The sequence below is a fragment of the Talpa occidentalis genome, unplaced genomic scaffold (assembly GCF_014898055.3).
Source record: "Talpa occidentalis isolate TD23 unplaced genomic scaffold, MPIMG_talOcc4v2.1 talOcc4.15, whole genome shotgun sequence".
Lineage (NCBI taxonomy): Eukaryota > Metazoa > Chordata > Mammalia > Eulipotyphla > Talpidae > Talpa > Talpa occidentalis.
The window spans coordinates 57,578,672-57,650,760 of record NW_023601543.1 but is presented as its reverse complement, the minus strand read 5'-3'; the positions used below and the strand labels follow the sequence as shown (position 1 = coordinate 57,650,760).

The 72,089-nt window shown below is 43.0% G+C and overlaps 2 protein-coding genes and 3 pseudogenes across 2 annotated transcripts in view; 2 read left to right on the top strand and 3 right to left on the bottom strand.

The window, feature by feature from the left end:
* ZNF182 (zinc finger protein 182) overlaps nucleotides 1-12,211 on the top strand; it is a 36,826-nt gene extending 24,615 nt beyond the window's left edge. Inside the window, exon 6 of the mRNA XM_037512456.1 lies at nucleotides 9,366-12,211. Coding sequence (XP_037368353.1) covers nucleotides 9,366-11,002 — 1,637 coding nt within the window. The 3' untranslated portion in view covers nucleotides 11,003-12,211. The remainder of the gene's footprint in view (nucleotides 1-9,365) is intronic.
* Nucleotides 12,212-20,911: 8,700 nt separating this feature from the next.
* On the bottom strand, nucleotides 20,912-29,112 carry LOC119245678 (thioredoxin, mitochondrial-like; annotated as a pseudogene).
* A 14,750-nt stretch (nucleotides 29,113-43,862) lies between these two features.
* Nucleotides 43,863-57,788, bottom strand: ZNF630 (zinc finger protein 630). The gene is made up of 4 exons (XM_037512454.2): nucleotides 57,388-57,788; nucleotides 46,410-46,536; nucleotides 46,027-46,122; nucleotides 43,863-45,831 (listed from the first exon to the last, which is right to left on the bottom strand). Exons 1-4 carry the CDS (start codon nucleotides 57,517-57,519, stop codon nucleotides 44,099-44,101), a joined length of 2,088 nt encoding a protein of 695 aa, XP_037368351.1. The 5' UTR covers nucleotides 57,520-57,788; the 3' UTR covers nucleotides 43,863-44,098.
* Nucleotides 57,789-61,490: 3,702 nt separating this feature from the next.
* Nucleotides 61,491-63,422, bottom strand: LOC119245677 (sex comb on midleg-like protein 2; annotated as a pseudogene).
* Nucleotides 63,423-71,182: 7,760 nt separating this feature from the next.
* LOC119245676 (serine/arginine-rich splicing factor 3-like) lies at nucleotides 71,183-71,669 on the top strand (annotated as a pseudogene).
* The last annotated feature ends 420 nt before the right edge of the window (nucleotides 71,670-72,089 follow it).

Sequence of the window (72,089 nt, the reverse complement as noted above, 5' to 3'; positions counted from 1 at the left end):
TTAAACACTTGTGTGTTAGGCTATTATTGCCTTTTCCTTGAATCAAATTGCTCCATCTCTGGCCATTGGAAGCCCCTTCAAATTAATTCCTGAGTGTTTGATAGTTTCCTGTTTTGGGGATGTTCCAAGTTCATTTATTTATTTCCCATCTCCCCAAGGAGCCCTAGCTCTTTTCAGTGATAAATATTTTAAGACCATGATGTGGATGTTGGGGAGTTTTTTCTAGGCCTTTTCATTTGACATAGATAAGAATTATGTAGAACAAAAATTTTTAAGAAAATATGTAATTTATTCAAACTGATATTTCCAAATCAAATTCTTGACTAAAAAGGTTTTAATTTATTGATATTACAAGTGATAGTAGTATTGTTAGTATTCTGGGACTGCTGAATATGTACTGTGGATGGAACCCACGGAGGTAGTCATGCTGGTACCACTGAGATTCAAGACTTTTCAACATCATTGTTAGGAAATTCCAATGAGAGGGTATTTATTATTATTAAGAAATCCTTTTATATTCAGTTTTGCTTTATGATAAAATATTTTTAAATACTTATTTGGATTCAGAAATCAAATGTGGAACATGTGGATATATTCAAAGAAGTCCAACTTCTTTCCCTCTATATCCCTATAGGTAAATATTCTTCTCCCTATAGGTAACCATATATTAAAGCTAAAAGTTTATCCCTTCCATTGTTTATACAATACGAGATATATATATATATATATTTATACACACATATATGTACATACACTTTTATGCACTTGTTTTCTTCCTTAGAAAAATAGTAACCTACTACATACACTATTTATCACCTTTTTTTTTAATATTGAGTTATTTATTAATACAAGCACTGGGTACAGTCAGAAGCACAGGTGGGTGAGAGAATTCACCAGAGCCAGAACAGGGAGCAGAACAGGCAGACTAATGAAATACACTGCTGAGGGAAGCAGCGGGCAGCAGGAGAGGTCTGTGTGCCATGTGGGACCCTTGCTGGTGGCTGGGGATCGAACCGGCGCTGCAGAGGCTGCAGGCAGCCTCGCAGCCCAGCGCTCAACCACTGCGCCACCAGGGGAGGCCCCATTAGTCACCTTTTTTCACTTAATAGTCAAGAACATGTTAAGTACATCAAGATAATCTTTATTTTTATAATGATGTATTTACACTTTAAAACCACAGTAGTAGTTGTTATAGTAAATATTTGAATATACTTCTATATGCTAGGCATGCCCTATTATAAGTAATTTAATGCTGTCATACATATGGTGGGCACTGTTACAATTCCTATTTGCCAGGTGGGAAAGTAAAATGCAAGTGGATTAGATAACATGCCTAAGACCACAGAGTAACTGAAAGGCTAAGCCAGAATTTGATCCCTGGCTAGAGAGCCCAGGACCATAGCCTCATGTGCTGTGCTGCTTCTTACCACTTAAGCAAGTACTAATTCAGCAGCTCCTTGGTAGAGCTTGGTTCCCATCAAATGTATTTTGTGAAAGCTTTTCCTATGATTCTGATGTTCACTCATGGTTGAAGAGCTAGTGTTTTGCTATTGAAAGAAAAGAAGTCTTAGAAGGAGAAACCACAGCTGCACAAGCCATTTTAAAATTCAGTATTACTATCATAAATAACATTATTAAATTTAAGTGTCAATATGAATAGTTATTGAACTCTTTCAAATTTTCTGTGTTTGAAAACTTTCATATAAAATTTTAGGAAAAGGTGAGAAGAAAAATAAACTACAAAAACAATGAAAACTCAGCATATGATTTCTGAATCATATACAGTGAGTGTTACAAACTAATGGTACTCATTTAAAAAAATTATAGAAATAAAAAAACTCAGTGTATATGCTAAAAACCATATTTTATTGACTTGAAACAACCATCCATTTTAAGACACCACTATGACAAATTGCCACCAATTAATGACATGATGTTGAATGTAGGGTGCATCTGGATTCAGAGATGTTAAAATATGAATAACATGCATCTTGTAATTGAAATATGGTATATGGAATGCAAGTTTTATTTTAACTGTCTCAATGAGTACTACAGATAACTGACTACTTTAGAAGTTAATGACAAAGTTATATAGGAAGATCAGAGTCACTGTCTTGAAAAGACTACACTGCTTCTTGAAAGTTAACTAGATTCTTATAGTTTATTTTTTTTATTTTTTTACATCATTGTTCATTTTTAAACAATATTTGCTTCCCCCCACACCCTCAGGTGTAGTCCCCATAGAGTTTCCTTCACCAGTGCACCCGTGCACCATCACCTCATTCCCTGTGTTCCTCTCTCCCTGCCTCTGATCCCTCTCCCTCCTCCTTCCCTGCAGTATATCTCTGATTTGCAATTGTCCGGTTTTGCTTTGTTGTGTTTTGTACTGTTATTATTTTTTACACTGTTGTCTTATTTGGTTCCATTATATTCTTGCTATAAGTGAAACCATCTGATATTTTTGGTTTTCTTTCTGGCTTATTTCACTGAGCATAATTCCTTCTAGTTCCATCCATGTTGCTGCAAATGGCATGAGTTTATCTTTTTTGATCGCTGAATAATATTCCATTGTGTATAAATACCACATTTTCTTGATCCAGTCATCTATTTTGGGGCACTTGTGTTGTTTCCAGGTTTTACTATTATAAATAGTGCTGCAGTAAACATAGGGGTACAGGTATTCTTTGAATCAATGTTTTTGTGTCCTTTGGGTAGATCCCTAGTAGTGCAATTGCCAGGTCCTATGGTAGCTCCATTTTTAGTAGACTAAGGAGCCTCCAGACAGCTTTCCATAGTAGTTGAACCAGTTTGCACTCCCACCAGCGATGTCGGAGAGTTCCTTTTTCACCACATTTTCACCAACATTTGTTGTTGCTTGTTTTTTTGATATGTGCCATTCTTACTGGTGTAAGGTGGTATCTCAGTGTGGTTTTAATTTGCATTTCCCTGATGATAAGGGATGTTGAACATTTTTTCATATGCCCATTGGCCATTTGCATTTCCACTTTGGAGAAATGTCTTTTAAGTTCTTCTGCCCATTTCTTGACTGGATTGTTTATTTTGTTTTTGTTGAGTTGTGTGAGTTCTTTGTATATCTTTTTGATCAGTCCCTTATCAGTTGACTGGAGTGCAAAGATATTTTCCCAGTCAGTAGGTGTCTCTTTGTTTTGGTTAATGTCTCTTTTGCTGTGCAGCAGCTTTTCAGTTTGATGTAATCCCAGGTGTTTATCTTTCCCTTCACTTTCTTTGCTTTGGGTGGTGAGTCTTTAAAGATGTTATTGAGATATATGTCTTGTAGTGTTTTACCTATATTTTCTTCTATATATTTTATGGTTTCAGGTCTTATGTCCAGTTCTTTTATCCGTTTTGAGTTGATTTTTGTGTACAGTGAAAGGTAGTGGTCTAGTTTCATTTTTTTGCATGTGGTGGTCCAGTTTTCCAAGCACCATTTATTGAACAAACTGTCCCGTGTTCCATTGCATATTCTTTGCTCCTTTGTCAAAGATCAGTTGTCCATATAAGTGTGGGTTTATTTCTGGGCTCTCTATTCGGTTCCATTGGTTTTGTGTCTGTTTTTGTACCAGTACCAAACTGTTTTAATTATTATGGCTTTGTAGTATAGCTTCAAGTTTGGAAGTGTGATACCTCCTTTCTCCTTTGTTTTCATCAGTAGGGCTTTGGCTATTCATGGTTTTTTGTTATTTTTTTTTGTGGTTCCATATGAATTTTATCAGTATTTGTTCTATTTCTTTGAAGAATGTCATTGAGATTTTTATTGGAATAGCGTTGAATCTGTATATTGCTTTTGGTAGGATGGCCATTTTAATAATGTTAATTCTTCCAGTCCATGAGCAGGGGATGTCTTTCCATTTCTTTGTGTCTTCTTCTATTTCTTTTAACAGTGTTTTAGAATTTTCTTTGTGTAGGTCTCTTACCTCTTTTGTTAGGTTTATTCCCAAGTATTTGACTTTTGTTTCAATTATAAAAGGGATGGTTTTCTTGATTTCTTCTTCTTCAGATTGATTGTGTATAGGAAGGCTACTGATTTTTGTGTGCTAATTTTGTATCCTGCTACTTTACTGAACTGGTTGATTATTTTGAGTAGTTTTTCTGTGGAGTTTTTAGGGTTCTCCATGTATATTATCATATTGTCTGCAAATAGTGATGGTTTTACTTCTTCTTTCCCTCTCTGGATTCCTTGAATGTCTTTCTCTTGTCTTATTACCCTGGCTAGGACCTCCAGTATTATATCAGTATTATATTGAAGAGCAGTGGTGAGAGAGGACATCCTTTTCTTGTTCCTGATCTTAAAGGAAAGGCCTTCAGCTTTTCGCCATTGAAAATAATATTGGTGGTGGTTTTGTTGTATATGGCTTTTATCATGTGGAGGTATGTTCCTTGTATCCCAAGAATTTCAAGGGCCTTTATCATAAATGGATGTTGGACTTTGTTGAATGCTTTCTCAGCATCTGTTGATATGATCATATGGTTTTTATTTTTCTTTTTGTTGATGTGTTGGATTACAATGATCGATTTTTGTATGTTGAACCATCCTTGTGCCCCTGGGATGAATCCCAGTTGATCGTGGTGTATTATCCCTTTGATGCATTGTTGGATTCTGTTGGCAAGGATTTTGTTGAGGATTTTTGCATCAGTGTTCATTAGGGAGATTGGCCTGTAATTTTCTTTTTTTGGTGCTCTCTTTGTGGTTTTGGTATTAGTGTAATGTTGACTTCATAGAATGTATTTGGTAGTATTCCTTCTTTTTCAATTTTTTGAAAGAGTTTGTGTAGCATAGGCTGCTGAATTAGTTCATTGCTGAATGTTTGGTAGAATTCCTTTGTGAAGCTGTCTGGGCCTGGGCTTTTGTTTTGAGGGAGTGCTTTGATTACTGCCTCTATTTCACTGCTTGTAATTGGTCTGTTTAGGTGTTCTATTTCTCCTTTGTCCAGCTTTGGATGATTATATTATTCTAGGAATTTGTCAATCACTTCTAGGTTGTTGAATGTGTTTGCATATAAGTGTTCATAGTAATCTCTGATTATTCTTTTGATTTCTACTGAGTCTGTTGTGATTTCTCCTCTTTCATTTATAATCCTATTTATATGTGTTTTCTCCCGTTTTTTTTTTTTTTTTTTTTTTTTTTGTGAGCCTGGCTAGAGGTTTGTCTATTTTGTTTATTTTTTCAAAGAACCAACTTTTGGTTTCATTGATCTTTTGTTTTTTTTTTTAATTTATATTTCATTTATTTCTGCTTTGATTTTTATTATTTCCTTTCTTCTACTGGCTTTAGGGGTTTTCTATTTTTCTTTTTCTAGCTCTTTGAGATGTGAGACTAGGTTGTTTCTTTGAGTTCTTTCTTGTTTCTTGATGTGAACCTGTATTGCTATATATTTTCCTCTGATTACTGCTTTTGCTGCATCTCATACATTCTGGAACGTGTTGTCCTCCTTGTCATTCAACTCAAAGTATTTTTTAAATTTCTTCTTTGATCTCCTCATTAGTCCAGTGGTCTTCCAGTAGTGTGGATTTCAATCTTTATGAAGTGGGAGGGTTCCTTGTTTTCTTTTCATGATTTATTTCTAGTTTGATGCCTTTATGATCGGCGAAGATAGTTGGAATGATTTTGATCTTCATGTATCTGTTGATGTTTGTCTTATGGCCCAGTATGTGATCAATTTTGAAGAATGATCTGTGTGTTCTTGAGAAAAATGTGTACTTGGATTTTTTTGGGTGCAGTGTCCTACAGATGTCTGTTAAGTCCATGAGTTCTATGTCTTTATTTAGGGCTCTAGAGTCTTTATTTATTTGTCTCGTTGATCTGTCCATCGGTGAGAGTGAGTGTTGAAGTCTCCCACTATATATGTATTTTCATTAATGTCCGTTTTCAGAGCTGATAATAACTCTCTAATATATTTTGGTGCTCCTTCATTTGGTGAGTATATGTTGATGAGTGTTATATCTTCCTGATACATCGTCCCCTTGATCATAATGTAGTGGCTGTCTATGTCTCTTTTTATTTTTTTTTTTAATTTGAAGTCTATTTCATCTGATATAAGTATAGCTGTTCCTGCCTTCTTTTTTGGTCCATTTGCTTGTAGGATTGTTTTCCAACCTTTTACTTTTAGTCTGTGTTTATCTTTTGTGGTTAAATGTGTTTCCCGGAGACAGCAGAAGGATGGATTTTGTTTTTTAATCCAGCCTACTACTCTGTGTCTTTTTATTGATGAGTTTAATCCATTTATATTTAGAGTTAATATTGATATGTTGGCATCTGTATTTGCCATTTTGTTTGTCTTTGTGATTTTATTCCTTGCTTTATTCTGTTCTTCTTGATCATTCCTCTGTTGATTTTGGCTTTTAAGACTTCTTGTAGAATTTTTTGGAGTGGGGGTTTAGTTGTAATGAATTTCTGGAGTTTCTGTTTGTCTGAGAAGGTCCACATTTTTTGTTCATAGAGGAAGGAGAGCTTTGCAGGTTAAAATATTCTTGGTTGGCATTTGCTGTCTTGAAGTTTGTTGAATATGATACTCCATTCTGTTCTTGCCCGTAGTGTTTCTTCGGAGAAGTCTGAGGTTAACCTGATTGATTTTCCCTTATAAGTTATCTGTTTCTTCCCCCTTGCCAGTTTCATTATTTATTCTTTGTCTTGGACTCTAGCAAGCTTTACTATTATGTATCTTGCTGTAGTTTTCTTTTCATTGTGGTAATTGGGTGTTCTTGTTTCTTGTATGTCTATATTTGTCTCCTTTTTCATGCTTGGGAAGTTTTCTTCAATTATCTCCATGAATAATTTCTCAGTTCCTTTGTCTCTCTCCTCACCTTCTGGAATGCCTATAACTCTTATATTTCCTCTCTTCATGGAGTCTGATAATTTTCTGAGGATATTCTCTTTCTTCTTCCTTTGCCCTTCTCTCTCTTTTTCTCTTTTGGTTCTTTTTATTTCTGTATCTTCAAGAGTACTGATCCATTCTTCCATTTCCTCGGTTCTGTTTTCAATGCTTTTCCAAGAGCTCTTTGTCTCCTCCAGTAATCCTTTAGTCTCCTCCTTTTCTTTTATTTTCTTTCTTAAGGTCTCATTTTTGTTCTTCAGTTCATTGATTATTTGTCTCATCTCATTATACTTTTTAATCATGATAATTATTAATCCTCTGTCTGATAGGCAGAGAAGTTCTTCCATGTCATTGTTGTTGAGTTCTAGTGACTGATTTTCTTTTTGTGGTGTGTCCTTCTCCTGCAGGCTTCTTGGTTATTTGTATTTTTCCTTCACCCTGCTGTTGGCTTCCTAATTTGTTCTATGTGTTAGGATGTTGTGCCACTGGTGTTGGCAGGCATCTTTTTGGATTGCTCCTTTAGGGGTGTCGGAAACTGTTTATCAGACTGAGGCCATCAGTGGTAGGCCGAAACTCCACCAGGATGTTGATGCTGTGGCTGTGTTGCTGGGCACTGTCTCTTACATTTCCCTCCCTCCATATTTACTCAGTTCCAGCAGGGAATCAGTTAGTTGGTGATTTTGCTCTGGTCACTAGGGCGCTGGAGACCTGCACTTGCCAACCTGTGCTTTTTCCCTGTGATTCTCTGAGAAATGGAGCGGGGGAGGGGAGCACCTTGACACAGGGGTTATTACTCATGCTGGGTGCTGTGTCTGCCCCATGTTCACCCAGTGCTGTGCTGGCGGCTGTGTGGATCCCGTGCCCTGAATTCTCTGCTCTAGTTCTCAATCTCAGGGTCTCAGATCCAAAACGACAGCTGTCACCCTGTGCAGTGCTCACTGTTATAGCACGTCCCACGCCTTGAATCCTGTGCCTAGCTCAGTTCCAGAATGGGCTTCTGCTCTCTGCCTTGTTTCCCTTCTTCCCTCCATTCTTGTGGCCCACCCCCTCTCAGAGCTTGAGGTTGGTTTTGGAAACCCTGGCTTCCAGCTATTAGGAAGTTGGTGATTTTGTTCTGATCCCTAGGTGGCACCAGAGATCTTTCCTAGTATCCTTCCAGAGCTGTGCTTTTCCCCCGTGGGTCTCAGGGGAACTGAGTGGGGGTGATGTGGAATGGCTCAACAGTGTGGGGTGCTGTGTCTGCCCTGTGCCTCGCGTTGTGGGGATTCCACACCCCAAATTTTGTGCCCCAGGTCTCAGTTCTGAAGCCCTCAGATCCAGGACACGGGCGGTAGCCCAATTCAGTGTCCGCAGAAATGGTGTCTTTTGCACCCTGCTCCCGAGCCAAGTGCCTGGTTTTTGATTACTCAGTGAGGGTCATTCACCTCAATGACAGTTCCCATGTGTCTCCCCACAAACCTAAGTCACATCCCCATGATCCACATATGCTTTTTGAGAGCATGCACTTTTCTGCACAAGCTTACAGCTGGCCTTGGGCTATTTGTAGGTCTCTCCTCGGAGTCCTTATCTTCCTCTAATGGAGTTGACATTCACTCAACTCCGTGGCGATTCCCACAGGGTTCTCCACAGTTCCCGTTCAAGGGTTGCAGTGCCTGCAATAGTTCCTTTCCACTCACAGTCCCGCTTGATATGTTGTTTTTTCTCATTGTTATTGTTTTCTTTCTTTTGGTCGGAGTGTACCGGCTTTGTGGGTGGCTTGGGTAGCAGGGTTCTGAGCTTTCCTATTTTTTAGTCCTCTTTAATGGGAACTTTCCTCTTAGGGCAGTTTGCCAGAGTTGCCTGTTTATCTTCTGTATCCTGGTTTTCACAGTGACCTGCCGCTTTTCCTCCCTATTATTTTTTTTTTTTTTTAATGGGAGGACTTACAGTGTTTCCCTGCCGCCATGTTGATCTCAAAAGTTAACTAGATTCTTAATATAGCAAAATATGGATTGGGCTGTGTGGGTGACAATGTGAAGGAATGGAGTTATTAGCACACAGTTTTAGTGGAAATAGTGTATATTAGGGCAGAAGATGGTGTTGAAAGCTTGGATAGATACATAGGTGAATCCAGATTGGGCAAAGATTTACATGTTTTTCTTTGTTTTTGTTAGGGTAATTTGTCTAGATATTTCTCTCATTTCAGTGAGAATGTGGAGTCAGGGTTATAAGATTTGAGTCCATGAATTACACTGTTATATTTCTACCTAGGTCGATAAAAGTTAGGTACAGTTAAGAGTTCATATGATAAATGATGATAAATGGGGATAAGATCTCCAGAATTGATTGAGCTATCAGGAAAAGACCATTCATGGTAAACAAAAGGCTAACAGCAGTTTAGTAAAAGAGCAGGATTATATAACTAAGATTCTCTCCCCAGGAACTCTGATAAAATGAAATAGTAGTATCAGGTTTTATATGCCAGGCCATTTCTAAAGAAGGTCCATTTCATAATGTCAAACTATAAAGATGATTTATTGTACTTTTTTCTAGAAGAACCCTGCCAAGTTGATGAACAGATTGAGAGACAGCACCAGAATGACCAAGATAAATATTTGTTGATGCAATTTGGATTCCCAGACAAAAAAATAATTACCTCCACCAAGAGTGGCTATGAGTATAATGAATTTGGGAACACACTTCATCTGAATACAAACCTTATTCCTCCCATACAAAGACCCCACAAGTATGAATTATTTGGAAATAATATGGTAGATAATTTAGACTTATTTGGTAGAAGCTCTGCAGGAAAGAAATATGATAGTGGATGTGCAAAATTATTCTTCCATCCTGAGTATGAGAAGACAAATCCTGGAGTGAAACCCTATGGATATCGAGAGTGTGGGAAATCCCTCAAGCGAAAGAAAGGTCTCAGTCTACATCAGAGAATTAAAAATGGAGAGAAACCCTTTGAATGTACTACATGTAGGAAAACCTTCAGCAAGAAGTCACACCTCATTGTACATTGGAGAACTCATACGGGAGAGAAACCGTTTGGATGTACTGAATGTGGAAAAGCCTTTAGCCAAAAATCTCAGCTCATTATACACCTGAGAACTCACACAGGAGAGCGACCCTTTGAGTGTCCTGAATGTGGAAAAGCCTTCAGAGAAAAGTCAACTGTCATCATACATTACAGGACTCATACAGGAGAGAAACCTTATGAATGTAATGAATGTGGAAAAGCCTTCACTCAAAAGTCAAACCTCATTGTCCATCAGAAAACCCACACAGGTGAGAAAACCTATGAATGCACTAAATGTGGGGAATCTTTTATACAGAAGCTTGACCTAATTATACATCATAGTACTCATACAGGGAAAAAACCTCATGAATGTAATGAGTGTAAGAAAACTTTCAGTGATAAGTCAACTCTCATTATACATCAAAGAACACACACAGGAGAGAAACCTCACAAATGTACCGATTGTGGGAAGTCTTTCAATGAGAAGTCAACCCTCATCGTGCATCAAAGAACTCATACAGGAGAGAAACCCTATGAATGTGATGTGTGTGGAAAAACCTTTACTCAAAAGTCAAACCTTGGTGTACATCAGAGAACTCATTCAGGAGAGAAACCCTTTGAATGTAATGAATGTGAGAAAGCATTCTCTCAGAAATCCTATCTCATGCTGCACCAGAGAGGTCATACAGGAGAGAAGCCCTATGAATGCAATGAATGTGAAAAAGCATTTTCCCAGAAATCATATCTCATTATACATCAAAGAACTCATACAGAAGAAAAACCGTATAAATGTAATGAATGTGGCAAAGCTTTCAGAGAAAAGTCAAAGCTCATTATACATCAGAGAATTCATACGGGAGAGAAGCCCTATGAATGTCCTGTATGTTGGAAAGCTTTTAGCCAGAAGTCACAGCTCATAATACATCAAAGAACACACACAGGAGAGAAACCCTACGCATGCACTGAGTGTGGCAAAGCCTTTAGAGAAAAATCGACATTCACTGTACATCAAAGAACTCATACTGGAGAGAAACCTTATAAATGTACAGAATGTGGGAAAGCTTTTACCCAAAAATCAAATCTTATTGTACATCAGCGAACACATACAGGAAAGAAAGCCCATGGGAAAGGCCACACTCGAAAGTCAAAGCTCATCACACATTAGAGAGTAAATCATCTGTGCCTGCTATGTACACTGAAGGGAAGTTTTGTCAAGTAACATTTTTAAAGTATGTTCTGACTTATGATTTAAATATGGGAAGTAAAGTCAGCCTTTTTTTCCCTCTTTATCTCAGTATTTACCCAAAAGCTACAGGGAGAAGATGAAGTATAATCTCTGTATATGACAAAACTGAGCTCACTAAAACCCTGATGAGAGGCCTGTTAGAGGCAGAGGAAATCAAGCACCAGTGCAGGAGATCACAGAACACTGAAGGCTGCAGATGTGAGACAGCACTGGTGAGGACTCTTAGCTGAGGTGCAGATGTGAGGTGACCGTATATATACACAGCAACAGTGACAGAGGGCTTGGGCAGGTGGAAGGTAAGATGTTTCATAGTCCCATTTGGTCTGAGGAGAGATGTGTCGGGCCCTCAACAAGGAATCGTTCACACAAGCCATATTTGCAGAGGTAGTCTGTGCTCATGGAAGGGGCAGTTGATAGGGGCTGGGACAAGTGAAAGGAATGTTCCTTGTGAAGAACCTGCCCCTATTAACTGACTGGAGAAATCAAGTCTGGAAGAACTACCAAACGGGAAGGGAAAATCCCAGTTACAAGAAACACTCTAATCTGCCTAGAACGTGGCCCCAATTTCTTCCCCCACATGAGCCTCTCGCAAACAGCAAGTCCAGGAAAAACTCTTATTCAAAGAGGAATGATTCCAAAGTAATCAAGACCACAAATACACGGCTTTTGAGCCAGCCATTCCATGTAAGGAATGTATATTCTCATGCATGTACAAATTGATGCACTGTTTGTGACAACAAAAGATTGGAAGCTGTCCAAAAAACAAGCCAGGGATCTGGTTCCTGAAATCCTAGTACATTCATACAACAAACTCCTATGTAGAAAAAAATGAGTAAAAATGTAATCTGGACACCATTTGTGTGGTGATGTGGGGCGATCTCTAACATACATTAGATGGGAAAACGATGCAGGATAGAGAGTATAATATACCATTTGTACATAAAAAGGAGAACAAATGGTCAGTACATAATTGAATGTATATGCATAAACTATCTCTGGAAAGATACATGAGAAGCTGGGGACTCTGGTTATCTCTGGGAAAGGGTAGGGGAAATGGGTGGCTGGGGGAATCGAGTTGGGAAGGAGACAACTGTATATCCTTTCATAACTTTTGAAAATTGTACTATGTGGATGAATACCTTTTCAATAAAAACTTTTTAAAAAGTTCATTTTGCTCTATTACTGTAATAATGAAGTCAAGATTCTAGATATAGGATTTCATAACATTTAATAGAGATTCCCTCTGTGGAGTTTAATTTTCTTTTTGAGAGAATAAATTAAGTAATCAGACAGCTAGAAGAAGAGATACCCATTTGGTTCCAAAAACACAAGGGCATTTCTTTCTTGATGGTGCCAAGTAAAGTAATTCTCAGGTCAGTGGGGACCACATTGTGTAAACCTAAAATAATTGAGACTGGGACACCTCACTTATTTGGTTTGCACAGCACATCTGAAAAGTCCTGGACTAAAGCCCACCAGTGTCTTTCTGAATCTGGAAATGGTTTAAATTACTTTGTGTGTGTGTGTGTGTGTGTGTGTGTATTTGACTCTTGAATAACATGGGTGTACACTGCATAGGCCCACTAATGCATGGTTTTTTTTTTTTTCAGGACAGCACACTAAATGTATTTTCCTGATAACATTTTCTCTCCTTTATTGTAAAGAACACAGTCTGTAATCCCTGTGGCGTACAAAATGTGTTAGAGGCATGTTGGCTTCCAGCTATTAGTAAAATTTTGAGGGAGTCAAAAGTTATATGTGGATTTTTGACTGTGGGGGGTTAATGCTCCTGACCCCTGCATTGTTCAAGGGTCATATGTATATATGTTTGTGTGTGTTTTACAAGAGATGTTAATCATCAGTCGATAGAGAGGAGTAACTAGGCTGCCAGGTCATGATAACATTTCCCAAGGTGAAAAATTGAGAGCCAGGGTCTTCAGGGACACAAAGACCCTGTGACACAAAGACCATGTGGCTGCATGTTTGCTCCTGAACAAGAAGTCCCACTTGTGAATGACCATATTTGTGGCCCTCATTTCTATGGCTTTTCACGGGGCCCATCTCTGTGGTAGAACTTGGCACCGCAAGCTAAGTAAAACTTGGGTATAACTAGTGTTTGGATTTAACAAAACAGGAGGGTGAATCAGACCTGAGAACCTGTCTGTGCCCTCTGAGGCCTTGTTTTTTCCCTAAATTATCCTGCAAGAAAATGAGTTATGCACTCACTTTTTATGAGCTGCCTAAGTCTGACACCTAACATTTAGTGCCTTTCCAGGGGAAAGGATGACTAGGGAAAACAGGACTTAATTATTCCTGGTGTAATCTGAGAAGATGCCCCAAGGAACCAAAAAATGAAGCATTTCATCTTCCTGCTGATAGAGGATGCTGCTGGGGTTTCAGTCCCATCAAAGGTCACTCTGTAGAGGGGTGGGGGGAGAGTTGCCACTTCAGGTTGATCTTAGACCCTGTGTGATGGGCCATGTGGAGGTGAGTGAAGCATGGGCCTAGCGGGAAGGGATGGGGATGAGCAGCGGGGTCTGGATAAATGGACTGGAGTTAGGGGAAGAGAGCGACAACGAAGAGCAGAGTGGGGCTCAACAGGGGAGAGTAGGGGGAATTAGGAAATGTCCAGTGGAGTGAACTGCTGAGGACAAGTCAGTGAGTCTGAGTAAATAGGAGGAATGGCAGGGAGAGTGGGTGTGTGTGAATTTGAGTGAATGGGCAGACAGTGTGAGCAGAGAAAATTGGAAATGACATAAGGCACAGTGGGAACAATAGTTGTGACTAGGGCAGTCAGGCAGGTGGCAAAAGGTAGCAGAGTGTTAGTGTTAGTGCAAAGAGGAAGGGTGGTCATTGCTGTGGCAAACCCTTGGAATGGGGGGATGGGGGTGCTGTATGTGGTGAGCAGTGGGCTATACAAGTCGGGATCCATGATTCAGAATGTCATGGTGTCGGCAATGAGGAGTTGGTCACTGGGGTTTCTGTACAAAGAGGTGCTGCCCCAAGGACCCCATGGTGACCAGGTATGCAGGATGGGAGTGCCTGCATTCAGAGCACAGTGCCTTTGTGGTCTTGTTATTTATGCCAACTCAGAGGGAGAGACCCCACCAGAAGTGTATCCCTGATACCTCCCACAAATCAGCTCTGCTGTGCTCATGGGCCAGCACTGAGTCCTGCCCCCATTATTTATGCCAGTTATTTGTCTTATTTCATAATCCAAAAACTCTAAAATGATAGTCATCATGATCCCTCTTCAACCTGTTCCCTAGGGCCCTCGGGACTATGCTGGAATCCTTAAGATCAGCCCTGTATACCTCTGATTGGCCCTATAACCCTTCAGATCAGTACTGGCCCCAATATTTTAATTTTTAATTTATTTTTTAAAGATTTATTTATGCATACAAGAACTGGGGTGTAGGCCAGAGGTGCAGGGTGGTGAGAGGATTCACCAGAGACAGAGTGGAGAGCAGGACAGGTGGATCTACTGAAATACACTGCTGAGGGGAGCAGCAGGTGAGAACAGGAGAGGTCTGCTGCACCATGTGGGTCAGCTCCCTGGCTGGGATTGAACTCATGTTGCAGTGGCTGCAGATAGCTCTATAGTGCTAACTTAATAATCCCTTGCACCATCAGTGAGGATCAACCCTCCCCATATTTTAATCAATTATATTAGTTGTTTGAAAAAATTTCCAAACTATGAATTATGATCCCTTCTCATCTCATTCTTTGGCATTTGGTACATATGAGAAATTCCCTTGATACAATAATAGACTCTAATACACTACCAGGCAAGCTATTTCAGAGGTCTCAGAATGGAAAGGTTCATAGGCCAAAATAAGATACTCAAGTCACATGACCTATTAAATTGATTTAAAAATGCAAAATCCAGATTTTTAAAACGTGTAGAAGCAAAGGGAAAGAGATGGAGCAAGTTAGCACACAGAGTGCAAGCAGAAGGAAGAACCATATTTCCCGGGTCCTATGTTACCCCGAGTTCATTCACCCTGCCCATGCCTCCTGTCTCTGTTGCATCATCCTCATTGGTTCCGAGGACCTGTACTGAGGTTTGAACAGGGGGCCCAATCAGACTGATGGTACCCAGGGCCAATGACATACCTGCTTGCTTTGGCTGTAGCTCACCAAATAGCCTTCTGCACAGTCTTGGGTTTTGTCTGTTCAATGGGACAATACTGTCACCAAGTAATGGCTGATTTAAGTAAAATAGAGACTTGGCCTCATTCCTTTCTGTCTGTCAGTAAAACTCTTGTTTTTTCATCATGTATTCCATTCTATTTATGTCTATATAGCCTATATATACATATGTATTCCTAGATATCTTTATATATGTCTGTATATATACATATAGGAGATATATATATATATATATGCAAATTACAAACTTACTTGTTAACTATACTTAACATATGGGCCTCCCTGGTGGCGCAGGTGTTAAAGACACAGTGCTATCAAGAGATCACCAGCCATTGCAGCATGCGTTCGATCCCCGGCTGGGGTGCTAACCCACATGGTGCAGCAGACCTCTCCTGTCTCGCCCGCTGCTCCCCTCAGCAGTGTATTTCAGTAGATCCATCTGTTCTGCTCCCCACTCTGTCTCTGGTGAATCCTCTCACTACCCGCTCCTCTGGCCTACACCCCAGTTCTTATATGCATAAATAAATAAACCTTAAAAAAAGCAAACATGAATTCTGCCCGTGTCTTAAAGCTGCTTGCTTACTCATTGTCCCTCAAATATCCTATGTGTTTTACTCATGCTGAAGCTCCTAACTTGTTTATTATCTATGCTTAACACGAATTTCCTCCATTACATTTGTTTTTGTGTCCTCTAGAGGACAAACCATAGGGAAAATCAAGTATTTCTTTGAAAAAATTAAAGTGGGAAAACCTACACTGATCAAGGAGAAAAGAAAACACACATTTTCAAATCAGGAATAATACAGTGGCTATCACTACAGATCCTATAAATATTAAATGAATAGCAAGGGATTTATGAAGAGGCTGTATGCCAATAGAGTTGACAATCCAGTCAATGCAATTAATAAAGGAGAAAATTTGTATAAAGATCTACATAAATGCAGAAAAAGAGATAAAGTTCAATACCCATCTGTAATATCAATTCTCAGCAAACTAGGAATAGGAGAGAACTTCCTTATTCTGATGAAGGGTGTGTTAAAAGAAAACCATAGCAAATTTAATAGTAATAGGGTAACAACTCTGCTCCTTAGTTTAGGAATGAGACAAGGATGCTTGCTAAGCCCACTTCCATTCAACACTGTCCTGAAGACTTTAGTCAGTAAAATAAAGCAAGAAAAAGAAAAGAAATAAAGACTGGAAAGGAATAAATAAAACTCACTGTCGATGATATGTACACAGAAAATCCAAAGGGATCTACAGATAAATTACTAGAATTAATAAGTGAATTTAGCAACAAACAACTAGGAAACCAAAATAGCATAGCTTTTATTTTGGGGAACAGAGAACTGATGAGGCCAGAGATTCTTGAAAAGAGTTTAAATTTGGGTGGGATGGCATCTGATTGTAAAACACAGGAGAAAACACTTTGAAGGCTTCTCACAAGGATGAGAAGAAAGAAGAACAAAACCACAAAGTTAAGGCCAGAACTATAAATGTCTGAATGCATAAGGAAAGGAATTGATGACAACAAGAAATGAAAAGCCAGGGAAGGAAAGAATGACCTAGAAAGGCTTGTTCCAGCTGAAGGAGCAGGGATCAAATCCTGAGGACAAGGAAGGCAGGCAGGTTTGTTTCTCTAAGGAAAGAATAGGGGAAGTCGAGGAGAGAGCACATAATCCGAGGAGCTCACGTCCACGTCCTGGAACAAACAGGCCTACCTCTCCTTTAAGGAAGACTGACGCCTTACAGATGTCATACAAAAGGAATCTCCTCCTCACCAGAGGGAATCTTCTGTCCTCCATCCCCCAATCTGCAGTTCTCACTCACCTATGCAACTTCAGACTTTTCTCTCTGCCATCCAAGCTTCTACTTTCTCAAACTTGAAGATCAAGTCTGCTTTGGTAACTTGGTAGTCTGTAAGAGGACATGATTCAGGATGTAAGACCAGCTGCTGGGGGGCCTCTGCGGAGTGAGGAGGGAGTAGCTTTAGGGACTTCCCAATGAAGCTGCTCAATTTCATCTTGGTCAAGTCCAGCCATTTCCCTGGGAGGTGAGAACAAACACTTCCAGGGTGCAAAAGGGACGAGGAATCTCATCCCTGAACACTTGCCACACTTCTTTTCCTCATCACCCAGGGATGACCGCTTGAGATGGAGCCTGTGTCACAGCAGGGTCAGTGACATTTGAAGATAGGGCTGAGGACTCCACCTGGCAGGAGTGACAGCACCTGGGCTCTGATTAGGGGACTCTATGCAAACATGATACTAGGGAATTAGAGCCACTTGGTCTCGGACCAGGAAGGCTCCCCAAGGGAATTTGGTATTTATGATGAATGTTTCCTACACAGTACCTTTTATTTCTAGATTTTGAAATAAAAGATTTTGAAATCTTCCTTCCTCTCCTTCCAATGTCACTGATGCAATGACACATTGTATGGTAAGTAAATGATGTCAGGCTTTTCGGCCCTCCTGACATTAGGATTGATGATGGATCCCTGCGGTCCTGTATGCATGCCTGATGGCGGGCACCTGGAGTAGGGTGTGGGCATGCTTACACCTGGGCTAAGAGACTTGGCTTATAAGGGCGGTGTCACGGGGACACCAGCAGAACCATGAGGAGAGCAGAGAGTGGAGAAGCAGGGACCACCAGAGAAGGCCAGAGAGCCCAGACAGAGTGAAGACTTGCTGGGGGCTGGGAGGCCTACCAGCTTCCCGGCCTCCCAGCACCCCGCCTGCCATGTACCTGGTAATCCCAATAAAAGCCTGCAAAAGCCACCAAGGACTCCAGGACTCCTCCTTACCCCATCTGCTCGGGTCATAGAGATCCTGCCCTGTATCCATTCCTGCCATTATACACGTGATGGCTCCATCTGAAGTGGGCATCCCTGGGAATGAGGTAAAGAAGTATGGGTACTTCTCTGTTCACAAAAGGAGTCCTGCACTCCAACTGGTTTTTGTTACATGTTGGAGGAAAAAGAAAAATCTAATTAAAGAAATTTATACTTTTGATAATAACAGAAGCTTTTACCAGACCACTGTTTCTGCTAAAAAAAAAAAAAAAAAAAAAAAGGTGAAAAACTAGACAAAAGACAAAAAGTATTTTTGGAAACATTAGGAAGCTGATGAGACAACTGAGATTTGAGAGGCCAAGATGCCAGAGAATTAAAAGACCAAGGTTATCAGACCAGATGAAGACCAAGTCCAACCGCAGCATGTGACACAGCTTTCTTCCATCCTGCCCTTAGAGCCTGCAGGCAGGGACTTCAGACCCCAGGTGAGTGTTTGCCTTGACATTTTCTAAGTCTCCAGTGCCTGACACGAGCTGCAGCCAGCACTATCCTGGCTGGTCGCCAGGCCTGGTTCTAGCCCTGCAGCAGTTGCTGTTGCTGAGGCACCACGTTGCTTTCGTGGGCTGTGTTCACATTAAACACAGGATGTGTTCTGGGCGCTGAACTATAAAATCTCCCACCAACCCTTGGGGTCTTGAGCTACATATGTGGACCCATGTATTGGCTCATCTGTCAGTGTTCCAATGGTAGTGCCACTGAGAGGCGCCCCGGGATCCCCACACCTGCATGCTTTAAAGAGGTTCTGCCATCTGCCACATAGAGACAAAATACACTCTTAGTATGTGAGAAGTTTACTAGAACTTTGTGCAAAGAGAAGAAAGAAAATAAAGGATTTAGATACCAAATAAAGCACCCAAGGTTACCCATCCCCTGGTGGGTAAATGCCCAGCCAAACAACGTTGGCCCAAAGCAGGGCCACGGAGGCCCGAAAACTTGCCACAAGTCTAAGGTACCTCCTGGTGGGGACACATAGGACAGGAGCAGAAGGGCCCAGGCAAGTCTGAGATCAAAGGGGCAAAATCAAAGTACAAGTCAAGATAAAGGCTGCCACTGTCAGCCTCCACATGCCTCTCACCCACATCTTATGCCAAAGGTCTCCAACTGTTATAGGGCAGCCCCGATACAAAATGGGGTGCCTGACTGTGTGTCCTCACCCGCGCACTTAAAAGGACTTATCAATGCTCTACTGCAGGCACACACGAAAGGTTAATAAAAGGTTTATTTACAAGGGAAGGGGAAATGAGGAGATGTACATCTCAGGGAGAAAAATGGGAGACAAAGTTTTAAATGAGTCCTACCCAATCCGCTGATCTGGAATCCCGAATGTCACTCTGAGAGCTGGCTGCAAGCCAGGGGCCGTGAAGCCAGGAGGCGAGCGATAGCGAGCCAGCCCAAGGCCCACGTGTTTGGTTTTTATACCCAACCTGGCTGCTTAACTCCACCCTCAGGTCCCAGCCACCTTCCCTTTGGTGGTGACGGGATTTGTCTTTCCCAATGACCTGATGGCTTTAGTCTGGACTGGGAGTGGAATCCACAAAGCCTGTATGGGATTAGCTCAGGACATCCTTTCCCCCTAACACTTCCATGTCCCCCAACTCCCTGGTGCAAGAAAAAAGCTGAGAAGCAAATAGAACTTCTCCACTAGTCTCTCTGCAATGTGTGTCCCCTGTCTCCTCCAAGTCTCTAGCTTCCCCTCGCCACTCAGGAACATGGAACCAACTCTTCTTCGGAGATCCTTCTTTGCACTACCACTTCAGTATCCAAAAACAATGGGGTGTCTTTATTACTAAAAGTATGGGGAGCCAAAGAATGGAGAGAAATACACCACGCAAAGCCTAACCAGAGAAAGTGTGTCTGTACCAATATCAGGCACGGGGACGAGAACCTGCACATGCAGCGGATCGGGGAACACTGGCGAGAGCAAGCAGAGAGCGGCGCGCCGGGAGCCTCGCCGGCACCTGTCTGTGATTGATGATTTGTACTTGGTGAAGTAAGTCAAAAAGTGAAAGGCAGATGGCGGATGGCTTCACTTGTCTGTGGAATGTAAATAACCGAAAAATATATACTGTCAAAGCAGAGCAGAAACAGTTGTTGGACCTAGTGAAAAATAAAATACTGGTTACAGAGGGAACTGTCGAGGGAGGAGGGCATGGGGCGTTGGCACAGTGGTTTGGGGGAGGGGGAGGGAAGCGTGTGCATATATGGAGAAGTCGAAGAGTAACCCTGACAAATTAATAAAAATAAAATGAAGAAATACCTGAAGCAAATAGGGTCAGAAAAGATTATCTGTCATTACAGAAAACCAACCCAGCTCCACCGCAAAGTGATAAAGTTCCACAAAGGAATTCATGCCCTCAAAGAACACTATATAAGGACACCCCTTGCCCTTTAAGAACTGTCCATTTGCATCTATGCAAATTACCCTCTTCTTCCTTTTCTGTTTCCTAAATAAGCCTGTCCTTTTAAATGCAGCCCTTGCCTGTTTATATGCAAATATCTTTTTCCTGAATAGACTTGCTTTGTTTTAACCTTGTCATGTGTCCCTGAATGGGAAACTGCAGAAATCTTCCTCAGGGCACCTAAGAACCCGGCACAGGGAACCCCATCAGCACCAGGCCTCTGGCAGCCGGCCTCACTGAAAGCACACAAGGCACCATGTTTGCAGGCCTGGTGTCCAAAGTGCCGGCCCACAGGGGCCGCCCAGACGGAAGCGGGCAGGAAGGGCCTGCACTGAGGGGCTGAGTTCTGGCAGGGCTCCCCCAACCCCACCACTTGCTGGGGCGCTGGAGGGCAAGGGCCATCCGGACCCCTCCCGGCTTGTCGGCCAGTTACTTCAGGAAGGACTCCAGCTGGTCGTTGTCCTTGATGCCCGCACACTTGTCTACCATGTCCCCATTCCTGATGGCCAGCATGGTGGGCACAGCTGACACCTCGCACTCTCTGGCAAAGTCTGTGTGGTCGTCAATATCCACCTTGGCCATCACCGCATCCCCTGGCTGCTTGGCCCCAGGATTTTGCAGGGACCGCACCACTGTGTGTGTGTTGGAGCTCAGTGAGCGGGTTTCCTGGGTTCCTCTGAGAAAGATTTCAGCAAAGTTTCTCATCCGGTGGCACACAGTGAGATTATCAAGGCACAGGAACTTTATTAAGGAAAGAGATGTTTGGAGGGAGAGGGATCAGAGGGAGGGAGGGAGGAGCACAGGGGACTGAGGTGATGGTGCACAGGTGCATTTGTTGTAGAGCAACCCTGATACAAAACGGGGTGCCTGACTGTGGGTCCTCACCCGCGCGCTTAAAAGGACTTATCAATGCTCTACTGCAGGCACACGTGAAAGGTTAATAAAAGGTTTATTTACAAGGGAAAGGGAAATGAGGAAATGTACAGCTTTGGGAGAAAAGTGGGAGACAAAGTTTTAAATGAGTCCTACCCGATCCGCCGATCAGGAATCCCAAAATGGCGCTCTCAGAGTTGGCCACCAGCCAGGAGCGGTGAAGCCAGGAGGCGAGCGATCGCGAGCCAGAGAGCGAGCAAGGCCCACGTGTTTGGTTTTTATATCCAACCTGGCTGCCCAACTCCACCCTCAGGTCCCAGCCACCCTCCCTTGGTGGTGATGGGATTTGTCTTTCCCAATGTCCTGATGGCTTTAGTCTGGAGTGGGGGTGGAGTCCACAAAGCCTGTATGAGATTATCTCAGGACTTCCTTTCCCCCTAACACATTGGGGAAGGAAACTCTATGGGGACTACACTGAGGGGGTGGGGGAAGCAAATACTGTTTAAAAATGAACAATGATATAATATGTGTGTGTGTGTGTGTGTGTGTGTGTGTGTGTGTGTGTGTGTGTAAAGAGATGTTTGCATAGACAGGCAAAAGGCTATATTTTAAAAGGGCAGGTTTATTAGGAAAAAGGGACACCTGTATAGACACAGGTGGGCAGGCATAGGGCCAGATCTGTGTTTTACCAGAGCAAAGGGTGTCCTTATATAGTGTTCTTTGATGAAATTACTGTGGAATTTATCACTTTGGGGTCAAGTTGGGTTGGTTTTCTGTAACTGATAATCGTCCCTGTCCCCACCTCAGATTCCTGGAAACTTCCATAGCTAGTTTTAACAACTCCCCCTACTGGCACCTCTGGTTTATAACCGTGTGGAAAACCTCCATCCTAAATTTTCTACTCTAAGCTTCCATCAAATGGAAATCCATAGCCACCAGTGTCTCGCTATTGACAACTTGGTCTTGAAAGTCAAGTCCATCCTGGATGTTAAAGGTTGTTGCTCAGACTCTGGTGGTACATTTTGGCTGGATTTGGCTGTGTGTTACTGCCAGGCCACCAGGACTGAGCTGCTGGGTCTGCAGGACCCTAGAAGTGAGGGGTGCCCACCGACCCTGAGGGGGCTTCTGGGAGATGGTAGATGAAGTCACCACACCATCTAAGAGTGTAAGAGGCAGGAAGAGTAATGAGAACAGAGGGACGTACAGTCTGGCCTTCCCAGTCCATCAAGGGCACATCAGTCATCACTAAAACTGTCACGGTTTTCAGATCACATTTTAAAGTATCTAATAAAATTTGTAGGTGAATTTAGCAAGATTGCTGAATAAAATGTCACTATGTAAAACCGCATACATAAGTTGTATTTCTATATATCAGCAGCAATAGGGAAATGAAAGTTTAAGATGATGCTACTTATAACCCTATCAAGAAATGTAGGGGAAAAAAAGTAGGAATAAGTTAGAGTCTGCACGAGACCAAAGCAGGTCCTGTATATTGGTCCTCTGTTGTTTATTTACATCTTAGAGCAAGTTAAGACCGTTATCTCAAAGATTGCCAGTGCCAAACTCAAAATTTTGCAGAATCAATTTGATATAAATATAAGCCAAATAATATTTTTGTCCATTTAGAGTATGCTGCTTTGATTCCCTGCCAAACAGTACCCAACATCTGCTTGTCGTAGATAAGACAAGCCCTGAGAATATACATAGGCTGCAAGTAGCTGCTGTCCACCAGGGTTCAGAATCCCCATCTTTTTGCAATGTGACTTTCTCTGACTCCCCTTTCACTGAGTCCCTCCTCTAGCAGGAGTGCCACTGCCCTCTTTCCTTTCTGTGAAGTGGATCCATGACACTGTAAAATGGAGGTCTCCTGCTATGTTCCAGTACTGTCCCTGCAAAAGCTTGTTTTGTAGATTGACTTATCATATTTGTGCCTTCTCTTTGATGGGCCCCCAAATCCGCAACCTCACTACATGAGGTTGTCTACTCAGTCAGTGGGACATTCAATTGACAAATGATACTGATAGCCTCAAGCAGTAGGCCTCAAATCTGGAATGCTTCCATGCTAGTTGGGCACAACATTGCATTTAGCTTTATTTTTTTTTTTTTCATCTCCCTCCTGTGCCTCATTAGCCTGGTCAAGCAGTAATGCCAGGATTTGAATGAATCCACATCATTAGGACTCATTTTTGGCATCAGAGCTCCTGAGGTACCCAGGGAAGGAGATCAGCACACCGCCTGGGTCTTTGACACCAGGTGTGTTCTGGGTATATTAAATCCTAAGGGTCTAAATGGGAAAAGAAGAGGAGTGCAGAGCTGGCCGGAGGGTGGGCTGCACCTGACCACCTGACCATATAGTGGGCTATTGAAGGAAGAAATCCTGGTAGCCAGACTGGTAATTTGTGGATTTCGGAAACAAGAAGATGTGCCCCTACTTGGCGACTATGGCAGGTAAACAAAACTGATAAGGCAGAGATATCAGGCCAAGGCCACCAGCCTAAGCGCAGCTAGGGGGGATGCACTTACAAGTGCAGCTGTTTAAACATTCTGTTGTTCTACTGTGACTGTCCTACCTGGAGCTTCTCTCTGCAGGGTTGGCTCCTACCTGGAGCCTCTCTCATGCAGAGACATGGCCTGAGGCTGAGGCAGCTAAAGCATTATGTAACGTTGGCAAACACCAGGAAGTTTAGATTCCGGCCCTCCCAGGACTCCTAAGCAGAGGGCCAGTCTGCTGAACAGGGGCTCCCAACGAGGAGAGGCAAGCTGGGCCTGGCCCTCCCAGGCTACTCAGCAGCCTCAGCTCCAGAGGAAGACAAGGCAGGGGAGGACCTGAGAAGGGGACTGGCGCCCTCTAGAGGAACAGGCGGCACTACACCAGCGAGGGCATGGTGAGCACAATTCCTTCAGGGTGACCACCTGCAAAGCAAGAGCAGAAGAGAGCTCAGGGGAGGGCCTCCCTGGTGGCACAAGGGTTAAGACACAACCAATGAAGCAATCCGCAACCTCTGCAACACTGGTCCGATCCCGGCCACCAGCGAGGGTCCCCACATGGCGCGCAGACCTCTCCTGCCGCACCCGCTACTCCCCTCAACAGTGTACTTCAGTGTGCCTGCTCTGCTCTGCCCTCTGGCTCTGGTGAATTCTCTCACCCTCCCACAATTCTGACTATACCCAGTGCTTGTATAAATAAATAAATAAATCTTTAAAAAAAAAAAAAAGAAAGAAAGAAGAGAGGTCAGGGGAGTGCCAGAAGGAGGGTCTCCTCTCCCTTAGAGGAGGAGACTTCCTCTTTCACCCTGAGGCCCAGTCTCTCCTTCAGCACCGAACCCCAGAACCAACCGAAAGCGAGCTACAGGGGCTGCCTGGCTGACAGAATGCATCTGCAGAGGAGTGAGCTCCACCTCAAGGGGCTGGAACCAACAATGGGCTGTCCAGGAAGATGGAAGACCGCGTCCCTAATGAGGACCCTGCACAATCAGTGGGAAGATGGGAAGGACCCCCGAGGAGCCTTTGGACCCCGGGTCACACAACCTGCTGATGTGGATTTTTCTGGCTCAGAGGCCGCCCATCCTACGTGAGCAGACTGTTGATGGAAAATGCTAACTGAGGCCAAAGTCTCCTCCATCAGCTGGGGGACACAGGAGTGGGCTTATCAGCGACAGATGGTGCAGCGTGATGACTTGGCAAGTCAGCGGAGCCGGCCAAATTAAGTCCTGAGTGCACACACTTGCTTCTCGGGGGGCTCTGGAAAAGGGCCAGTCGTCTTTGCTGGCGTGCTGGCTGATGGCAAAAAGACTTCGGGAGCCATAGCTGCCCTGGATTGAACAGAAGCCCATGAGAGACAAACTCAGAGGCCAGCGTTCAGCCACATGGCCTGAATCACAATTACCACAGCAGCCAGGCTGCCCTCCCCCCAAGCCAAACAAACCACCTACAGCCAGGCCTCTGCTTAAGCATGAACCCTGAGAAAACAAGAGAGGGCATGCATTAGCCGGAGTCTCCAGAGAAACAGAACCCACAGGGCAGAAAGCGAGAGAGTGACAATAAGGGAGTGGCTCACGTGGTTCCGGGGCCTGGGAGGCCCATCTAGAGCCCGCAGCTGGGGCCCATCTAGAGCCCGCAGCTGGGGCCTGGGTCGATTTCCAGTCGTCCAGATAGCGGCTGTTCCTTGCTACAGGCCTGGAGAGCCAATGTCTCCATTTAAGGCCAAAGGTAGGAAAAGCCAAAGTCCCAGCCCAAGCGCTCAGGCAGGAGGAAAGCCCCCTGCTCACGGCAGCCTCAGCCTCTGGCTCCTATTCGGGCCTTCACGGGCTGATGAGGCCCCTCACTGGGGAGACAAGCGCTTTACTCAGTCTCCACTCAAGCGTTGTTCTCATCCAGAAACGCGCAGACACACCCGAATAACTAGAACAAATACCTGGGCCCGCCACGTGCCAGCCAGGCCACCACATAAACTTAACCAAGGATGACGCCGAACCCCGAGCACCTAGGGTGGCTCGTTCTCTGCTCACTCGGGACGGTCACAAGGCTCACTAGCGCAGGGGACCAGCAGTGGTGGCTTCCACTCACAGACAGCCTCCCACTCAGAACCTTCCTCTGAGCACCGCCAGAGGCCAGGACAGCCCAACAGGGCCCCGCGACCACGGACGTTGTTCCTTCTGGAAGACAACGGTCCGTGGATCGCATTAACTGTTCCAGAAAAGAAAGTATAAACACACCAGCTGGCTGCCGGGGACATGGGGCTCAAATCTCTTAACGCAGCACACACTCGGCTTTGAAGTGCCTGACAAGGGAGGCGAGCAGCTCAGAGGAGGATGCGTTACAGTGGTCATTACCCGCTGAGCTGTTAAAACGGACCCTCTTTTGCGCGAAAATGCTTCTGTCTTGCTTGTTCCATGGGGAACATCCTGCTCCCATTACTGGAAAGGATTATGTCAGTCACCAGCGACCCCGTGGAACATCCTAAGGTGTCACACTATTGGGGGGTGCCACCCAGTGGGAAACGGTGAACCTGCCCTTGCTGGCTTGGGTGATAAACACCCCAGGGGACCAGGCACTGGGAGGCACCTAGCTCCCCAGTCACCCACTCACCAGTGACTTAGCACAAGAAAGGGCCCCAAATCTCACCTGCCCCATGCGGCCAAGGTGGCACCAGTAGTACTGAGGGGCTGACTGTGGGTGATGGGCAGAGTAACGGGCTGTGCCTATGTCACAGCGCCCCTAGCAGCTCTCAGACCCCATGGCGGTGAAAAGAACACCAGTAAAGCCAGTGGAATTGCAGGCTTGGCTGAGAAGTTCTGTTGGGTAAAATATCATGGGCTTGTTGGACAGGATCTGCCTTCACTCAGAAGGGGCCAAAGACGTGTTCCCCGGGTTGCTGCAGACACCTCACCAGTCCAGTGAGGGCACTCGGACTCTGCAGAGAGGACCGAGAGGCCGCCCTGCACGCCTACCACAACCTCCACTGCGGCCTGATGTCGGTCATGCCCTCCAAACCACAGCTGCCCGACACTCTGTCCCACGGACACACAGCCCCAGTGGATGCCTCAGTCAGAGGGACGGACAATGGTCCCATGAGGTGTAAGGGCCCTCCTAGTCCAGTAGACTTGGGGGCCCCTTGGAACTGAGGTGGGAGAACCATTCCCAGCCTGGTAAAAGCACAGGTCCTGGTGCTCCAACCTCCCACAGGGCAAGGAGGCCCAGCAGTGGGCAGCAAAGTTTGGATTCCAGAACCAAGGCCTCCCTCACACTAATATCCACTAGGCCCGACCTACTGAGTCACTCATCCTGTCCTACTCGGTGAGGACCCGAGCCAGGAGGACACCAGATGAAGTCGGGGCAGCCACTCAAATCTCCCACCAGTGGCCGCGGGCAGTGCTTCCACTTAGGAATGGCTGCTGGGGCCGGTGTCCTTTGGCCAAGGTGCACCGCTACCGTGGGCTGCACGTGAGGCCACAGATGGTCTCGGCCAGATGCATTGCCACTGGAGAAGCAATGCCTGCAGGTGCCGGCACTCCCTGAGACCGAGGCCTTTCCGGGACACAGCTGTCACACTCCAGACCAGGATTCCTGCTAGGCTCCGTGGGGTGCACAAACCTCCCCGGAAATCAGACAGAGGCCTCCTTATTCCTGGAAATAGTATCTCCAGGGTCGAGCTCCACGAAGCCCCACGGAGTGTCACAACCTCCATGCACTAACAGCACAGGCCCTGCCGCTGCGGCTGACCTGCCCAGACCCCGAAATATCTCTGCCACTTGCTCATTGGGGCAGGAGGGAGGATGGTCAGCTCCCTAAGAACAAGAAAAGAAAAGGTCTGCCTTCAGCCATGGAGCCACACGGGGTAGAAGGGAGTGGCAGCCTGTCACCCCGATTCAAACACTCCGGTTTCCCACGGTGGCAGAGCAAGTGCCCAGGGGGCTGAGCTGCGTGTGCCACAGTTTGCCTTGATCAGTGTCTCCCCGAGGCTTGTAGTTGACTGACTCCTGGCCAGTGGTGACTAATGGGCTCAGTACTTGGTTAGGAATTTGGCAGGTTCTGGGCTGGAAAACACAGTCTGAGACCTTTGGGAGACAGACATGGGGCGGGGGGAATGTCAGCACTTTGGCTCCCACTCTGCCGTCCCCCAACCCCTCCCGCATCTGGGTGCATGGACCTCAGCTCACAGCCAAAGCACTAGGCCACAGGCTGGATGCCATGCCAAACCTACCAGAGGAGGCCGCGATCTGGCCAGAGGGGCACCCCCAGGCCTTTGGAGCGCCCACCCTGTGCCTCCTGTTGGTGAGCGTAGGAGCCATCAGAGCTTTGGCATCGAGGGCTCCCAAGAACAGATGGTTGGCAGGGACTTGACACGGCAGAGAGGCATGGAAACAAACCCGTAGGGATTGTAGCAGATGCCAGAAACCTAGACAGTGGGCACCCCAGCTGGGACAAAGATTTCCAGGGTGGAGGGCCACGCCGGAGCCGACACATTGATTTCACGGTCTCTCCCTGCAGCGGCAGAGATTTCAACATGGCATCACGGTGGTGAGGACGGTCGGGAGCCTCCTATCTCCTGCAAGGTACCAGCCTCCGGTTCTGTCACTGCAGAGTTAACGCTGAGCCTTCACAGCCATGGGGAGCGCCCCGAGTTATGAAATCACATGAAGGTTCCACTTGGCTGCAGGGCCAGCCACAATGCTCAGCACAAAACAGCACAGCTTGGGGCTCCCACCCGCCTCGTGGCCCTGAGCAGGCGGGAACACAGAGAGACATAATGGGCGAACCTGAGAGAACCTGGAGGACAATTGTCCCCCAAGTTCAAAACCACCGCCCACAGCCCAGAAGACATTACAGTAACAGCCCCGAGGCCTCAGTGCTCCCCATTCCAGTCACGGAAGACAGCGCCCGAGGAGACGCCGCTGTGGCTCCGCCGCCGCCATGCACGCCCACTCCGCGCACAGCCAGTGACCAGCTTCGTGGGCACGGAGCCCTGGTGCTGCCCCCGCAGCAAACCGCACAGCCAGTCCAGAGCCTAGCCCCCGCCCCCCATCCCGATGGGGACCCGCCTTGGTCCACCAACGCCGGCCGGGCCCAGGCCCGGCCTGCTTCTGACCCCCAACCCAGTGTGGGGCGAGCAAACCACCCCCCAACACCCGCCCCCACCTGGCGAGAGCGGTGTCCTTGGCCGCTGTCCACACGCTCCAGTAAAAGCGCCACGCAGCAGCGCCGACCTGCTCCAGCAGCCAGGGCTGGAACTCCTCATCCAGGACAGGCGGCGCCATTTGGGCCTCATCCAGGGACACTCAGCTCCCCTACCGCTGCCCTCAGGCGGCCTGACTTTCACCCCTACTGTCTCGCTGCACCCCTTGCTCCCCTGAGCAGATCCTCCCGCCAGCGCCAGGACACCTGCAGTCACGCATCACTCTGCCCGGGGAAGCCTCACCCGCCCGCTGACACGTGTCTGTGGAAACGAGGTGCCGAGTGCACCCCACAGGAGACACAGGACAAAGGGGGCCGCGGGAGCCACGCTGGGGGCTGTTCAGGTGGGTCAGTCCCACGAACGGGGCCACAGACCCCAGCACGGAGGCCGCACCCCCTCCTCCCTCCACTGCTGCAGCAACACCCAGTCTGGCCAGACCACACTGGAAGATCCGCTCGGGATTCGCAGCGCCCTCTGAAGCCTGCGGCCAGCGTTTACTTCCAGTCAGCTGGAACTGGCGGTGATCAGCTCTTTCCACGAACGGGGGCAAGGAGCCACTGCCTCGGGGTCTCATTCAGACCCCGCAGCTACCACTTGGTGTGCACCCCACAGTATAAGCAGGAGGCTCGGGAGTGATGCGATCACATCACTAAAACGGGAATCCAGCAGCGACAGCAACACAGCCTCCAGGGATGCAAAGATCAAGTGACAGCTCTGACTGATCCCACGGGGATGGGGCGTGGAAATTCTGCCGGCAATGGCTGCCTCCCTTCTCCTCACTAGCATCACGTCGCCCCTCCAGCACAAGCCCGCCTGATTGGGGCAGAGAGACCGCGCTCACCCAGTGGCCCCCGGGGCCTCCCCGTGGGCCTCGCGCCCAGCCACCCGTGCGTCTGAACAGGAAGCCGTGGCCGCCACCCCTACTGGGTCAGGCCGTCTCACGCACAGGGACTACGTGCAGCCTGGCACCTCCGCCCGACCTACCCTCCCAACGCCTGGGGCTGGTTGGCCTCACTCTCGCTGGCAGCAGAGCGCAGCCAGCGCGGCCTGTCACAGCCCCCAGGCTGCAGCACAGACTTGCTCACCAGCCACGCGTGACCCCTCGGAGAAGCCCCAGCTCTGTGCCCCGAGCCTCAGCCAGACTGGCGACTCCCCCTGATCCCCTGATTGCCACGGCGACCTTTGCCAGGCCCGCCAGGACCGCTAGTAAGGACTTGGCCAGCATTTGAGAGAAATTGCCCCCAAAACTGTACTACTGGGGGAGCCTTAAAACACATACAGAACCCCCCCTCAGAGGGGACAGAAACAGTCACCAAAAGGTGGGAGAAACAATCATCCAAAGAAAACACTAATCAGAGGCTAATTAACCTGGGAGGCTCTTCATTGGTGTGCTGGCCCCACCTTCTTCCAAGGCCCCCAAGACCCCCTCTGAGGCTGCCCTAGAAAACTTTGCCACAGAAAAGGAAGGAGGGAGCAGGTGGTCTCCCAGCAAAGTCACAATAGGCACGGATTGTGTTATACAATCGAGGTCTATTTGGGACATAACTTGCCCACCGCTAGAGGGTCACATATATGAGTTTCTAAGACAGCCGTGAGTCTTGTGACTTCTGAGACAATAGGGGAATAATTACAAGTCCAGTGAGTCTTACTGACCCAACCCACCATCTTATATAGGGACAGCTGGGCCTGGGGGCCCAAGGTGGTCTTCAGCACCATGCACTATGGCAGAGCTGTGGCTGTCTCGGTGGTGGGTGCTGTGCAGTCACAACCCTAGGCAGGGGGAGATCCTATTCTTCTCATACCCAAACAGTGATATAAACCAATGTTACCTCAATAAAAAAAAAAAAATTTAAGTGGAACTGGAGCAGAAGAGGCTGTATCTGGTTTCTGCATGGTGGGGTGGCTATGGCATTCCCTTTTACTTTAAGGGGATGCCCTCCAGAATGTGCTGCTACTTTTGCTGGGCCCCCTGCTTGCTGCTTCTGCCATTTTGGGGGCTCTCCATTATCTCCCACCTGTTCACGGTGGCTCCCTTATTCTGCTTTGGCACAACGACTAAATATCTCTGAGCACAGCATACCTGTGCAGTTATGCCCATGGATGGCAGGAACCCTTCAAAAAGGAAATACAGGTTTTCCCCCTTGTCAGTCTGGGGTCCCTGGGAACTTCTTTCTGCCCGGTCTGGTTTTGGTTCCCTGACAGGGGATGAGCCTCCCAGTGTCAAGTGAACCTATAGTTCGGGATCTAATGTGGTGTGTGGCTAAATTAATGACTTTTTTTGGAACTGCTGAGAATGCCAAGGGGCCCCTGAGGTCCTTGACTTGGCACAGTAAAGAATTTGTGCGAGAGTCAGAGTGGGTTGGAAATGAAGCTTTCATTGTGAGCATAGCACACACTCAAGAAAGGTGGGAAGATTCAAGAAAGATGGTGTGGGCAGATTCAAGGGAGAGTCACACCTTGGGTCCTGAGGTTACTGAGACATAGATATATAGACAGGCAGACAGACAGACATATACCTACTTATACATACATATATATACATACACACACACACACACACACACACAGAGAGAGAGAGAGAGAGAGAGAGAGAGAGAGAGAGAGAGAGAGATATAATGTTTAGTAGGGGGCTCACAGATGGGGTCCTGAACTGCTTCTGACCAGTTTTTTGTTTAGCAAGGCTGCTGAATTATAAGAGGACACTATCTTAAAAAAAGATAGAGTTTAAACAAGTAGGATTTGGGTCATGTTATCCTAGAATGTGCACGGACGTTCTTCCACAGTTCCTGGGTGGGGGATGAGGGGCTTCAGTTTACCCCATTCCCCCCTCAGAGATTTCAGTCCCTTCCATATTTATTTAACCTCTTATTAAACCTAAATAAGGGACCGGGAAAAAGAATAACTATAAAAAAGAAAAAAATCAAAATCAACAAACAACTATGAACCAGAGACACACTATGGGAGGTGGGGGGTGGGGAACGGAGGGATTGGGGTCAAAATAAGGGGGTTGCAATTGTATGGGGAATATAAAAATAAAATTAAAAAAATATATTTAACCTCTTATTTACCAGTCCCATGAAAACAATGCAAACAGCTAAGTTCCGTCCTTGAGTCCTGTCCCTTTGTCTCTGTCCTGGGGTCCTTCCTGTCTTATTTCCCCTCAGAGATCTTTCATCTTCTCTATTTCTTAAAGAGGTAAAGGGACGAGAGTCAGTTCCTACCTAAAAGTGTGAGGAGTCAATTTCTGCCTCAGCCTGAGAGAGAGATGTGGGGTCTGGGTTTGGGACAAGTTGTTACATGCAGTTGTTGAATGTTTGATACCAAATGTTTGAACACACAAGACCTGCCCCCATGAGGAGGATGAGAGTAACTTCCAGAAGCCCTGTGAGTGGGAAGACCCAAGATCACCATGTTGTAGCCAGTCCCATGCATTTAATATCCCTTGCATTTTACAGCCTTTTGGAGACAAAGGGTAAGTAATTTAAGGAGCAAGGGCCAAAGATGGAAAGAAGTTGGCATATTCTATGAACAGTAGCCATAGGACCAAATAAGTCCATTAATCCATCCAAGCCATTAGAAAAGACTTGGTTAATAACAGAAATCCAGGATTCAGTTTCAGTGTCTCACCTCTAGGAAACTGCTTCTTTCTGTTTTTTAGTTGCCAGCCGGCCCTGGAGCTCAGTTCAAGGGTGTTGCTATTGCTGTTTGTAAATACAAGCCTCAGAGAGAAGGTGTTTTTTTCTTTTCTTTTTGCATTCTTTAAGGTCTGAGAGCAAATTAACCTTTTAGCCTCCATTACAAGCGCACCCACGCCCATGGAACATCACACTAGTCAATATTTACTATTGGCAAATCAGCAGCAAACTCAAGCACCAGTGCATGCCTTTCAGGAAAAGGAGGAACATACACTTGCCCACCCAACCAAACCTACATGTGGTCCTAGCCACACACAGCCACAAAACACCAAGTTAACCATTTGCTGAGCTTGCCCTGCAGCCTCTTTTCTTGGCCAAGCTCTTCCATAACCCCCACTTATCAAGGAGCCTATTCTTGTGGGAATGAGTCTATTTCACCCATCAATGGCCTATACCATCCAGAGGCTAATTTCAAGCAAACATGTTGCCAATCGTGGGCTAAGCCCATAACCAATCGAACTGACTTGGGTGCTGAAGATGAGGAAGGTAACACACAGGTTTATTCGACCGTAACATTGTAAGCACCTATTAACACCACCTCGAATTGATGGGGTTCAGATGCTGGGTTCAGTGAGTGGAATCCTTGGGTTCCCTCTGAGAAGGTTTTTTGGCAGATTTTCCCATTCAGTGGCACACAGTGAATTTACTAAGAAAAAAGACATTTGCATACGCACAACAAGCCAAGGTTGCATTTTGAAAGGGCAGGTTTATTAAGAAAAAGAGAAAGGAAAAGAAGGTGCCTGCATAGACACAGAAAGCTGCATTTGAAAGGGAAAGGTTTGTTCAAAGAAACGTCTGCATAGACACAGGCAGGCAGTATTGGGACAAGAACTGCATTTTGCCAGAGCAAGGGGTATCTTTACATAGTGTTCTTTGGGGGCGCCCATCCTTTGTTGAATTTTATCTCTTGTGGACTCTATCACTTCTATTGTGTTGTCAGCAAAGTCATGATATATTTTTTCCATGTTTCCTATGCAAAAATACATCGGGAATTTTCCGACAACCCAATAAGACCTGGTTGGGTTAACCTGTAAGGACTGCTGTTTCTTTGTAATGACCTCAGTTCTCCATCTCCCCACCTTGGTCTGTGCCTATATATTTTCTTTTTTTTTTTAAAGATTTATTTTATTTATTTATTTATTTATACAAGCACTGGGTACAGTCAGAAGCGCGGGAGGGTGAGAGAATTCACCAGAGCCAGAGCGGGGAACAGAACAGGCAGACCGACAAAGTACACTGCTGAGGGGAGCAGTGGGTGCGCCAGGAGAGGTCTGCGCACCATGTGGGACTCTCGCCGGTGGCCGGGGATCAAACCAGCGCTGCAGGGGCTGCGGACAGCTTCGCAACCCAGTGCTCAACCGCTGCACCACCAAGGGAGGCCAGCCTATATATCTTCCATAATCGTCTGTGCCTAAGGATTTCCTATAGCCAGTTTGACAACTCTTTAATGACTCATCTTTGACTGTAGATCTTCCATCCTAAATCTTCTACTCTAAGCTTCCATCAGAACTGCAGTCAAGCACACATGCTTACCTTTATAAGAACACAGAGAATACAGAATACAGGCAGCAAAGGGGACCTCGTGGGCCTGTAAGGGCCTATAAGGGCTTCTCCTATCACAAGCTGCCCCTTGTCTGACACTGAACAATATTTCCTAAATTGGGGTTTGCCTCAAAATTCCAGCTGATTTTTACTCAGTAGTGAATCCCCTCCCCACTGCAAGGACTGCCCTCACCAGCCTCACTAGTGTGACACAATTCTCCAACGCCACAAACAAGCTTTCCAAATAGTTCCCCTGGTACTAACCACTTTAGCATCACAAATGTGGGGGCAGTAAGAAGCACATACATGCAGGGCACCACACAGCAGTTCAAATAAATGCAGAGAGCTGTGTCCAAGGAGTTATCTACACAAACTATATAAATTGCACAAGGACTGGCACTCTTGGCCAAATCTCACTATTCTTTAGGGGCCACAGTGTTAGAAAACAACAGCCCTGGATCATCTACTGGCTGCTGAAAGAGAGGTCTGGTCCTTGCTGCATATGGATTGTGAAAGAAAAAATGAGTCAGGACTTAGTAAGGAGAAACTTTAAAAAAAAAAAAAGGATTATTGCAAGGGAGAGGAAAGGACTATTGCAGTGGGGCAGGGGATGGTTACAACAGGGAGGATGCTGTGACTATACAGTCTGCAAGGATCTCAAAATCAAACAGAAAAAGGCTTTTACCTTACAGAGTAAGTGGGAGGCAAGCAGCGATAAGCAGAATCTATGGAGGGGAAGTTGACAAGCCAGGGGAAATGAGCAGTGGGGTCTGATAGGGAAGTGTCAGCCAATCCCAGGAGAAGCTGAGAAGGAGGGTTTGTTCCACTTCTTTGTGTGTTTGCTCAGGCTTGGAGGCCAGCAGAGCTCAGGGACTTGTAGGAAGAGAGAAGCCTGGATAAAGTTTGGTGAAGAGAAAGCAGAGGGTGAGCAACGAGTGAGTGTGAACACTTCTAGAGCACTCGCTGACCTTCTGTTGAAGCAGACAAAGTCTGTCCTTAAACACTATTAGGGATGGAATAATAATCATTTGGAGGATGAGTCTGAATCATTTCCAAGGAGGCACTGTTCCCAAAGGACTTACTGCATGTTCTTGTTCCCGAAGGACAGAGTACCCTGTTATCTGTTGAGTGTGCTGTCAGACCAACAGCTGTTGGAAAGTCTTAGATATTAGGCATTTAACAAGAGAGATACCAGGAATAAAACTTTTAAAATAGTTATTAAAGATTGAATAAGGGAATAAAACCAAGATTTGAGGTTTAGAGTCAGTTGGGAGATTCCTGACATTGGGCATGAAGCATATTCAGATAGTGGAGTGAAGATGACAGTGGCAATCAGCTGAATTTCCTGGCATTTCAGGGTGTTATTGATGATGGTATAAAATCAGTGAGATTTCAGGAAATACACGCACAGTGGTGACTTGAGAGTGCTGAGACTTTAAACCCTGTGCCACCAGGGAGGCCCCTTTTGACAATTTTAATACAGAGGGAGCTGGCGGCTGAAATGTCCATGGGACAATAGCCTTCCACCCAGCTGCTAAGACAGCAGGGTACAGCTCTGAGAATCTTATGGAACTCCAAACCTATGGACAATCTCTAGAGACCCTTGTAATATATATCAATGTACTATGACCACCATTGTCCCAAGAATAGATGAGAATGAGAAGAGATAGCAGAGAGAGGAACGTAGCCCTGCAGACCACCTGTTCCCACCCCAAAGGAGGGAGGTTGGCCCTGTTCTATATAATAGCATACAAAGGAGACCAGTCCCAGTACCAGCGTATGAACTGAGATAGGATAATCAGGTTTGTTCCTGAGTTAAAATGTAAAAATAACTGAATTATGGCCAATTATAATGCTACCTGTCCAGAATATCTGTTATCTAAGCAAGGGCTGATTCTGTTGAGAATACCTAGCAAATATCTCCATAATTCTTACTGACTTGAAATGAATTGTACCATAATTGTATTGTGATATAGTGTAACACTGGCTCTATTGGTAAGATTCAACTGCCTGTGAAAACAGCTCATGTGATAGCAGATTATTGATGATCAAATGTATTGAGAGGTTGAATTAAAGCCTCTTCAGGACGGAATACCAATGGAGAATAAGTAGCCTGGATTTAGCAAACCATCAGCTAATTTCTATGCTAAGTAGTTCCATACAAGTTCATCATAAGGGACAAATAGCAGTAGATCAAGAGTATAAATGAGTAATCAAATTAGTAAAAAAAAATGCAATAACATTCTAGAATGGATTAGTTGTTTCTTTAAATCTACCTCTCCAGATTTCAGATATAGTTATATGAGTACTATTGCTTTACCCGTTATATACTATGTTCAATATGACACTAAATGTAGATGCTCAGAAAAATACGATCATTTTGCCATAAAAAGGACTGAGGCCAAGAGTCCAGGGGATGGACTATGTAGTAAATGCAGGCCTGGAATTCCCAAACCTTGCACATTCCAAATGTCTTTAGAACTGGCCCTTGATCAGTTCCTAGTAAACTTTAGGCCCCTGGCTTAGCTTGCCTGATAAGAATACTTTTATATACCTGATGTATTGAGTCATGCCAGATAATTTATACTAACATGGTATGTGTGAAAGAAAGCATGTTCTTATATGCTAGGAGCTTTGGGCCATATTGTATCAATTTGACCTTTAGGGAGCTGGAAACTGAGTAGCTAAGATCAGTCACAAATATATTTAATACTCGAGCCTCCCTGGTGGTGCAAGGGGTTAAGTTGCAGCACTATGAAGCTATCCAGTCACTGCAGCACAAGTTCAATCCCAGGCCAAGGAGGTGGCCTACTTGGTGCGGCAGACCACTCCTGTTTCACCTGCTGCTCACCTCAGCAGTGTATTTCAGTCAATCTGCCTGTTCTGTTTCCCACTCTGTCTCTGGTGAATCGCCCCCCCCCACACACACACATATCTCTGGCCTGTACCCCAGTTCTTGTATGTATAAATAAATAAATCTTTTAAAAAAAAAAATATATATATATATAGGTGCCTCCCTGGTGGCGCAGGGGTTAAAGACAGCACTATCAAGCTATCGCCAGCCACTGCAGCACGAGTTCAATTCCCAAGCTGGCCAAGGAGGGGAGCCACATGGTGCAGCAGACCTCTCCTGTCTCGCCTGCTGCTCCCTTCAGCAGTGTATTTCAGTAGATCTGCCTGCTCTGCTCCCCACGCTGTCTCTGGTGAATCCTCTCACCACCACCCCCCAACACTTCTGGCCTATATCCCAGCTCTTATATGCATAAATAAATAAAAATCTTTTATATTTCATACCTACCTAACTGATCTCCCACGGGAACTTTGGGCAACAAGACTCAGGTGAGTTTCTCTGGTTGGCAATATTTTGTACATATCATTTCTGGGAGAATTAAGTGCTATGCATGTGATTCTATTTGGAAAGGGTGGTTGGAAGCTCACCCCTAGTTTCTCCTGGACTTTGTCCTATACACCTTTTTCCCTTGCTGATTGTAATCTTATCTTTGTTGTAATAAACCATAACCCTGAGTATAATAGCTTTTCTGAGTTCTGTGAGTCTTTTTTTTTTATATAAAGATTTATTTTACTTATACAAGAGCTGGGGTACAGGCTAAATGTGCGGGAGGGTGAGAGGATTCACCAGAGACAGAGCGGGGAACAGAACAGGCAGATTGACGAAATATACTGCTGAGGGGAGCAGCGGGCGAGACAGAAGAGGTCTGCTCACCATGTGGGTTTCTCCGAGGCCGGCGGATATCGAACTGGCACTGTAGAGGCTGTGGACAACTTCACAGTGCTGCGCTCAACAGCCTGCACCACCAGGGAAGCCCTCTGTGAGTCTTTTTGTGAATCATCAAACTTGAGAGTTTTCTTAGGACCCCCAACACAGAATACTCCCCCTATTTTTCCACACAACAAAATGGAAAGGGGGAAATAATTTTACAACAGAACCAGAGAAACTTAGACTAAAGAGGTGATTAGCACATATGGCTTTACTTCTAAATCAATTACATATTTGTCTGAGTCTCCTGGTAACCATAGTAAAAGGGAGAAATGTGATCACCTACATGATTTGCATTCTCCATTGAAAAAAAATCAGTTCCTAAGGAAGTAAAGATTTTCTGCCATGTAGGGTTGAAAAATCTTATCACTGGTTCTCTCTAAAGAGCAGTGATTTTCAGCAAAGGATTCTCCCAATGAGGACATTTTTAGTTCAAATTTTCCAGCAAAGGCTTGCAGAGTGAGGGTAGCTTTCCTGGTTTTCCATGCTTTTTTTACTGTCATTTCTGTGACCTTATGCCTCAACTCAAGGCAAATTCCTTTTCCTATGCCCTTCCATTTGCAAAGTATTTTTTCTCCCTGCAAGTATAATATATACATGGAGCAAAAATTTTAAATATAAACACAGGGAAAGGAAAAGTTCTACAAAAGGAAAATCCTCCACAATATATCCCCTGGCAGGGCCTCCCTGGTAGCTCAAGGAGTTAAGACATAACCTATGAAGCTGTCTGCAGCCACTGGAGCACAAGTTCAATCCCCAGCCAGGGAGGTGACCCACATGGCGCAGCAGACCTCTCCTGAGCAGCAGACCTCTCCTTGCCCACTGCTCCCCTCAGCATTGTATTTCAGTCAATCCATTGTTCTGTTCCCCACTCTGTCTCTGGAAACTCCTCTCACCTCCCACACTTCTGGCCTATACCCCAGTTTTTGTATTTGTATGTATAAATAAATAAATCTTTTAAAATTATATATATATATCCATATATATATATATATATATATATATATATATATATATACCCCCTGGCTCCCAACTCAATGTAAACATGATTATCTGATTTGAAGAAGACCTGACCAGGTTTTGTTTAATACACTTATAAACCTGACTAACAATGATTAGCTTTATGTAAAATGAGTGTGCTGTTCATTATATTCTGTATTTACTATGACCAAAAAAATCTACTATATATCCTGTCCTCCCATTTGCTTTGTTTATGGTAGATTTTAGCATAATTTGAAAGTAATATTGCAGAGCAAAATTTACCAATATTCTCTTTTATGTTATGCAGATTTTATGTATTGCTAAAAAGGAATTCTCTAGTAAGAAGAATTTTAAAAATTCCCTTGGTTTTTCTGTTTCTCTTATTGTTTCTCTTTTTTATTATTGCAATATTTTCATTTTAAATTTTTAACACATGAATTTTTTTAATGTAAGGCAAAGTAAAGGTTCCATTCAATTTTTTTTCTCATAGCTACTCAGTTTTGAATAATTTATCTTTCCTCCATGTACACAAAATGCCACTTCTATCATATCATTAAATTCCCATTGTATTTGAGTATCTTTCTGTACTCCATTCTGTTTCAATTACTGTTCTGTTGATGGTAAGATTTTACATTAGTTCTTTTATAAAATACAGAGCAAATATAGGTGCATAACATGTATTCTACATATTTTAATGTGGTAAAATGATGAGAATGACCACTTCCAATTGAATAGGTATGTGCTGTGCAGGAAGCAGAGACATTCAAGATTATATTGTGGACTTCTCCCTGAAAATTTCCTCCTGTTTGAGATATACTTTTTAGAATTTTCCGTAGTGAGAGTATGCTGGTGGCAATATCCCTGAATCCCTAAATGTTGATTTTCCTGAAAATGTCTTTATTTTCTCCTTATTCTTAAAAGATATTTTTGATGGGTATGTATTCCAGATTGACAGTTATTTTTTCTGAGTATATTGAAGATATGAATACACTGTTTTCCAGGTTCCATTGCTGCTATTGGAAAGTCACTTCAAAACCTAATTTTTGCTGTGGGTTGAAGTCTTTGGAACACTCTGTTTTATCTTTTTTAATATTGCCACTGCCCCATTTTCTCCCTCATCTTTTACTATGATTCTGATTAAGACATATGCCAGACCTCCCTATTTTGTTACCCTATATATCGAGCTCTTGTAAATTGTCATGGCCTTGATTTTTTTAACTTTACATTCTCAGTTATCTTTTTATTCTTCCAGTTCATTAATTCTCTCTTCAACCAAGTCTCATCTGCCACTGAACTCACCTAGTAAATATTTATTTCCCATTATAATAGTTTGCATTTTTAAAGTTCATTTAGAGTCTTTTTAAAATCTGCATGGTCACTTTGAATTCTGTATTAGGGTTTAAATTGTTTCCCCTCAAAATTCATGAGTTGAAACCTAACTCCCAGTACATCAGAGTGTGACATTATTTGGAGATAGGAACTTTACAGAGGTAATTAATTTAAAATAAGTTCACTAAGTTGGATCTTAATCCAATACAACTACTGTCCTTATGAAAATAAGAGATTTGAACTCAGAAACAAGCAGAAAGAGAAGGCAATGTGAAAGACATAGGGAAAAGATGCCCATCTCCAAGCCAAGTAGAGAGGCCTGGAATTGACCCTTCCATAATGACCTACAGAGGGAACCAACACCTTTACTTTGAACTTCTAGTCTCCAGAACTGTGAGACGATAAATTTCTTTTGTTTAAGTACAGTCTTATGATAGCCCTAGCAAACTAATACACCTTGTTTTGTTACTTTAAATATGTACTTATTTTATAGTCTATGTCTGATCATTTTAATATCTGAAGTTTTTTCTGTTGTTTCTTGTGAATCTTGCTAATAATGTCGTTTGTTTGTATATTTTGTGATTTTTATTCACTGTTGGATCTTATATCATGGAATTTTATCTGTAGATTAAAAGGTAGCTCAAGCAAGAGTGAAGTTATAGTCACTTCTTTCAAACAATTGAGGTCACTACAATCTAGGACCATTAAAGGTAAATCTTTGAGCCACTTTTGGAGTACATTGGGGATGTGATTTCAGATGACAAAGAGGCATGATGGAGGTGTACCACTGTCCCAAGGCTTTTCTACCTTCTGTTCCCTCTGCCTGGCATGCTCTCCTTCAAAAACTCTCTCACTTCCTTCAGCTATCTGCTCAAGTGGCACCCTATCATTGAGACCTTCCTTGATCACCCTATATCCCACAAAGCACTCCTGGTTTCCCTATCTTGCTATACTTTCACCCACAACACTTAAGCACTTGTCCACAGAGGGGTTGTACATATATATAATATTAAGTATTGTCATGAATACAATATAATATATAATACATTATTATATGTGATATATATTCTATGTATACACATACACACACACTATGATTGATAGTAAAACAACAAAAAAAGTCCTTTCCCTTCATGAAGACATGGATAATAATAATAATTATGTATATAATCATAATATATGTAATTATATAGTCTATGTATATGTACATGTTTACATAAAACCTTTTTATTATCCACTTCTCAATGAAGACAGACTTTTTTGTCTGCTTTGTTCACTGCAAAATCCTCAGGGAAGTGTCTGCCATGCAGCATATGTTCAATAAGTATTTATTTAACATGAAGAAACAATGTCCATGTACATTCTGGGACACTGTTAGGAAATTCCTGTTGCTGTGGCTTCCTGGATATCATTCACTTTCATAGGAGACCAGACTAAGAAGCTTAGCCAGAGCAACCTCAGAAAACACACACTCCACTAATATCTCCCTTCACTTTCAGTGTATCTGCCGAACCAAGATTGCCAATGCTGAAGTTTTGAAAAACACATCCTGCTCAAGGTGGGCAAAGACTGCTGACATAAAGCTGGGAACAAAAAGTCTTCACTCGGTGAAAGTATGAGCTAGAAATAAATCTACCTCTGCCCAAGGGACTTTAAGGGATACTATCTAGCTTAAATCTTAGCATTAAGTGGAAAGGTTAAAAAAAAAAGTCTTCTGAACATTTATAGCCACAGGCCTGCCATCATGCTTCTTTGCAACCTGAAATCCCATTTCCCGGGTACTACAGATTATCAAAATTTATAAGCATCCCTCCTTTTGCTATATTCTGGAACACAAGTAACATATCCAAAATGTACAAGGGAAATCAGGACTACGTGATGAGATATAAAAGCAATAAAAACAAATGCACAAAAGAAATATGCTGAGAGGGCCTCCTTGGTGGCCCAAGGGTTGTCTCACCACTCCCACCACTAAGGTCTGAGTTCTTTCCCGCCAGGGAGCTGACCCACATATGGTTCAACAGACCTGTCTCACCCACTGCTCCCCTCAGCAGTGTGCATTTCAATTGATCTGCCTATTCTGCTCCCCACTCTGTCTCTGGTGAATCCTCTCAATCCATGCACCTCTGGCCTACACCCCAGTTCTTCTATGCAAAAATAAAATAACAAAATTTAAAAAAGAAATATGTCGAGAGACCTGAAACTAAAATCTGTCATAACTACAAACAAAATTGGGTTAAACAATTTTTACCTATTAAAAAACAGAAGTCTGGCCTCTCTGGTGGCGCAGCAGTTGAGCCCTGGGTTGCGAACCTGTCCGCAGCCTCTGTTCAATCCCCGGCCGCCAGTGAGGGTCCTACATGGCACGCAGACCTCTCCGGCCGTGCCCGCTGCTCCCCTCAGCAGTGTACTTCGTCAGTCTGCCTGTTCTGCTCTCCGCTCTGGCTCTGGTGAATTCTCTCACCCTCCTGCACTTCTGACTGTACCCAGTGCTTGTATAAATAAATAAAATAAATCTTTAAAAAAATTTAAATACTGTAGTCTCAGATTGGACCACAAAAGGCTAAAATAGTTTTCAGATTAACACATAAGCCAAAATACACCTATAGATAAATCAGAAAGGATGAGATTCATTGACTTACACATTCAACTAAAGAATTTAGAGAAATGAAAAATAGAAATGCAAATGAAAGGACTTTAATAAAAACATGAATGAATCAGAAAAAAAGAAAATGGTTAAATACAAAATTGATCTTCAGGTGGGTGGAAGGGGGCATAAAATAAATAAAACAATTGCATTAATTTACCCATTTGAGGAAAAAGAAATCACAAATACGCCCTGAGAAATGATACTGAAGAAACAACCACATATAGAGAGAAAGTAAAATGAACAATAAGAGAATCTTTTGCTCGTGATTTCACAAATATATTAAGAACTTTACAGAAATGAATGATTATTTATTTATTTATTTATTTATTTTTTAAAAGCCTTAATCCCGTCTTTTTTTTTTAAAGATTTATTTATTTATTTATACAAGCACTGGGTACAGTCAGAAGCGCGGGAGGGCGAGAGAATTCACCAGAGCCAGAGCGGGGAACACAACAGACAGACTGACGAAACACACTGCTGAGGGGAGCAGCGGGCGAGACAGGAGAGGTCTGTCGCGCCATGTGGGATCCTAGCCCAGTGGCTGGGGATGGAACTGGTGCTGTAGAGGCTGCAGGCAGCCTTGCAGCCCAGCACTCAACCGCTGCGCGACCAGGGGAGGCCCATGAATGATTTTGAAGAAAGTTATATGAATATACCTATCAACATGTAAGTACTTAATACTTACATATTGATAGGTATATTCATATAAACATATATATATATATAATCTAAACAGAAAAAATATGATGGAAGAAACAGAGAAAGATGACAATAACGTACCATGCCCAAATAAATTCCCAAAATTCTGCTAAAACTTTAAGGACCAAATAACACCAAAACCATGCTAATTGCTCCAGATATGTTTTATTCTGTGAAGAAAGCTGAGATACTTTGAGGGTGAGCAAATCCATGACATATTTACAGCGATGAAAACACTCTAAAGGCCAGATCATTCTGTATAGGGGGAATCAGACATACTTAGGAGCATATGAGTCTATTCTACAGCTAAGGAAGCACCATATTTTCCATGTCCAACATATCTATAGGATCTCTGTTTGATGTGAGCTTTCCCATGCATGATGAGGTCTGACTTCTAGGAAGAGACTTTCCCACGATCAGTATTGTGTAATGTTTCTCTCCTGTATGGATTCTGACAATCACTGAGGTGTATATGCTGGCAGGAGACCTTCCTACAGTCACTGCATCTGGAACGTTTCTCCCCTGTGTGTGTTTTCTGATATGTGATCATCTGTGATTTTTGAGAAAAAGTCATCTCATACTCAGCACATTCAGAGGATTTCTCCTTACTATGTGTTCTCTGATGTACAATTAATGGAGACTTCTCACAGAAGCCCTTTCCACAGTCACTGCATTCATACAGTTTCTCTCCAGGGTGAGCTCTCTGATGAACAAGGAGATGCGCCTTCAGAGAAAAGGTCCTCCCACACTCAGTGCACTCATAGGGTTTCTCCCCTGTATGAATTCTCTGATGAATAATGAGGGGTGATTTCTGGGAGAAGGTTTTGCCACATTCACTACACTCATAGGGTCTCTCCCCTGTATGAATTCTCTGGTGTATAATAAGTGGTGATTTTTGAGAGAAAGCTTTTCCACATTCTGTGCATATATAAGGTTTCTCTCCAGTGTGAAGTCTTTGATGTCCAGTGAGGTGTGACTTCTGGGAAAAGGCCTTCCCACAGTCAGAACATGTATAAGGTTTTTCTCCTGTATGAATTCTTTTATGTCCTATGAGATGGGACTGCTGGCAAAAGGTTTTGCCACATTCACCACACTTATATGGTTTCTCTCCAGTATGCGTTCTCTGATGAATGATGAGTTGTGTTTTCCGAGGGAAAGTCTTCCCACATTCAGCACATTCATAGGGTTTCTCCCCAGTATGAGTGATTTGGTGTAGAAACAGGTGAGACATCTCACAGAAGGCTTTCCCACATTCACTGCATTCAAAGGGCTTCTCTCTGGTATGAACTCGCTGATGTATAATGAGATGTGACTTTTGGGAGAAGGTTTTGTGACAGTCAGAACATTCATAGGGTTTCTCTCCAGTGTGGACCCTCTGATGAACAATGAAGGGTGACTTCTGGGAGAAGGCCCTCCCACACTTAGTACATTCATAGGGTTTCTCCCCAGTGTGGATTCTCTGATGCACGATGAGATGTGATTTCTCATTAAAGGCTTTCCCACAATCTCCACATACATATGGTTTCTCTCCAGTATGAATTCTTTCATGTATAATGAGCTGTGACTTCTTAATAAAGCCCTTTCCACACACACTACAAATATTGAGTTTCTCCCCAGCTTGAACTCTCTTATACGGTATATGGGTTTGCTTATGACTGAGAACTTTTTCACACTGTCTATGTCCACAGGATTTCATTCCATGGATTTTCTCAGGCACTGAACAGGAAGCATTATAGCTAGGTGCTCTCCCACATTCACATTTCTCAATGGGGTTCTTTCTTGCATAGCTCCTACTATAAGTCAATGAGTCAAAATCAGATTTCAATATCTTTTCACATGAGTGTTTTTCACTTGAGGGATCAAGGTCTATGCACCCACTAAATATTTTTCCAACTGCCTTATGTTTGGGTCCTCTCTTCTCAATCAATGTTTCATGGCTGGTAATGGTGAGCTGCCTCAAAACTTTGTCATGGTTTCCTTGATATTTATCTCTCTGACCATCAATATGCCAGACTTTTAAAACAGAATATAATGAATTATCCTTCGGGGCTCTTTCCAATAGCTCTCTTTGAAATGAAAATTCTCCAGAAATAATCTGCTGAGAAAGTTCAAGACATTTCTTCCTGCCTGAAAGAAGAAAAAAGGTAACATCAAATAGACACTAAAAAGAAAACAGATGGCAAAAGATAAAAGGGTTAGGAAGGTGTCTAATGTAGGATAAATGTTATAAAAGGGACCTGATAAATTTTAGGGAAGAAAGGAAGCTATCAATATCAGGAAGAAGAAAACACCCTCTTGGTCACCTGCCCAGTTCTCACTTACCTGAGGAGAGCCACCTTGACAACTCATTCTCAATGATCCATGGGGCCTCTTCATGTTCCAGCTTGAAGATTACATCTGGTTTTATGTCTGAACATCCTGTTAAAGGAAAATTGTAATGACTTTGGCTTTTGGCTTTGGCAGCTCAGAAATTCAAAGGAGAAGAAGCGATTTCAGGGGCCTCCCAGTAAAGATGGATCTTTCACCCACAAAACGAGATAAAACAAAAATATAAACATAAAAAATAGGAAATATAAAATGCAGTAAAATACAGGAATTATAAAAGAAAACAGCCTGTTAATGGAAAATTATGAGGTTCATAGTCTTGACAGCTCTAGAGGATGAGGAAGATTTGATTCATTATTACACCAAGAATGTGCCCGTACCTACAGAAACCAGGTGGCTACAGATCTCCCGCATCACATCCCAGTATAGGGTCTTCTGAACGGGGTCCAGCTGCTGCCACTCTTCCTGGGTGAAGTTCACAGCCACATCCGCAAATGTCACTGGTTCCTATAATAGCACATTCCTCTACAATCTACTCATTCTGATTGTTTTTACCACAACAATATCTGTAGATGCCTATTTTACACTTTGTGCAACATACTTACTGATCAAAATGATGTAAAACCCTGTCACTAGGAAGAATAGTTAATGGAACAGACTAAAAAGTCTAAAAATAGATGCAAATAAAAGTGGGGAAATTAATATATAGTAAAAGAAGCATTTTGATTTTTCCATTTATTTTATTTTATTAGATATTTTTATTAATTTTCTTTTTAAATTTTTTTATTGAGGTAACATTGACTTATAACACTGTATGCGATTCAGAGGTAAAGGGTCACACCTCTTCAGATGCATGTTACCACACCACACCACCACTAAAACACACATAATCTTCCACCATAGTCCACTGGGCCCCCTCCCATCTTTATTCCCACCTTCCCCTTCCACCTCTAGTAGCCTCAATTCTGTCATATTTTTTTAAATATTTATTTATTTATTTATACAAGCATTGGGTACAGCCAGAAGCACGGGAGGGTGAGAGAATTCACCAGAGCCAGAGCGGGGAGCAGAGCAGGCAGAAGGACCAAAGTACACTGCTGAGGGGAGCAGCGGGCGGCAGGAGAGGTCTGCACGCCATGTGGGACCCTCCTCTGGTGGCCGTGGAGCAGCTGGGGATCGAACTGGCACCGCAGAGGCTGCGGGCAGCTTCGCAACCCAGAGCTCAACTGCTGCGCCACCGGGGAGGCCCTCTGTCACCATATTTTTAGGGTTTGTTTTAGTTTAGTTTTGTCTGTTCTAAAATTAACATTTTGATAAGTGTAAAAAGTCAGTTATTCAAAACAGGAAAAAAATGTAAGATTGGATTCCCTATCTCACACTATTCATAAAAAAATTAATTTGAAATATAATAAAAATTTAAACAAAGTAAAAGAGAAGCAGTAAAATAAAGATGGAGAGGCTTTCTTATGGTTTTTTTTTTTAATAATTTTAGACTGGAGAAGATTCTGCTAATCAAATGTGCTACAAAACCTAGATGTCACATGGAGAAACACGGAGAAATTTTACTACTTTGTATACTGTGCAGCTAAATAAACCATAAATGAACTCAAAGGACAAGCAGCTAACTGGGGAGAAGATACATGCACAACACATAGAATGCACAAAGTTCTGTTCTTCCTCAGTAGAGAACCATCTCCTACAGAACAAGAAGAAAAAGGCAACTTAACTTTCAAAAATAGTCAGAAAACATGACCATCAGAAAAGGAAAGGTAAACATGTAACACAATGCTCAACTTCATGCACATGAAAAGAAATGCCAGTTGAAGAAGCACATCCTGTTTCCCTTACATATTATCAAAGATTAGACTTCCAGGGCCTCCCTGGTGGTGCAAGGGGTTAACCACCGTGCTATGAAGCTATGTGCAGCCTCTGCAGCACAAGTTCAATCCCTGGCCGGTCAGGGAGCCACTCACATGGCACAGCAGACCTCTCCTGTTTCGCCCGCTGCTCCCCTCAGCAGTGAATTTCGTCAGTCTGCCTGTTCTGTTCCCCACTCTGTCTCTGGTGAATCCTCTCATGCCCCCGCATCTCTGGCCTGTACCCCAGCTCTTGTATGCATAAATAAATAAATCTTTAAAAAAATTAGACTTTGATAAATGACTGTGAGTCAGTGAAGATGTCAAGAATGAGAATGCACAAATTGTAGGTATACTATGAATACAATACACTTTGAGAGCAATTAATTTAGCAGTATCCTTCAAAATCTTAAATGTATATATATCCTCTGACAAACAAGTCTACTTCTAGAAATATTCTTCATAAATACACATATGAGCAAAATAGTACATATGAATATACTGTACTACCATACTGCTTATAATAGCAAAATAATAAAGCATCCTCATGAGGAGTGAATGAATTCATTATGCTTCAGTCCCTATAAGGGAATATCATATGCACCCATAAAAGGCAACAAGATCAACATGCATTGATATAAAATAAACTGTTTATAAGATATAAGACAGGGCCTCCCTGGTGGTGCTAGGGGTTAAGACGCAACCTATGAAGCTATCCACAGCCACTGCAGCATGAGTTTGATCCCCAACTAGGAAGCTACCCACACGGCGCAGCAGACCTCTCCTGTCTTGCCTGCTGCTCCCCTCAGCAGTATATTTCAGTCAGTCTGCCTGTTCTGCTCCCCACTCTGTCTCTGGTGAATCCTCTCACCCCCACCACACACACACCTCTGGCCTGTACCCCAGTTCTTGTATGCGTAAATAAATAAATCTTTAAAAAATATATAAGACATACTGTTCAGTAAAGAAGGCATTCATCTATTCAGCAAGAAGTTATTAAGTACCTGCTGAATAACAGGCACTGTTCTAGAAACTGGGTATATAGCAGGAAAGAAACCCTGCAAAAGGACCTCCCCTCAAAGATTGTATATTCTAGTAAGAGAAGACAGACAAAGTTGAAGGAGAAATTGCCACCTAGCCACAATATATTTAAAATTTATATCACTCATGTACAAAAAGTTCCTAGAAAACAATAAACAAAAGACAAAGAAAGAAGGGGGATTTGCAGAGAAATACAAAATGGAATATAAGTATGTGAAAAGATGCTAAAATTTTGTTTAATCATTAAAGAAAAGCAAATGAAATTAAAACATAATGTTCAAACAAAAATAACAAGAATGCAAAATACTAATGCTATCCAGTAGTGAGAAAATATTGAGAAATATTTATTATGAGGCCTCTTCCTCATAAATGATTTGTAGCCACTGATTATCTGATATCAAAACACAATTTGGAAAGTACCCTTTAAAATTTAAACTTGCTTGCTCTCTGACCTACCATATTCATGTCTAAGAGTTTAATCTACATAAATATTTGACAAATATACAAAGGTGTAGTTGTAAGATTATTCCCTTACTTATGATTTCACTGCTTTAGAGTATTGGCTAAAGCTGTATGAATTCTATTTTTCAGTTTCCTCAACTGAAAAACAGGGATAGTAACAGTACCTAGCACAAAGGACTCCTGGGTAAATTAAGTGAGTTAATTCCATTATAAATTATTTTAATGGTGCCTGGTACACAGTAAGCATTCAATGGACAGTAGCTACAATTGCCTTTCTTCTTACCACCATTATCTATAAATGAGAAAAGCTAGAAACAATAAAGGTCCATCAGAAAAGGCTGGTGGAACGAGGGAAAGATGGCAGCATAGAAAGACCTGAACTCACCTCTTCCCAGGGACACACCAAATAAAAGCCTGCATATGGAGTAGTTTCCCTCCAAAAAAGAACCAAGTAATAGCTGAATGATTCATCATCATCAATAGACAAAAAAGGACACACTGATAAGGGTGGGAGAGACAGAGACACTGTCCTACCACACCCCTGGTATGACAACTCACAGTGAGAAGGGACCTTCCAAGCCCTGAGCGCCTCCCAAGGGGCAAGAGGTTTGGGACCCACACTGGACACCCCAATCTTTGGGACCTGCACTGGAGAGGTGAGACCTGGAAAAAAAACCATCTGACATTGAAAACCAATGGCGGGGCCTCCCTGGTGGCACAGGGGTTAAATCTCAGCACTATCAAGCTATCCGCAGCTACCAGCAGTGTGAGTTTGATCCCAGGCCAGGAAGCTGGCCCACAAGATGCAGCAGATTTCTGTCTTGCCTGCTGCTCCCCTCAGCAGCGTGTTTTAGTCAGTCTGCCTGTTCTGCTCCCCACTCTGTCTCTGGTGAACCCTCTCACTCCCTGTACCTCTAGCCTAGACCCCAGCTTTTGTATGCATAAATAAATAAAAATTTTTAAAAAGGAAAACCAATGGCGCGTAAGGGGGGAGGGTATGGGGGGGTAGGGTATGGAGGAGCTGTGGGGAGTGCAGAAATTCCTTCCAAAGAACAAATGCATGGGAACACTAAGCAGAGGTGTCCAATTGAAAAGCATATGGATTATGTGTGAATGAGTTTCAAATACTGAGTCTGCAGTGACTGCCAATGGGGCAGGGGCCAAACAGCACTCTGTCTGAGAAGAGATACAAAAGCCAAAATAAACAAATGGGACTACATCAAATTAAAAGCTCTGCACAACAAAAGAAATCATCATCAAAATGAACAGCAACCCACAGAAATGGAGAAGATATTTGCAAATCATATATCTGATAAAGAGTTAGTAACCAAAATATATAAAGAATTCATATATAAATAATACCAAAAAATAATAATCTGACATTAAAATGGGCAGAAGAACTGAATAGACATTTTTCCAAAGACAATATACCAAAGAGCAATGGCATATGAAAAAAGATGTTCATCATCACCTATTATTAGGAAAGTGCAAATCAAAACCAAATCTGGGGGTGTCAGGGGTTGAGCACAGTACTATGAAGCTGTCTGCAGCCACTGCAGCACGAGTTCGATCCCTGGCCGGCCAGGGAGCTACTCACATGGCACAGCCGACCCCTCCTGTCTCGCCCGCTGCTCCCCATCAGCAGTGTATTTCAGTCAGTCTGCCTGTTCTGCTCCCCACTCTGTCTCTAGTGAGTCTTCTTCTCCCCACACACACACCTCTGGCCTGTACCCAGTTCTCGTATGCATAAAAAATAAATCTTTAAAAAAAAAAAAAAACCACGAGATACCCTCTCACACACGTGAGAATGGCCCAGATCAAAAAGACCAGAAGCAACAACTGTTGGCAAGAATGTAGAGAAAAGGGAACCCTCTTAAACTATTGGTGGGAATGTAAGTTGGTGTTGCCACTGTGGAAAGCAATGATAGAGATTTCTCAGAAAACTCAGCAGAGAACTGCCACATGATCCAGCTCTTCCAATTCTGGGTATTTATCTAAAGAACACAAAACTAATAATTTGAAAAAATATATATGCACCCTTATGTTCATTGCAGCACTATTCACAATAACCAAGTTACGGAGACAACCTAAGTTTCCATCCACACAGGAGTGGATAAAAATGTGGTATGCATAGGCAATGGAATATTAATCAGCTAAATAAAAAAGGAAAGATGAAATCTTACCACTTTTTACAACATGTATGGTTAGAGGGCATTATGGTAAGTGAAATAAATCAGATGGAGAAAGACAAATACCATGTGATTTCACTCCTTTGTGGAATATAAAGAAACAAAGCAAACAAAATAAACCTCTGATACAGAGAACAGATTGGTGGTTAACAAAGGGGAGGGGAATGGAGTGGGGTGAAGTGATAAAGAGGTCAAGTGTATGGTGATAGATGGAAACTAGACTTTTGGTGATGATCATGGTAGACAGACATCCAATTATATAGTGGTTTACATAAAATATCATTTTATAAGCCAATGGCACCTCAATAAAAATTTATTTTAAAAAAGGACCTGGTATCCTACAAACGTTTAAAGGAATAGTATGAGCAATTTTATATCAAGAAAACTATCCCCCAAAGGCTAAATCTGGCCCACAAGCTATGGATGGTGTCTACATTTTTAATGGCTAGAAAAAAGTCAAAAGAAGATTTATGACATATGAAAATTATATGAAATCAACTTTCAGTGTCCATAAGTAAAGTGGATCACATGCATGCTTATTAGTTTACATATCGTCTATAGCTGCTTTCGACCGATTACAACAGAGTTGAGTAGTTGCCACAGAGATAACAAAACCTGGAAATCCTAAAATACTTCTTTTTTAAAAAGATTTGTTTATTTATGCATACAAGAACTGGGGTATAGGCCAGAGGTGTGGGGGGGGGTGAGAGGAATCACCAGAGACAGAGTGGGGAGCAGAACAGGAGGGATGACTGAAATACACTGCTGAGGGGAGCAGTGGGCGAGTCAGGAGAGGTCTACTGCGCCAAATCCTAAAATACTTCTATCTGGCCCTCTTTACAGAAAATGTTCGCAGGCCCCTGGCAAATTACTTGAAAATCACAATTTACCAGACCTGACATGAAAAGAAACAGAAAATCTGAGCAGTACTATAACTTTTGAATAATTGAATTCATAATTAAAAACCTATCCACAAAGAAAACTCCACATCTTAATGACTTCACTGGGAATTTCCTCCAAACATTTTCTTCTTAAATTGTTTATACTCTTCCATTATCCTTTCATATATTTACTTATTTCTTTATTTTGCATAGAAGAACTGGGGTACAAGCCAGAGGTACAGGGGATGAGAGAATTCACCAGAGAGACTGGGAAGCAGAATGAGCAGATGTACTGAAATACACTGCTGAGGGGAGCAGCGGGCGAGCCAGGAGAGGTCTGCTGTGCCATGTGTGGGTTAGGTCCTGGGGAATTGAACTCAGGCCTTAGAGGTGATAGATAGCTCTGAGACTTAACCCCTAGGCTACCAGGGAGTCCCCCTCTTCCAAATATATAACAAGGATACTATACAAACTTCACTCAAACTCTTCCAGATAATACTACCCAATTTGTTTTATGAGGCCAACATAGTTATAATGCCAAAATGTGATAAGAACACATTTTGAATACAAGAAATACAAGAAAAGAAATATAAGAAATACAAGAAAAGAAAACTACAGGCCAATATGTCCATAAACATAGTAATAAAAATCATAAACAAAATATTAATAAGGGACAGGCCAGATAAAGAAGAAGAAGAAGAGGAGGAGGGGGAGGGGGAGGAGGGGAGGAGGAGGAGGGAGGGAGGGGGAGGAGGAGGAGGAGGAGAAGGAGAAGGAGAAGAGGGAGAAGAAGGAGAAGAAGGAGAAAAGAGGATGTAGAAGAGATAGGAGCAGGCAGGGGTAAATGATAGATTAAAGGAAGATTTGCCATGAGCTGATAACATTTGAAACTGGGTGATAAATTTGAAGAGTTAACTAAAATTGAAATTTCTCATAATAAAATATATAAACACTTCATTGGATATGTTTTATCAATAGGTAAAAAAGAAAGTTGCAGAACAGAATATATTTTTATGTGTAGAATGAGAATAATCACTCACATGCATTTATACATATATACTTACACCCACAGAAGAGTATGGAAGGATCATCCCCAAACCACATGGTACTAATTATGTCAGGGGAAGAAGGCAGAAGTTAGATTACAGAGATATTTCACTTACTAAATTTTACGTTGCTATATTATTTACATTCTTTGTCATTTGTTAGAGATTACCCTTTCAAGAAGAAAAAAAAAATAAAGAAGAGCAGAAAAGGAACTGGCATTGAGTTAGGGCATAAGCCAAGAAATCCTGAGATGATGGTAAGGGAGCATGGAAAGTCAAGAACCACCCATGTCCCAAGACTCTCCCAGAAATTATTAACTAAAAACAGCCTCTTTGAAGTAACTATTAATGATACCACACTAAACTGGAAGCCAGTGCTCTTTAGAAAAGTTCAACAACAAAATTTCTTATGGTAAAGGCCTAGAAATATTGACTTTCTGAGAAGCTGGACTGATGAACTAGTTTCTCTTGATGGAGAAAACAAATCATCCAATCAATCAATCAAATGTTCTCTTTTTGCTGCCAGGAAACTCACAGACATATCTGGTTCAGTTTATATTAAATAAGGCAGGATGATCTGTGTATCTTCACAGCAACTTTACCTGTACCTTGATCTTCTTTTCTCTAAAGTTCTCTAATTGTTAATTTCAATTAATTGTCCTTTCCCATTTTTGTTGTGAGAAAACCAAGTAGGAAACAAACAACTTACCTGAGACTCAATAATGTTCTATTTTTTCTTGGGAAACAAACTGGGGGTGCAGTGGGGTACAAAAGAGTTTTCAGAGGCCAAGTTGGTGGGATTTGAAATGCGTTCTTAATTCACTGATAAGGTGCTTCTTATCCAACCTAGTAATTCCATTTCTAGAATTTTATCTTAAGGTAAATCATGGATGCTGTGAAGATTTAACTGCAGGAACCTTCATCACAGCTTTGTCTTTAACACTATAATATTGGAGGGCCTCCCTGGTGGCACAGGGGTTAACGTCTTAGCACTATCAAGCTATTGCCAGTGCCAGCCACTGCGACATGAGTTCAATCCCTGGCCAGGGAGCTGACTCACAAGGCACAGCAGACTTCTCACCTTGCCTGCTGCTCCCCTTAGCAGTGTATTTCAGTAGATCCCCCTGTTCTGCTCCCCACTGTCTCTGGTGAATCCTCTCACCGCCACCACCCCCCACACCTCTGGCCTACACCCCAGTTCTTGTATGCATAAATAAATAAAAATAAAATATTTTAAAAAACTCACAGGCCTCCCTGGTGGCACAATGGTTTGAGCGACACGCTGTGAAGCTGTCCGCAGCCTCTGCAGCACAGATTCGATTCCCAGCCAGCCAGGGAGATTCCCACATGGCGCAGCAGACCTCTTCTGCCTCGCCCACTGCTCCCCTCAGCAGTGTCTTCGGTCCGTCTGCCTGTTCTGTTTCCTGCTCTGTCTCTGGTGAATCCTCTCACCCTCCCATGCCTCTGACCTGTACCCCAGCTCTTGTATAAATAAATAAAATAAAATCCTTAAAAAATACAAATAAAAAACTCACTATAATATTGGAAATAACCTCAATGCCCAATCACTAAGGACTGAATTAAGCTAAGGAGACTCCAAGGGATGAAAGGCAGGTAGCCATGAAAAGCAACACAGGAAGAGGGTTCAAGAGACACAACAACCACATGTGGAGTACAGACCTTTTGTGGATCTTAATTTGAACACACAAAAAAGAGCTTTGGGATAATGAGTAAAGTTTGAGCCCTGACTAGATATTTGATGATATTAAGGAATTTAACCACTGATTATCTGAAGACAATAACTTTTCACTTTAGTAACTTTAGTAAAAGGTAAGGCCTTATCTTTTACAGCTATATAATGAAGTATTTGTGGATGAAATGTTATGTCTGGAATTTGTTTCAGAATACATGGTCTACATATGTTAAAATTCACTGAGCAGCACTTAATATCTGTGTATTTTGTTATACCTAAATTTAAAAAGAAAGAAAAACCCAACTGAGAGGGAGAAATGAATGGCTGGTCTAGATTATTGGTTGATAAACTTTCTTCTGTTAAGGGCCAGAGAGTATTTTATTATAGACTTGTGAAACCTATGGTCTCTGTTGCAACTACTTGGCTTTGCCATTGCCAGTTAAAAGCAATACATACATAGGCAATACATAAACCAATTGTGTTCATTGGCTGTGTTTCAATAAAATCTCATTTCTGGGAACTATAATCTGAATTTTATGTCATCTTCACATATCACAAAATACTATTCTTCTTCTGATTTCCCCTCCCCCTTCATCAAAAAAGGTGAAAGCCATCCTTAGCTTATGGCTATATAAGCAGCAGCCGGCCAGATTTATCCCACTACCTCTAGTTTTCCAGTCCCCGGTCTACATGAAACAAGACTGATCATAATTGGTGACTGATGGAACTAAGTGATGGATATAATGGGATTCATTATACAATTCCCTCTGTTTTTGTGAGCAGTTCAAATTTTCCATAGAAATAAACTAAATAGTACCATGGAAGTTAGGTTAATGACATGGAACGATAGCTGCAAAATGAAGATCATGCTCCCAATTGTTTAATAACAATCTGTCTTCCAAGATATTACATAGTCTGTGACTCTCCAAAGCTCCGCTCTACCTGACAAACTTTATTCCTTGGCATTTCATTTTTTTTCATTAGATTTTCTTGGGTATTACATGAGTGGCATTGACCTTGAGTTCATGGAAGACCATGAAATAGATGCAAAATCTGCATAACAAAACCATGGTGAATAGATAATAATCAAATGTTTAATCACTTAATTATCATTCTAACTCTCACAGGATAGGCCCTGCAGTTATCCTCATTTCACAGTAAGGAAATTGAGGCCTAGAGGAGGTTAAGTGACTTGGCCAAGATTAAACACCCAATGATTAGAGGATGAGCTGATGGAAAAAAAACAACAGAAAAAGCATCCTTAACTGGAGATACTAAGATTTTCATAGAACGCTCTGCCTGCTTCTGGTCGCCTAAGAAAATTAATTCTCCTAAATTATAGAGAACACTGTTTTTTTTTTTTTTAACTCAAGAATAACAAAACGTTAAATTTACATTGTGCTTTACAGTTTAAAATTAACTTAGTCTTAATAGTCAAAGCCACAATAAGGAAAAGAAGCTAAAAGTTAGGAGACATTTGTAAAATACCTATCACTGATAAAGGAGTTTTTTAAAAACTAGTTACACAAATCAATAAGAGAAAGTCAGAATACCCAATAGAAAAATGAGCACACAATGTGACCAGGCATCTCACAAGAGGATCTCCAAGTGACCCATACATATATGAAAAGGTACTCATGAGGGAAATACAAATTAAAACCTCGATGCCTGACTCTTCCATTAGAATGCTGACCTCAAGGGCAGGGATTTTTGTTTATTCACAGGGGGTATTATTGATCTCAAATTGCCACCATCATGGATCTCACAGAATCCCAACACTGACTCCACAAGTTCCCATTCCTGTCTCCACGGGCCCTCATCCCTCACCCTAAAGACTCCCTCCCTCACCTCCCCATTCCTCCAGCACTCACCCCACAGACCCCCATCAGTCACCCAACACTCCTTCCACCACTCACCCCAGATCTCCTTCACTTACTCCCTTGAAGCCCAGTGATTCATCCTACTGACACCATTCCTTACTGCAGATCTCCCCCATCACTCACCCCACTCACTCCCAAAACTCACAACCATGAACTCCCCGTCGCATATCCCAAACACCATTATCCCAGATTCTGACTTCCCTTTCACTGTTCTACACACCATTCAGTCCATAAGAGCACTCATTAGTCCTTCCACATGTCCCCATCACTGACCACACCGACCAGCATCACTCAGCAGGGCCGCCCTCACCCTGGTTCTGTTCTCAGGACCCAAAAGCTCCTCCTTAAGCCGGGGTTGGCTCCCCGCTTGCACAAGTGGGCTCAACATGCCCCGAATTTCCCTTTCCCTTCCAGTCCTTCTTGGTGGGCCTGGGTGACGCATCAGCTTATCTTTCGCACGCTCAGTAACAGCCTCCAAACCGAGCTCTACCAGTAACAAAAATGGCGTCACCGGGTCTGCGCCAGGAACTCTGTCACCGGCCGGAAAAATGGCTGGTGCTTCACATTGCTCCTTGAAGCTCCCATGCCAGCCAGAGGATACGAGCGTTTAGGCCGGGTAGTCCCCGTGATATTTTTGAGGCCAGGTATTCGGAATTGGGGCTTAGAAAGCAGTGCGAGGCCCGGAAGTGCCGCGACCGTCCGGAGCCGGTGTATGGGCGTTCCCGGGCTGGAGCAGAAGCACGGCCCGAGCAAAGGCGTGGCGACACGGCCGAGTCGGGTATTCTATGGGAAAGGGGCACATTGGCAAGGCCATTGCTAGAGGCATCGCCGGGAAGATTGCGCTGAGAGAGCCTCGCTTCTAAAACATCTGGAGAAAGTGAAGAATCAACTTAGTACGTTGTTAGGGCGCTCAAACACAACCCCCACCGGCCTGTAAGTGGTTGTCATCGCCTTCCCGCCCAAGTATTGTTTAAGGGAGCAGGGCCCGCCCCCGTCTGTCATTCACAGTCCCGGCTTCTTTACCCTCCGGGTCTTCCATTGGCTCCTTCCAACACGGAAGGACCCGCCTTCGCCTGTCACTCACAACCTGGACTTTCAGCCCATATCTCCTGAAGTGTGCTGATACGACCTTTCACAGCCCGTATCAAAGCTGAAAGAGTTAATAGAGTCAGAGGTTCAATGTAAAATCTAAAAGGCAATGATTTTAGAAGATTGAACAAAGGGCTGTGTTGGAGGACATCCCGGGAATGGGCTGGGTTAACAAAGGCTGGGCTTCTAGATCTACAAAATAGAGGCACTCTATTGGTGCAAGAGCTAAGAAAGTCCTAGGATTCAAGATCTCTCTGGGGAGCATGGATGGAGAAAATTGAATCAACTCCCACCCCACAACCCTGTCCAGCTTCAACGTCAAACCAGAAAGATATTGATGTGGAATAGTGACCAGGTTCCTAAGTCATTCTAGAGTGTTTTAAAGATGGAAGCTTACATCCAAATCTAAGATAGACCAGAGAAGCAGTAATGCTATATGACTAACAAAGGCCCACAATTCACAATCTGTACCAAAGGGACAAGGATGATGGAATCGTTAACCAAAACCTGACTTCAAGGTCAGATCAAATGGGCATTCATGACAGAAGCATTAACTGAGGGTTGGGGTTGATCCTCACAGAAGAACACTAATGGTGGAATAATTAATACAGCTTAGATTTTCCATACACACCTAAGGAGCATAGATGGGGAGTATTTCACAGAGACCTGCAGTCAATGTACTGACCTGTTGGGCAACAATGGGAAAGAGCTAACAGGCATAAGAAAGGATTCCACAAAAATTAATTTGATAGTGGAAAAATGAACAGACCTTCAAGTATAATACATAAAGTGACTGCTTTCATTTTTTTAATCAGGTTTATTGAGGTAACATTGGTTTACAACACTATATACATTTTAGAGGCTTAGGTTTGCACCTCTACAAATGTTGTTATCATGCCACACCCAAAACCAAAGCCTCAATAATCCTTCACCACAGTCCATTAGGTAGGCCCACTGCCCCTTTTGTGTCTACCTACCCCTTCTGGCAGCCTCAGTTCTGCAGCCATATTTCAAGGGGTTTGTTGTTGTTTTGTCTGTTCCTTTGCTTTGTTTTATGTATTCCACATATGAGTGAAATAATCTGATATTTGTCTTTCTCCTTCTGACTTATTTCACTCCAGTTCTACCCAGTTCCTGACACAGAACTCCTAAAACCCTTGTAAATTAAGAGCACTAGGAGCAACTTTGGTTCTAACATTTGGTCTTTGCCCCTGGTTCCTGACACAAGGCTGCTGAAACCCTTGTAATTTCTTGGGTGATAGGAATTTCTTTTGTTCAAATGAGGCAACCCTGGGTGGGCTTCTGGATGGATACTGGAATAGAGCTGGCCAATAGAAAGAAAAAGCCATAATGAGAAGCTAGGGTAGCCTATTCCTCATTCTCTTGAGAAGATCATAGCCACATGATGAAGCCTCCATAAAACTCCCAAAATGTCCCGACCCGCGGGATTCGTAGGCACGAAAAGAGAAGGGCCGAGGATTGAAATGAGGGGTTTGAGACAACTTGACGCTAGCAGTTGCTTCTTTATTTTTCCTTTTCCTTCTCTTACTTTCCATGTCTTTCTTTTCCCTGTCTTTCTACCTTCCCTGACCTTCTCTCTGCTCCTCTCGCAGTAACCCCCTTACTTCCTCATGGTTCTCTTCTTATATCCTGGTAGCTCCTCCCAGTCTCATTTGATTAACAGGAAAAACCTGTGGTTTCTCAGCAGGCGAAACGGTAAAGAGAAACTTAATTGATGGCATGTGTTGCGCAACACTGCACATGCTCCGAACACCAAACTATGGGGTTTGGAGAGATTATGACTTAGTGAACACATGGCAGCTTGGAGAGGGCATGGACACGCCATATACCTTGCCCCACAAATCTCTTCCATCTGGATGTTCATCTGTGTCCTTTATCAGATCCTTTTTTTTTTAAGATTTTTTTTTTTTACATACCAGAACTGGGCTACAGGCCAGAGGTGTGGGAGGTGAGAGGACTCACCAGAGGCAGAGTGGGGAACAGAACAGGCAGACTGACTGAAATACACTGCTGAGGGGAGCAGCTGGTGAGACAAGCGAGTAGCTGCGCCATGTGGGTTACTTCCCTAGCCGGGGATTGAACTCGTGCTGCAGCAGCTGCAGATAGCTTCACAGTGCTGCGCTTAACCTCTTGCACCACCAGGGAGGCCCTTATCAGATCCTTTTATAATAAAATGAGTTCTGTGAGCCACTCTAGCAAATTAATTGAACCCAATGAAGAGGTGATTGGAAACCCTGATCTATAGTTGCTTGATCAGCCAGTTGATAACCTGGGCCACGACTGGCATCTGAATGTATGCTTCGGGAGCAGTCTTGTCCTTACCTGTGAGGTCTAATGCTAGAAATAGTGACAGAATTGAGTTAAAGTGCAGGACAGACACCCAAGTGGTGTCTCAGGAAATTGCTTGGTATGAGGAAAAATCTCCGCACATTTGGTGACCAGAAGCATCAGAACTGAAGTGCTTAGTTTGAAAATAAAGGGGAAAAACACAACAGGGAAGAACTGAGTTTTCCCCTAAACAGAAAAAAAAAAAACAAACTAGGTTTTTCCACTTTATACCCTCCCATCACAGGTATGACAAATGTCCCTTGGAGGGCAAAATCACCCCTGCTTAAGAATCATTGTTCTAATGGTATGTTGCTGTGAATGTGATAGTGAGAACTCAGCAAAATATTTTGTGGAATGGCTTCTGTTTTCACTTTTCTATACTATAACTTAGGGAGGTATATTAAATGAAAGGCACACTAAACGACAAATCTGTGGTTAAAAGCAAGCTCACTGTAAAAATAAAAACAATGTTTTTTATCAGAGATGACATGATCATGTACATCAGAAATCCAAGGCAGCTCACTGCCCATCTGTGTCTATGCAGGCGTCTTTCTTAAACCCACCCTGTTCAAAAATGCAGCTCTCCTGCTTGCCTGTGACTGCACAGGCATTTCTTTTCACAAAGTTTGTTTGTTTGGTTGATTGGTTGTTTGTTTGTTTGTTTGTTTGGTTGGTTGGTTGGTTTTTAACAATTTATTTTTATTTATTTATGCATACAAGAACTGGGGTGTAGGCCAGAGGTGCAGGGGGTGAGAAGATGTGCCAGAGACGGAGCGGAACAGGCAGATCTACTGAAATACACTGCTGAGGGAGCAGTGGGTGAGACAGGAGAGGTCTGCTGCGCCACGTGGGTCAGCTCCCTGGCTGGGGATGGAACTCGTGCTGCAGTGGCTGTGGACAGCTTCGCAGTGCTGTCTTAACCCCTTGCACCACCAGGGAGGCCCCTGATATCTCTACTGGCTACTCAAAAGATTGTCACTCTGCAAGTCGCTTCTCAAGGAAGCAAAACGCAAATGATTCCCTGTTCACTGGAGGAACAGGATGGTTTCCCCATTGAAGGTGGCAGTTGTCACTTCTCCTCCACAATGACCTGGCTCAAGGAATCCAGAAGCAGTCTTGCTTTGAAAGGCAAAATCCACACAGACCTGCGTGGTCCGCTGAAGAACCACAAAAACGGGGCCCTGGCTAAAGCATTCAGGCAGCTGCTGGATTTTCTTCTGATCCAAGTGAGAGTCACAATTCCAGCTTTGTTATATAGACACAGACTGTGGACATGGCTATTTTAGACATCCCAGAAGAGCATTCTTATCATGGAAACCATGTTCTCAGACTGATACACTTCTAGAAGCTGAAGATGTGGGACCAAAAGCAGAAAAAGGTTTTTTCTTTCTTCTGAGGTTTTTCCTTTTTGCCTTGGTGTGGGAATTTTAGCAGAAGTACTCTGTTTTAGGGCTGATGGTTTAGCCGACCTGATTTCTTGATCACCTGTGTTGGTAATATTACAGCAGTTTTCTGTGACATCTGTATTGAGTGCTGAGTTGTTTTAGACTGTGCTTTGGCTATATTCTTGGTAATGGAAGCATTAGTTCCTGGTGGTTATAATACATCTGTCAGGTGCCAACACCCAACTGGGAAAAATATCTTGACAATCAGACTTGCACCAGTCATCCAAAGCTCCCCTCCAGCCATTTAATGGCATTAACTTCATCTCCTTAACATCTCCAATAGTGTTGAGGCAGATCAGATACAGGTCCTTTCTGTCTATAGTGTCCAGTTTCACTCCCACTAGAAAATTATTTAGAGGTGGCTTTGGTGGTTCCTTCTTAAAAAATGCACAGGTGGCATGTCATATCCTTTTAGTGCTCATAAAAGCAGCCAAGGTGACGCATTCATCTGGTACCCCCATGGAGGCCGAAGTCAGTCCCCTTCCTTTGTTCATGTCCTGACAGGCTGTATGTCAGGAGAGTCGATGGGTCTCCAAAGATCGTTTCTAATATCACTACCGTCCACTTTCAACAAAGCCTCACACCAGTAATGCCAGCGACAGTAGCAATACATGTTGAAGTATTATTTTCGAGGTTCATGGGCTTCCACTTTCATGCCAACTTTGAAGTCTTTGGCCAGTGGAATCTGAAACTGTCTAAAATACACTGAAGCTGGGGCCTTGCCGGTGGCACAAGGGGTTAAGCACAGCACTATGAAGCAACCTGCAGCCTCTGCAGCATGAGTTAGATCCCCAGCCAGACAGGGAGCAACCCACATGGCACAGCAGACCTCTCCTGACTCGCCTGCTGCTCCCCTCAGCAGTGTACTTCATTCAATCTGCCTGTTCTGTTCCCCGCTCTGTCTCTGGTGAATCCTCTCAACCCCCACATCTCTGGCCTGTACCCCAGCTCTTGTATGCATAAATAAATAAATCTTAAATAAATAAATAAATAAATAAATAAATAAATAAATAAATAAATAAAACACCCTGAAGGAGCGCTGGAAGAACAAGTCTCTCCCAAGTATCGTCCCATTGAAAATCAGCATTTTGCACAGATGCACTTGATGGCGGCATTTTCTCTTGATTCTCCTTGGCATCCATGGACTCTTCTTCACTGTTGACCCCATGCTATGCTTTCCTGGCTTTCTTTCATTGGGTGTTGGGCCCCTTGTCAGGGGTCCCCAGTTAGGCACATGGAGAACAGGCCCTACTGCTTGATCATTCAAATGTTTGAAAACCTAGGAAATTACTTTGGTGCACCCAGTCAAGATGGTTTTCTGCTTTCATAGTTCATTTTTCCCCACACACCAGGGCATTAGGACCTTCGCTCAGAGAGAAGGGACTGATATAACCACTTTGCCAATCCTTCCTTCACTCACCAGAAACTCTGGCAGGTGGCCCCACACTCCACTGGGACTCATCTTGGGTGCTGTTTAGAAAATACAGAACCGTGCTCTTACTGCATTCATTAAGTGGCTGCATTCCAGACAATGCAGCCTCCTTGACGACACAGCAGCGCACCCAGTACAATGGCACCTTTGCTATGCACCTGATCTGCTGTGTCCACTGAAGGGTTCATGGCTAGGGGTCATACCTGATTCAGGACATCAGCTTCTTGATTGCCAGGGGATGTCAGAGCCGTGAGAGCAGGGGTGCAGAAGACAGTGAGGACTATCGCAGACCTTTGCAGGGAGACCCAAAAGTTCTACACATCTCGACCCCACAAGGGCCCACTCATGATCATCCAGTCCTCAGCTTCTCCTTAGTTAAGCCATAGGATTAGTCTCTTTAGGACAGTCCCGCTGTCAATGCAGAGGGTTGAAGCAGGGACTCGTGAGTGATCACTAGCCGCCTGCAGCCCGCTGTCTGTTCATGAGAGGCTCTATGGACACTATAAGGAGCTGTGGGATATATCGGGTCTCTCCCCCATTCCAGAGTCGGGACCCAATTTTCAGGGGTACCCTCCACTTCTATTGTCTCTGCCACAGTACCCCAGCCTTACCTTCCCGAGTCACAGGCACATTTCCCTTCAATGGTAGTCCTGTTTAGGAGGTGCTCAGAACTCGAATCTCCTTTGCAAATATTTTTGCCTTTTCACAAGCAATTTGGATCCTCAATCCCATTCCCTTTGTTTTTCCAGGTGGCAGAAGGGAGATACTGTATCAGGTGGGGAATAAAAGTCTCCCAGAACCCCCAAATCCCTACAAAGGCTTGCACTTCTTTCACATTCTTAGGGGGTACATCTTATAGTTGATAGGCTTGAGTCAATCACAGTTTGGCAGGCAATGTATGTCTGACCAATGAAACATCTCCCAAAAACTGGACCTCCTCCTCAATTTTGCCATGAACCCAAAACTGTTCTAAAAATTGTATTATATATACTTTCAATTTAAATAAATTAATGCAAAGTAAAAAATTAAAAAATAAATTTTTTCTCTTTTTTTGGGAATTCCATCTTTTAGCATAACTTTTTTTTTTAAGTTGTGCTAACTTTCTTCAATTTTTTTGCCTTTATTTTATTTTTTTTAGAGATTTATCTATTTATACAAGCACTGGGTACAGTCAGAAGTGCGGGAGGGTGAGAGAATTCACCAGAGCCAGAGCAGGGAACAGAACAGGCAGACTGACGAAATACACTGCTGAGGGGAGCAGCGGGCACGACAGGAGAGGTCTGCACGCCATGTGGGATCCACACCAGAGGCCGGGGATCGAACCAGCGATGCAGAGGCTGCGGACAGCTTCGCAGCCCAGCGCTTAACCGCTGCGCCACCAGCTGCTGCCCATTTAGCATAACCTTTTTTATTTATTTTTTTAAATAATAAATTTTATTTTTATATTCCCCATACAATTGCAACCCCCCCATTCTGATCCCAATCCCTCCCCTCCCGCCCCCCACCCCCCAAAAAGTGTCTCTGGTTCATAGTTTTTTGTTGATTCTGATTTTCACTTTCTTATAGTTATTCATTTTCCTGGTCCCTTATTTAAGTTTCTAGATTCCTGCTATGAGTGAGACCATCCGGTATTTTTCTTTTTCTTTCTGGCTTATTTCGCTGAGCATGATCCCTTCCAGCGCCATCCATGTTGCTGCAAATTGCATGTGTTTATTTTTTTTGAATGCTGAGTAATATTCCATGGTGTATATGTACCACATCTTCTTGATCCAGTCATCTATTTTTGGGCATTTGGGTTGTTTCCAAAGCTTAGCTATTGTAAACAGTGCTGCTATAAACATAGGGGTGCAGGTGTTCTTTGGAATTGATGTTTCTGTGTCCTTTGGGTAAATACCTAGGAGTGGAATTGCTGGATCATATGGAAGCTCTATGTTTAATAGGTCCAGAAATCTCCACACAGCTCTCCATAGTGGTTGGACCAGTTTGCACTCCCACCAACAGTGCAGAAGAGTTCCTTTTTCTCCACACCCTCGCCAACATTTGTTGTTGCTAGTTTTTTTAATATGTGCCATTCTCACTGGTGTGAGATGGTATCTCATGGTAGTTTTGATTTGCATTTCCCTGATTACAAGTGATGTTGAACATTTTTTCATATGCCTGTTGGCCATTTGCATTTCCTCTTCAGAGAAGTTTCTTTTTAGCTCTTCTGCCCATTTTTTGACTGGATTATTTTCTTTGTTGTTGTTGAGTCTCATCAGCTCTTTGCAGATTTTTGTGATCAGTCCTTTATCATTAGTGTTGGGTGCAAAAATGTTCTCCCAGTTGGTGGGGTTTCTCTTTGTTTTTGTTATTGTCTCTTTTGCTGTGCAGAAGCTCTTTAATTTGATGTAGTCCCAGCTGTTTATCTTTGCCTTCACTATCACTGCTTTGGGTGATGTGTCTGTAAATATGTCTTTGATGTGCAAATCACGTAGTGTTTCACCTATATTTCCTTCTATATATTTTATGGTTTCAGGTCTTATGTCTAGTTCTTTAATCCATTTTGAGTTGATTTTTGTGTAAGGTGTGAGGTAGTGGTCAAGCTTCATTCTTTTGCATGTAGCGACCCAGTTTTCCCAGCACCATTTATTGAACAAACTTTCTTTGCTCCAATGCATAGTCTTTGCTCCTTTGTCAAAGATTAGTTGACCATAAATCTGTGGGTTTATTTCTGGATTTTCTATTCGATTCCATTGGTCTGTATGTCTGTTCTTGTTCCAATACCATAGCATAACCTTTTTTAAATGAACACATTTCTTCTTACTTTATGTAAGGAGAGGTTTTCTTATTAGAGGTGAGAATTACTTTTTTCCTATGTTTATAGCAGCACTATTTACAATAGTCAAGATATGGAAACATCCCAAATGCCCAGAACAGATGAATGGATCAAGAAGTTGTGGTGGGGGCTCCCTGGTGGCACAAGGAGTTGAGCACAGCTCTATGAAGCTGTCCACAGCCTCTTCAGTACAAGTTGTATCCCTGGCCAGCCAGGGAGCTACCCACATGGTGCAGCAGACCTCTCCTGACTCGCCCGCTGCTCCCCTCAGCAGTGTATTTCAGTCAGTCTGCCTGTTCTGTTCCCCACTCTGTCTCTGGTGAATCATCTCACCCCCCGCACCTCTGGCCTGTAGCCCAGTATGCATAAAAGAATAAATCTTAAAAAACAAACAAACAAACAAAAAACCAACAACAAAAAAAAAAAAACAAGGATGATGGAGAATCCCTTTTTTAAAAAAAGAAGATTTGGTGTAAAAAGTAGATGACTGGAGGGGCCTCCCCGGTGGCGCAGTGGTTGAGCGCTGGGTTGCGAAGCTGCCCGCGGCCTCTGCAGCGCCGGTTCGATCCCCGGCTGCTCCCCGGCCACCGGAGGAGGGTCCCACATGGCGCGCAGAACTCTCCTGCCGCCCGCTGCTCCCCTCAGCAGTGTACTTCGGTCCTTCTGCCTGCTCTGCTCCCCGCTCTGGCTCTGGTGAATTCTCTCACCCTCCCGTGCTTCTGACTGTACCCAGTGCATGTATAAACAAAACAAACAAACAAATAAATAAATAAAAGCATGCCTCTATGAAAAAAAAAAAAAAAGTAGATGACTGGATCAAGAAGATATGGAGTATATATATATATATATATATACAATGGAATACTATTCAGCAATCTAAACTATAAAGTCATGCCATTTGCAGCAACGTGGATGGAGCTAGAAGGGATTATGCTCAGTGAAATAAGCCAGAAGGAAAAAGAAAAATATAGGACGGTTTCACTTATAGGAGGAATATAAGGGAAACAAATAAGGGATCAGGGAAATAATAATAATAATAAATTTTAAAAATTAGCAAGAACCTATAAATCAGCGACATTCTGCAAGGGAGGGGCAGGAAGAGGGATCAAAACAGGGGAGAGAAGAACACAAGGGACTATGGTGATGGTGCACGGGTGAATGGGTGGTGGGAATTTCATGGGGACTGCACCTGAGAGGAGAAATTTTATTGTACAAAAATGAACAATGATGCAAAATATATGTGTATATATATGTGTGTGTATATATGTGTGTGTGTGTGGATAGATAGATAGATAGATAGATATAAAATAAGCCTAAGGGGGAAAATCCAAAAAAAAAGATGTGATATATATACACAATAGAACACTACTCAGCAATCAAAAAAGATAAACGCATACTATTTGTGGCAACATTGATGGAACTGAAAGGGATTATTCTAAGCAAAATGAGCCAAAAGGAGAAAGATTAGTACTGGATGGTTCCACTTATATGTGCAGTCTAGAGAAGCCAAAGGATCAGAAAAAGACAAACTGTAAATTCACCCTTGAATTAGGCTTTGTCACAGCATTTGGACCTTACTTTGAGGCAGCTTGTGTTCTCCCACCTTTGCAAAATGGAGTGCTCAGGTCTTTAACTTCAGATACTTTTTTAGCTTTTTATCTTGAGTTTCAAACTCTCCTGGGCATCGGTGGTCAGCTGAACTGCACAGAGCAGAGGCCAGCCACTGCAGTGGACACTCTTTTCTCTTGCACAGGCCCCTCTCCACATTAGCATCCACAACCAATCTCCTGTCCATGTCTCTTTTCCCAGACCCATTTCTTTGCTCTCCTGGCTGGCTAGCCATCTGGGTCACAACCCAGCAGTAATTCAAAACTGGGGCCCACAGATGGAAAGCAAGTGGGGGGACCAAAGAAAAAGGCAGACCATTCTGAATTGGTAGATGATGGTTTTAATAACCAAGGAAACTGACATAGAGATTTTTGTCTTGGGCCATTGCAAGATAATTTTCCACACCTGTCCCCTCACATCTGAAAAGTTTCTATAGAGACTTTAACTGGGTTTATCACATGCACTGTCCAGATGGTCTTAACAACACATTTTATCTAAGGAAAATGCCCTTGGCCAGCTTTTGGGAGCAAGGGAAGGCAAGCAGAATCCACCTTCCAGAGGATTTGGAAGTGAGGAGCCTCTAATTGCCCAGGTCCACCTCCCAAGTCAATAGGTAGCCATGTTCTTTTGAGAGCCTTCCTAGTGGAAATGTAAATTTTAAATATTAAAACATACCATTATTCACTTATTAGAATGGCTAAAATTAAAATGACCTACCACAGCGAGTATTGGCATAGATGTGGGGGAGCTGGCATTCTCATACACTGCTAGAAGGAATGTAAAATGACATAATCAATTTGAAAAACAGTTTGGTGTCATTTCTTTAAAATTTAATAAATCACCTACCATATAATCCAGCAACTCTGCCCCTAGGTTTTTACCCAGGAGGGAAAAAAATGTATATGTCCATAAAAACACCTGTACAAGATTTGCATGGCAGATTTATTTTCAGTAATCAAAAATGAGAACAACCCAAATGTCCACCAACGGGTGAATGAATGAATAAACAAACTGAAGGCTATCTGTACAATACAACATGGATGAACCTCAAAATAAGTATACTGAGTGAAGGAAGCCATAAATACAGGTACACAATGTATATTTTTATTTACATAAAACTTTATGAGATGCAAACAAATCTTTAGTGACAAAGCAAATTAGTGGTTGCTTAGGAATATGAGCGTGAAGGAGAAGAGGACAATAAATGTGTTTACTATCTTGATTATGATGACTATATATACATATATGCCTATCATATCATACACTTAATATGTACATTTTATTAAAAGTCAATTATACCTCAATAATGCTTTTTAAAATGTCATAGATATTAACAATCTCTCAAGCGATGGTCAATCATGTCAGAAATACATGCAAGAATTTCTAAGTTATTGAACCATAAATCTGGCAGATATATTTGTCTAATCTCATACTCAGCAATGATTTATCATGAGAAAAATAACACCATTCTGAAATCCTAAATTCTTCCCTTCTTTAAAGTGATATAATTTGTACAAAATCCAATCTTTATGTTATGCTTCTATATAAAATTCACTTTAAAAAAAAAAAACAAACCCAACAAAAATAACTTACATTCCAATGGCAAAACAGTGGTTACCAGAGAGGAAGGTAAGAGCTAGTGGGAGGAACAGGTAAAGAAGGTCAGTTTGATAGGGGTAATGGGTGCAGCATGGTACATGCATTTTTCAAGGTGCAAAGCTGAAATTTATATAGTTTTATAAATCAATGTAAAATCAACAAAAGAAAAACACGCAGCAGATAATTAATAGGCACACCAGAGAATGGAAGAAAATTTTACAATAGGTATGTCTGACAAAGAACCAGAATCCAGATTATATAAAGACTTTCACAGCTCAATAATACGTAATAATGTGATGCAACTGAAAAACAGGCAAAGGCCATTTCATAGACTCCGGGTCAGTAAAAGCATATGCAGGAGTCAGGCAGGGAGATCTATTAGAAGGTGCGTGGATTTCAGCCTCTCCATTTCTTTTTTTTTTTTAACATCATTGTTCATTGTTGTACAATGTTTGCTTTCTTTTCTCAGGTGTAGTCCCCATAGAATTTCCACCACAAATTCACCCTGCACCATCACTATAGTCCCTTGTGCTCTTCCTGCCCTTGTTTTGATCCCTTACCCTCCCTCTCTTGCAGAATGTCTCTGATTTATAGTTGTCTGTTTACTTTTGTTTTGTTGTGTTGTGTTTTTTTTATTGTTGTTATGTTTTCCCCTGATTCCTTATTTGGTTCCCCTATGCTCCTTCTATAAGTGAGATCATCCTATATTTTTTTTCCCTTCTGGCTTATTTCACTGAGCATAATCCCTTCTAGCTCCATCCATGTTGCTGCAAATGACATGTTTGTCTTTTTTGATTGCTGAATAGTATTCCATTGTGCATATGTATCACATCTACTACTTATAATAGGTAAGACTTGGAAACAACCCAAATCCCCAAAAATAGATGACTGGATCAAGAAGGTGTAGTATGGCTCCATATGAATTTCTACTTCTTTGAAGAATGTCATTGAGATTTTTACTGGAATAGTGTTGAATCTGTAAATTGCTTTCAGTAGGATGGCCATTTGATAATGTTAATTCTTCCAATCCATGAGCAGGGAATATCTTTCCATTTCTCTGTGACTTCGTCTATTTCTTCTAACAATGCTTTATAATTTTCTTTTTATAGGTCCTTCACCTCTTTTGTTAGGTTTATTCCCAAGTATTTTTTTTTGTTTCAATTATAAAAGGAATGGCTTTCTTGATTTCATCTTCTTCAGATTGATTGTTTACATATAGGAAGACTTTTATGTGTTGATTTTGTATCCTGCTAATTTACTAAACTGGTTGATTGTTTTGATCAGTTTTTCTGTGGAGTTTTTAGGGTTCTCTATCTATATTATCATATCATCTGCAAATAGAGGTAGTTTTACTTATTCTTTCCCTATTCAGATTCCTTGTATGTCTTTTTCTTGTCTTATTGCTCTGGCTAGGACCTCCAGTATTATATTGAAAAGCAGTGCTAAGAGTGGACATCCTTGTCTTGTTCCTGATCTTAAAGGAAAGGTTTTTAGCTTTTCACCATTGAGAATAATATTGCTGTGGGTTTGTCATATATGGCTTTTATCATGTTATGGTATGTTCCTTCTATCCTAAGAATTTCAAGGGCCTTCATCATAAATGGATGTTGAACTTTGTCTAATGTTTTCTCATCATCTATTGATATGATCACATGGTTTTTATTTTTCCTTTTGTTGATATGTTAGATTACATTAATTGGTTTTCAGATGTTGAACCATACTTATGCCTCTGGAATAAGCCTCTCCATTTCTAACCAAGAATCTCAAAATGCATGGTTATTCCTATTCCTTGGACTGTAAGGTTTATATTGGTAATCTCTGGAACAACAGTAATAAGACTGATTTGCAGTGAGCCTTTTGTCTAGTCTGGGCCACTCAGGAGTGTGTGGATCACTAGAAACCTTCCCGGCTTTGCTAAGAATTTGAAGATACTGGTGATACAGGTGGAGTGCTATCGGTAGATGGGAGAACACTGTGTGACCACCCTGTAAGAGTGGAACTGTCCAATGGTGAAAAGAGAAGTATAATAAAAATTGCAGTCCACCTCCTTCTTATAGTCCATGCCTTCAAGATGATTATCAGAAGAGTCCTCCACCTCGCCTCAGATCGCCAAGATGGAGAAACTTCTCCACAGCTGGAACAGGACCTTTTATAGAGACAGAGGAGAGCGATCACTCTTTCCGTAGAGAAATCACAAGCCATCCCAATTCTTCTATAGGTCTCCTAGCCCATCTAGGTCAAAAGAAAGAAAATGAAGACCAGTTTGCAAGAGGAGTGGTGTAAAGGAAATAACTTCATTTGACAGGAGTATGTATAGGTAATTCAAGTTTTGTTTGACATTTCCTAAGCTTGGAGCATTTTTAAGATGTTTCAGTCGTTCACATGTGTTTGTTGGGACAATGATCCATAAAGATATAATTCTCCATGGTTTGAAATGGATCATAGGAGGCTTGTAATATCAGGAACTGTCACTTTACAATGTTCCATTAAGCAAAGTTGAATTTGCTTTGAATTTTAGTCTTGCACAGACTAATAATAAACCTCTAAATTCTGCCTAGCTGTAAAGTGTGATTAATATTATGGAAACTGGCAAATATTGAATCAAGACTTTCTTTTCCATAGTGAGGATGTAGTATGCAGCTGTAATGCAACAAGCAGCCTTTAAAAACTTCTGT

What these genes read in the sequence shown, in the direction of transcription:
- ZNF630 (XM_037512454.2), bottom strand. Translation starts at nt 57,519, where the DNA reads ATGCGTCACCCAGGCCCACCAAGAAGGACTGGAAGGGAAAGGGAAATT. An exon ending in GTCCTGAGAACAGAACCAGG is followed by an intron (nt 46,537 to 57,387) that starts GTGAGGGCGGCC and finishes GTGCTATTATAG; the next exon opens with GAACCAGTGACATTTGCGGA. An exon ending in GTCAAGGTGGCTCTCCTCAG is followed by an intron (nt 45,832 to 46,026) that starts GTAAGTGAGAAC and finishes TTCTTCTTTCAG; the next exon opens with GCAGGAAGAAATGTCTTGAA.